Genomic DNA, 72,089 nt, shown 5'->3' with positions numbered 1-72,089 from the left:
CCTACTTAACCCTTCAGGATACATCTATATTCATGAGACCGTATAGTTGATCATACAGCATCATTTGTTCGTCCTTAACCCTTTGTATACTTGGATGTGGAACACATGCAGTTGCACACAGGCCGCAAATGGCCGGGCCACACTGCAGACAGAGACAGCAACCAAATATCATAAGTAGGATCATTCCTAGAAAGGACAACACTTTCCATCCCCAAGCAGATATCACACCCCAGAGCCAACTGGACCAAGTCCATGTGCCTGGGTCTTGATGTATGACATGAGCAATCTTGTGGAGCCTTCTTATCGCTGCATACACAGATGGCGCGTTATTTGGGATGAAAACGCACCAACTAGATCGGATCACGCTACAAGCTCCGCCCCTATCCGCCAAGATGACATCTAGAACGAGGCGATTTTGAAGAACAACAAGTCTCATAGCAGACTGTTCCTGGGTCAAGTTCGCCAGGGCAGATGCAGTCACATTCACTACTGCCTCAAGAGTCCTTGTTAACTTGCGTATCAGTTTACTGTTTTGGACGGGACCTATGAAGAAGAAGAATCCTTTGTTGAAATCTGTATATTGCTCCCAAGCTGTTTCAGTCTGATCAATCCCTGAGGCATCTGTCTCTCTCTTTACTCTAACATGTTCTAGTCGTGAATCTCTATGATAATGGGATGGGGCCAAGAATACAGGTGGCAATAAGAATGCTATATAACAAGTCCCACCCCAGTCTAAGGGCAGATGTACATAGGCTGTCTGACCGCAAATGAAATAGGTATGGCGTGATGTTTTGAAAGAAGAAAGTCCTTTATCATTAAACTCTACTACAACTTTACACTCGCTGTGTCCCATATGTACTGAGCCTTTCTTATTAACACATAAATCACCTTTTGCTGGTAGAACTGAAATAAACGGTGGACCTGTATTTTGCTTGGGCTGAACATTTAACATTATAAAATTAACGGATGCATTTCCCTGCTTGTACTCTTCATTCTCTAGATCGGTTCCCTTCCTTTGGGGAAATCCGTCTTTGTCTGGAAAACATGCTTCATTCATTACTTTATTCAGGTTTCCATATATCCAGCCACCTGGATAAGCTATGTACTTTCTATCTATTGAGGTCATTAAGGCAAACCATGCTCCACATGAACCATTGTGTGAGAACGGTAGAGGATAGAAGGGCAGAACTCCCTTCGCCTTTTGATAAGGTGGCAGTTGGCCACATACCCAGCAATCAGTCGCATTGCTGGTCTGATGAGAATGGTGTAACATTCGAATAAAAGTATTGTTACGCAATGCAAGTCGATATGACAATTCATGAGGTGGTAGTTCACTAAATGTATGCTCTATGGTGCTGTTACTGGAAGAGTGTATATGTGAGGAAATAGGAAAGAGAACATGTAGTAATAAACTGACACAGATTATAACAATGCACAAAATAAAAAGAATGATCAAAGTAACTATACATCTACTGCGTAATAGCTTGCAGTATTTTGCTTTCATGTTTTTTTCTTACTATTCTCGTATGTGATCTTATACATGTCAGAAATCTAGTCTAACCGATTCACCACCGAGTGGACTTAGACAATTAAACTACGTCTGACTTACTAGATCTTAACTTAGATTTATACTCCTGCTGTGGAGTCTTTTCTAGTAAAGGCGGCGCAGGCGGCGCAAGCGGCGCAAAGTCTGTATTGTCTTTTGCTAAAGTACCAGATTGTCCAAAGTGTCTTTTACAGTGCTGAGTGTGGATCCATCCTTTGCGTCCCTCCACCTTCAGTGCGGTCCTTGTTGTAAGAAGCACTAATTTCGGGGTCTTCCAGCGAGGCTCGAGAGGGCTTGAACGATCAAAATTCCGGACACAAATGTAATCCCCAGGGACAATGGCGTGTTCCTTGACCTGGGTGTTGTCAGGGAAGGCGGCAGCAACCTGTGAACGACAAGAAAGTAGTGCAGACATCAAGGAAGCCAGGTAATCTGTCAGCATGTTACTGTCAACATCAGTTATTCTTTTAGGCATAGGCGTACCCCACATATTTGGCGGTCTACCGAAGACTACTTAATACGGGGATAGGCCTGTTCTGGAATGAGCTACCATACGCATGTAAAAGAGGGCAACCGGTAAAGCTACCATCCAATCCACGCCTTTTTCTGCACATATCTTAGCAAGTTTTGTTTTGCTTGTCTGATTATGTCTTTCTACAAGGCCTGCTGCTTCAGGGTGTCTTACACAATGGAATTTCCAAGTATATCCTAACAGAAGAGACACTTGTTTCATTAATTCAGAGGAGAATGGCTGACCGTTATCGGAATATACGACCCGAGGCAATCCATACCTGGGGAAGTACTCGCGCACTAATTGCCTGGCTGTTGTCACAGCAGTATAATCTGGAACTGGATATGCTTCTGTCCATCTAGATAGTGCACACACAACTACCAGGACATACTTGTAACCTCTACATCTGTTCATTTGGATATAATCCATCTGGAGGACCTCAAAAGGGTGGTCAGGAGGATGAAATCCGCCTTGTTCCACCGGAATGCCTTTACCTGGATTGAACTGGCAACAGATCATACATGTTCGTACTTTCTGTTTCGCTGCTGCACGCATGTGCTTGTTAAACCAGATATTCTGTAAGCTATCTATCATTGCCTTTTCTCCCAAGTGTGCTGGACTATGTGCTGTGTTTATGATTACTTGTACCATAGAATCTGGAAGAAACCATGTACCTTTTCCCTTAGTCATCCAACCTTGTTCAGTCTGGACCCCTCCTTGTTCAGTCCATTTCTTTATCTCATCTGCAGTGGCATGTGTCTGTATGTCGAGTACATCTTGAGTGGGATCCCTGACTGTCATACATGTTGTCAGTAATGGTACCTCTGTCCTTGTCGTGTCTGTTGGTGTCTGGGCTGTCTGGGCTGTAAGTTTAGCTGTTCGGTCTGCCAGGTCATTACCCTGGGAAATGGTGTCTGTAACTTTGGTGTGAGCTTTGCACTTCAGGATAGAAATGGCTGTAGGTAAATGTATTGCTTCCAACAGGGCTTGAATGAGCTGGCCATGCTGGATCTTGGTCCCATGGGAGGTCAAGAAACCTCTCTCCCTCCAAAGTACCCCGAAATCATGAACAACGCCAAAAGCATATTGTGAGTCAGTATAAATGTTTACTTTCAAGTGCTTAGCTCTTATGCAGGCTTGTGTCAGGGCGATGAGCTCTGCTGCTTGTGCTGATAGTGTGTCTATTTTCTGTGTCTCTATGACTTTAGGAGCAGTGGTCACAGCATATGCTGCTACTAATTCTCCTGCACTCGTTCTCATGCATGATCCATCTACATAGAGCGTTAAGTCTGGGTCTGGAAGTGCAATATCTGTCAGGTCTTGTCTTGGTTTCGTCACTATATTCATTACTTCCACACAGTCATGTGGCGGTGCATTTACTGTACTTGAGGGCAAAAGTGTTGCAGGATTCAGAATATTACAACGTCTGATCTCTATGTGTGGTTGAAATAATGTCAGTTCATATCCTGTCAGTCTTGCTACAGTCAAATGTTGTGTCTGTGTCCTGTTTAAGAGAACCTCCACTGCATGTGGAACCTGTACTGTCAGAGGGTGACCCAACACTATCGAGTCACTTTGTCTTATGGCTAGGGCTGTTGCTGCAACTGATTTCAGGCACGCAGGCAGAGCCTGGGCCACTGGATCTAGTGTACTAGAAAAATAAGCGCAAGGCTTGTGTTTTCCTGCTTGATCTTGTGTGAGGACAGATAACGCTGTTCCATCTCGTTCAGTTACGAAAAGCATAAAATGTTTACTGTAACATGGAGTCGCTAAAACTGGCGCTTGACATAATGCTCTTTTTAATTCCTCAAATGCCAAGGTATGTTCTTGTGTCCAAGGGAGGACAGTCGGAGTGGCTGCCTCCTGTGTAGTTAACTGTATGAGTGGTTTGGCTAGATAGGCATACTGGGGAATCCATTGTCTACAGTATGAATTGAGGCCAATAAATGCACGTACTTCTTTCTGTGTCTTGGGCTGTGAAAGGTTAGAAATGAGCTGTATGCGTTCTCGTGTTAGTTGTCTACCCTCCTTGGAAAGTAAGTGTCCAAGGTACACCACTTGCTTTTCACAGAATTGCAACTTGGAAGGGGACACCTTGTGCCCCTTGTCAGCCAGAAAATGTAAAACTGTCAGTGATGCATTTTCGCATTCTTTTTCTGATCGTGCTGTAATCAGGATGTCGTCTACGTACCGTAGTAGAGCAGTATTGGGAGGCATGCTAATACTGTCCAGCTGTCTTTTTAATGCCTGACTGTAAATGCTAGGACTCATTGCAAGAGCGAAACTCCTGCCAATTATTCTGTTTACACTACGAGGGAAAAAACTATTCTATTGCAAGCATGCCTTATCTGAAGTCAATGAAGCTTTCTGTGCTGACTGTAAGGAAGAGCAACTTGACCCCCTCCTTTTATAAACATTTCTCCCCGGCTCATCAAGTTTTTTTTTCTACACTGCCTTCCCCTTCATCGTGATGTCACCCACAGGGCTGTTCCTCCACCCTTTCAAAACTCTGAGAGCTAAGAACAGCTGCCAAGTTACTGGAGAGAGAACTTGGTCAAATTGCAAGCATTCTTTATCTGCATGCGAAGGAAGCTTGGTGGCTCAGTTTATATCAACAAATGTCCACGGAAAAGAATTGGCGTATGGCCAATAATAACAAGACAGGCACTGCTCGGCGCTCCAAGAGGGAAAAACCCTCCCTTTACAAAATATCATTCCCCGGGAGCCAGGCCACCTCAAGGTCGAAAAACACATTCTCTGTAATTCAAAACATATCTGTACCCAGGCCAGAGAGCTAACCAACATTCTCTAACTTAACTGAAGCAAATTTAAAACGTGATAAAAAGCATCCTAAAATCGGTAATTAATAAGGACATTTTTTATTTCGTAACCTAGACACATGCTAGCATTTTAAAATAATTATATCATAAAATATTGTTACTAGCTGAAAAGTAAAAAAAGAAAATGAACAACATGACATGGAAACACATCACGTTTTACTTTTTGAAAATAACATGTGAAACACCATAATTTTGCATTGCAGAACCAAGATTTTCATAATTAAGTGTGCAAGCTCTTCTATTCTACCTATTAAAAAGGGCCAGATTCATCATTTTTCAAAAAACCATGTTTTCTAATTGAGTGGATTAACTGTCACACGCTATTCTAAAGGGCAGCTTGCATTGGAAAAAAATAATGAATATTTTGTAGAACAAATCTTAATTTAAAAAAAACACACGGTTGCATTACACTAATTAAAAGCACATTCTATGATGGGTCTGTTTTATAATTTCTTCTCAACCGTGAAAACATTAAAGCACCCTCCGTGCAAACCCTTATCTCAATCCGACTGGTTTATTTACAGCTTACCGACCTCTGAGTCAAACACATTAAATCAAGTGTTCCAAGGCAAACCCACACAAATACACGGACGCATTTGAAATAGAATGTTAAATGAACACTTCTTTACTCTCCATGCAAGACGTTACCATTCAGTCAGCAAACTGACAAAGCACATAGGCAGACCCAGTAACCAATGAAAAAGTTAAATCAAACCATCATTCGTCTGAACACTCACTGACTTTTAGTGTCAGCTCACATAACCATGCATGTTAAACAGCATGTTAAAACAAATACTGCCTTCTCAATACAAGATATTAACTCTTTGGCAGCTGAAGCACCATCTTTCCCCAATGACTGCAGTACATGGGAAAGTCATGAACTCATCTCTCCACGTTATCACATAACACGTACGCACATCTTCAAAACGTTTTCTCCAAGCACTTGAAAGAGATCCAGCTCTCTCCTGCCTAACGTAATGATAACATGCTCTGCACAAACCATAACCACATGGCGCTATTCACAAGCCATATTCACAAGAAACTCAACAAGTTATAATAATGACATGCTCTTCATAAACCATATTTACAAGGAGCTATTTACAAGGAACTACACAGTAAACTTATATGGCCGATGGGGGTGGAAGGAAATCTGCGTTTACGTAGTCCGGTGCGGGCTCTTCTAGATAGGAGGAAATAAAAGCCTCTGATGCTGTCGGCTTCTTTCAACATACTCTAAAGGGTACAGGTGGTGGCGTTCGCGACCTACTGGGTGTTTCTGAGGTGGTCACTCTAGCTAGTTCTTCAGCCAGGACGGGATAAATACCAGTAACGACGGCGTTTCTTTCTCTATCAGTCTGTTCTGTTTTGACCCGTTCCCCCTCCTCCCGTAGTTCTTTTTCTTTCGCTTTTTCCTCTGCTTGTTAAGTTCTCTCTGCTTTATTGAATTCTTTCTCTGTTCTCCTATGTGACTCTTTGCGCTACAACTCGATGGCATCTTTCTGAGAGGGTCTTGACTTCCTTTTCCATAGCGCTTCCTCTACTCTCATGACGCATTCTGAATCCCATGTTCCTGAGATAGGCCATCTATACTTTTCCTCCAGGTCCTTTGTATAGTCTACCCATAAATCTAAAAACAAGATGGCGTCTAATCCATGCTTATTATACATATAATGACCAGGTGTGTCTCTAGGCGGGATGTTAACTGACTCTTCTAGTATACCTTTTCTGGTCCCTATCTGACGCAATTTTGAAAACAGTGGCATGTTGAAACTAACACAATGGAAACACAATACACAAAAATAGACTGAAACAATCAACAATCATTCACACTAAAACATCATAACATTAAAACAAACATGATCTAAACCAATACAGAGAACTAAACATGTACTTGAAAAACTATATGCACTGGAATACAGTACAACCATACCGGTCTCAAAAATGAGACACGTCTTTACCGTGCCCACGTTTACCATGGACCCGTCTTGACCGTGCTCGTGTGAACGAACCCGTCTTTACCGTTTTCACGAATAACGTGAACCAGTCTTTACCGTGCCCACGTTTACCATGGACCCGTCTTGACCGTGTTCATATAAAATGAACCCGTCTTGAAACTTTATGCATTCCCCACAGTGGTACTCACCGGGAAGCAAAACTTGAAACTTGAAGGCCTCGGACTTCTACGCATCTACGTCTACGTCTACGCATGCGCCTCGGAACGGGTGGACCTCTGGAAACCTCGGACCTTGCTCTCTCACAAGTCGGGCTCTGGTTGAGACGATCCGCAATCCTCACCGCCTCGTATGGATGCCTGGTCACAGTCCGTCCTCCTCCTGGGCCTGAGGGAGTAGCGGGAAATCCCGATGGCGTGTACACTTTAAAGTCCGTCACGGCTGTAGAAGGGGGCAAAGCTGGATCTACAACTCCGGCGCGTGGGGAAAGGGATATGTCCCTGTAAGGGCGCCAAATTAATGTGGTAAATAAAATATTACCCTGGCATAATTTCTAGGCATTAACAATTAGCATGTATCAAATGAGAGGCAGAGAGTCCGTGGTGTTCAAGTTAAAAGGGCTTTATTCCAATAACTCGAGTTAAGGGAGAATCTGTTCCATCACCTCTAAGGTTCAGGAAGGGTCTTCTAACATTATTTACAGAGAACAACACATATATACATTTTTCCTTGTACATAGGGAGGAGCGCCCCAGGCAGAGAATGAAAGAAAGAGATAAGAGCATGTGGGCGTGCATGAGGGTGTACACTTGATGAGTCACAGGTGGGTGATAGGTGGGTGGCTACATAGAGGAGGGGTTACATGGCAGGCTGGAACTTTGCCCTCCTTGTGCACGCAATTTGAGCATGACGTGCAATTGACGTGTAACTGGGAGGAGAGCTGACTTTCAGTCTAGTAGAGAGATCTTTAGTGTCAAGGCGACCAGCACGTCTGGTACTAACTGATATCTTAAGTCAGGGGATGTATTATCTGAAGCAAAGGTTGCTCATCGCTAAGAATCAGAAAAAGCATATATTTCTTTGTTCATTGCATGGGGGGGCTGTGAGCTTTCTATGGATGCAAGCACTGTGATTTACTTCAATGGAGACAGAGAGGCTAGGCCCTATCTTCCGCGGACGGGTTCTGTTTACCTTCCTCACAGGGCAGGAATGTGACTCTGTACAGCAGGCAGATAACTGTTATTCAAAACACTGTCTTGGCACCCTTTGCTGGGCTTCTTTCAGCTGAGCTAGAAGTATGCGAGGTCAGAAATACGTAACTGCAGCTGTCAGTGTGTCAGGAGTCATGAAAACCCTAATTCAGAAAGTGGCTCAGACTGAACCACAAAATGGGTTTGTCGTGATTTATTTAAAAGTGCACAATGCAAATACATGGGCCTTAAATGCTAACTTAACATTTCTTACATGGGAGACTTGATGACTGGCATCCTTAATGCAGGACGTGATTGCAGAGGCCTTGTGATTCAGGCCACTGAGAGAAATATGCATGGGTGACATGCACATACATGTAACATAGGGTACACGTAGGGGGCATCTTGGTCAGGCAAAATTTCATTTTCCAAAGATTCGCTGGGTGCAGTGAGGAGGCTCTCAACCAAAATTCATGCTTGAGCCATCAGTTCTGCCTTACTTCTGATGGTTCTGATGTATTCTTCCTCGAAGTGACTGGAAAGTAGAGGATCAGATTTCAAATTAAGGGGATTGGAATTAGGAATTAGAGAACTGTACACTGCTGAACCATTAGGCAGTCAAAAATGTTGATTGCATGAGGGGATTGGGTCTGAAAAAGAACATGGTTGTATGACAATTCAGAGGAGTAAATTATGCCACCAGAAGAGGTGGTATAAAAAGATAACAGTAACTAGTTCAGGACAAATCCCCAAGAACACAGACAGACAATGGAGAGGACTGTGAGAGAAAAGGGCACAGTGTGATTCGATAAGAATGGTTGATGAGATGAGGACCGAACCTGTCAAGGTTTTATTCCATCATACCATCTGGATCAAGGAAAGTCATGGTGAGAGGAGGTGAGAAAGTGAAAACATACAGAAAGGCTGCTTCAGTTAATGAATCCGATGAAAACCAGAGCATATAGGGTGCAGTTTAGTTGCTTATGAGAAGTATTTAGTGACTCAGTTGAACAAAAGCCTTTCAAGGTTTTTGTAAAGAAAGAACGTTGTGTGATAGATTGGGAGTTGAACTTGGAGGGTTCGCTAGTTGGCTTCTTCAGCAATGTTACTACCATGGCATATATCTAAATAATCAGGAGAAGAACTAGAAAAAATGAATTTTTCTAAACAAAGCAGGATACATTTGGAATCTAAAAGCACAGTGTAAGAGTTTTGATAAATTGTGGACTAAAAGTGTCAGGCAGGAAATAGGATAGATTTGTTGATTGGAATATTGGGATGAGTACTGTAGATGAGGTTGGAGTGAAGGAGCTGGGCAGGTGTAGACAAGAAAGGAGTGTGCAAAGAAAGTGAAGGTGGCTAATGTCCTATGGACCAAAATTAGTAAGGGTTTGTGTGGGTTTTTAAGTGCTGAAAAGCAGTGCAACAATCTACTAAACATTATAAAAGCCTGCAGTCACAGCTGTAAATGTGTGCTGAATCATGGAAACACCCACACATATTTTTGTAAATTTAGCCTAATTGTGTTACAGATGGTGAAGCTTTTATTAGACAAAAATCCTTAGCTTTCGTGTATGATACGATGAGAAAGATATATGGAGATCTGAGAAGAAAGTTTTTTTTTATTTCAACATCTTTTTATTAAGTCTCAGTTTGAGACACACATAAGAAAAGGGTCACATTGACACAGCGATAAGCCTACAACCCTCATGGGGCCGGCCGCGTGAAGGAACTCATGGTGCGAACTCTGTGTGGGTCGACATCTCCAATCACCCATGCCGATCTGCACGGCAAGATCATCAAGATCCCCTCCAGTCGCTCAGGAAGGGAGCTAAAAAAACCGCTGTCCAGCACCCTCCAGTGATACCCCGCCTTATATATCTTCCCGCGAGGCGGGCAAGTACAAACATACCAAACAGAAACAAATAACCGGCCCAAGGGGCCCAACATTCAACCAGAGGCCTAATAGAAGGCAGTCAAAAGAGGAAAGCAGAGGTTAGAGGGAGCAGAGAGGAAGAGCAGAGGAAGAGCAGAGGGAGTTAGGGGGGATAGTCACAGCAGCGAGGGCGTTACAGGTTGCGAGGGGTAAGGGGGAGCACCGCATCTTCTACCAATTGCAATGCTCGCAGCGCTGGGGGCAAATTCCTAGCAAATTCGCTCTTGCAGAGATAGGCCACTAGTGGCCGCCAAACCTTTTCAAAGCGGGTCGTGCGAGACTGCAGCCTAGCCGAGAGCAACTCCATAGTGATGACTTGCCACAGCCTGCCGAACCACACAGCTAGAGGGGGGGCCTCCACCTTCTTCCAATACAGAGCAACAAGTTGTCTGGCGGCACCCAACATTTGCATCGCTAAGGTCCAGTCACTGCGGGTCAGGGCCAGCAAGTCAACAGGTTTGAGTCCCAGCAGTATTGTGCTAGCAGCATCAGGCAGAGGAAATCCCAGCACCCCCCGAATGTGGCTCAACACCTCCTTCCAAAAGATAGCGATCACAGGGCAGGTCCACCAAATGTGCATGAAGTCGCCCGGCACATGATGACATCTCCAACAACCGGGCGGTACAGAGGGAAACATCCTGTGTAGGCGTTGGGGCGTATAGTACCACTGCGTCATTACTTTGTACGCGTTTTCTTGTTGCGGCACACTGCGATACACCTTAGGAACATCCCTCCAGAGGCGGGTCCACCGCGTATGATCAATATCAGCACCTAGAGTCTCCTGCCAGTGTCGCTGATACGGGTGAGCAGGGGGAGTAAGAGGATGCTGCAGAATCTGATAAATTTTTGAAATAAGGCCCTTCGTGCCCGCACCAGAGCGGGCCAGCCTCTCGAACGGGGTGAAGGCCCGAGTGGCCCCAGGGTATATCGCATCCGATAGGGCCCAGTGACGCAACTGCAGAAACTGCAGTTCAGCCTCCGGGGGAAGATGGAACTCCTCTCGACAGTGGGCAAAGGACTTAATGGAGCCTCCGTCAAAGAGATCCGTAAGGACTTTGCAGTCGTCTCGTGTCCACCTGCGAAAGGCGGGAGTGTGGTTAGCCGGTGGGAACCATGGATTATCCTCTATGGGGGTGTGCGGTGAGGGGAAAGTCGTCAGGCCCTTCCGCACCGCCACCTTGTCCCACACGTCCAGGACCGTTCTTGTGGGGACTGCCAAATAAGCACTAGGGGACCGTCCCGCCCTATGGATCCAAGCGAGGTTCCAGATCGTGCGACCCGTGACCGCTCGGTCTAGATGCAGCCACCCCTTCTCACTCCGTCTAATACCCCACTCGATTACAAACCGCAAGTGAGCGGCCCAATAATAGTCCACCAAATTCGGACATCCCAGCCCTCCACGATCCCGCGGGGCCATAAGGAGTGACTGAGAGAAGCGAGGTCTCTTGCCCCCCCAGATGAATTTAGTACAGTCCCTTTGCAAGGCTCTAATCTTCGGCAGAGGGATGGGTGTAGGAAGGCATTGGAACAGATAGAGTATTTTAGGCAAGATAGACATTTTGATCGCGTTCAATCTACCCAGCCAAGAGGGGATAAGAGGTTTCCACCGTTGTAAATCAGTGAGAACGGATTTGCGACATTCCGCCCAATTGAGCGCCGACCAGCCCTCCAAAGAGGGAGTCAGGGAGAGGCCGAGGTACCGGATATGTTGGTCCGTCCACCGGTAGGGGCACAGCACTTCCAGGGGAGGAACATCGGCCTGGGGGATTGTGAGATTAAGCACCCACGACTTATCGTGATTAATTTTCAAGCCAGAGGCGCTTTCAAAGGAGCAGAGCACCTCATGAAGCGCCGGCAAGGACTGTCGCGGTTCCGTCAGAGTGAGGATGAGGTCGTCTGCGTATAACGCCACTTTATGAGTTTGCCCCCCCCATCTGAACACCGTAGATGTCCGGGTTTCGCCTGATCAGGTCCGCCAGTGGTTCAATCGCCAGGGCGAACAGCAATGGCGATAGAGGGCAGCCTTGCCTCGTCCCTCTGCCAATGGCAAACGGTCCCGTCAACCTCCCGTTCACCCTGACCCTCGCCCTCAGCTCTGCATAAGGTGCCATGATCCTGGCAACCATCCTTGGGCCGAGTCCCACCCTACAGAGGACCGCTCGGAGGAACCCCCAATCCACGCGGTCAAACGCTTTCTCAGCATCTAACGACAGGAGGCACGCCGGGATGTGCCAGTGATGCACCTTCCCTACCAAATGTGCCAGTCTCCGCACATTGTCTGCCCCTTGACGGCCCCGGATGAAGCCCACCTGGTCAGGGTCAACGAGGTCCGGCATGTGGGGATCAAGTCTCTTAGCCAGCACCTTCGTGTAAATTTTAAAATCAGTATTAAGCAGCGCAATCGGGCGGTAAGACGAGCAAAGCGCCGGATCTTTCCCGGGCTTAGGGACTAGAGCAATTTCCGCCATTCCCATGTCCGGAGAGGGGCCCTGGCCACCATCGAAGGAAGCAAAGAGTCTGAGGAGATAAGGACCTAGCTGTTCCTGGAATAGGCGGTAAAAGGAGAGCGGTAAGCCGTCAGGGCCCGTCGTCTTCCCCAAGTGCAAATCTTTGATGGCCCCAGTCACCTCGGCAAGCGAAAGTGGCTCCTCTAACCTTTCCGCCGCTTCGGAATGCAAGCGCGTCCCGCCATAGTGCTCCAGAACCTCCTCTGGCGGGGTAGCGCCAGTCGGTGCCGCCGTGTACAAGGAGGCGTAATAGTCTCGGAACGCCTTCATTTTAGCCTCCATCGCCGTTGCTCGAGACCCGTCTGGGAGCACCACGTTTGCTATGTGGGATCTGGCCGCCTTGACCCTCAGTTGCCTCGCCATAAGCTTCCCCACCTTGTCCCCCCCGTCGAAATGCATGCGCTTCAGTGCCAAGAGGGATTTCTCCGCCCGGTTCGCACGTAGCATGCGCAATTGCCCCCGCAGGTTCGCTAATCGTCTCCGCGTCTTCAGAGTGGATTCCTCCTGATTCTGCGCCTCTGCCCCCCGCAAGTCCGCTACCAGGCCCTCCTCCACTGCCCTCCGTTCACGCGCTCTCGCAATCTCGAGGGAGGTGATGTGACCCCGAATTGTAGCCTTGAAGGCGTCCCACACCACCGGTAACGGCGTTTCCGGCAGATCGCTGAACTCAAAGTAGGAGGTGATGGCCGCGCGGATGTCTTCAACCGACGCTGTATCTCTGAGGAGGTATGGGGGCAGATGCCACTTACTTTCCCAAGGGGGTCCACTCCGCAGATCTCTGAGGCTCAACTCCACATGCGCATGGTCCGAGATGGATATGTCCGACATTTCCACATCCAACACATCACAAATCAGGTCATGCGAGACGAACAAATGATCGATGCGGGAATAAGAGCAATGAGCACTAGAATAAAAAGAGTAGTCCCTTTTGTCGGGGTAGAAGTAGCGCCATGCGTCAAAGAGACCTAAATCGCCTATCTGTTTGCGCAGCGCCGAGGACATCGCCCCCGCCCCATGAAAGGATCCCGCACTCCGGTCCATCGTAGGGCACCATACCTGGTTAAGGTCGCCCCCCAAAATAATCGAGGGTCCACCCCGAAGGATATGAGCACTCAAAAGATCCCGAAGGAAGCGATCCTGTGCCAGGTTGGGTGCATACACATTGCATAACGTAAGACGGCGGGAGCCCACCTCGACCGAAACCTTGAGGAAGCGACCGTCACCACCCCGGAAGAGCTTGTCAGAACCCCGCCTGATGCCAGCTTTGCACAGAACCGCCACCCCAGCCGTTTTCGTATCCGGGATTTAGATAACCTTCTTAGATAACCTTCTTAGATAACCTTCTTAGATAACCTTCTAAGATATATGCACATCTGTGTTCGTAGGTTATAGATTGTGGGTGATATTCATGGCTGCAATGTGGCAGGAGTAAATATATTTTGGGCTAGTGAATGTTGAATGTTGAATACATATGTAGTTTGATACTGTGTTTATAAAATCAAATCATTATAGATATCATTAGGAGAGACTGGGATGTGTACAAGATATTCTTCTTATGCACAATGAGTATTGTTATGGGTCTATCAAAAGGCATCGTTTAAATCCCTTCGAATGATAATTGATAAGGAAGGAAGATTTGTGAATATATCTTCTTTATGACCCACATACGGAGCAGGTAGCCTTTTGGAATACTCTATCCGAGATCCTTGTCCAATGGGTGGGCATTCCATGGTTACTAGGAGTGGACTATAATAGCTTTCTAGATCTTTCTCTCGATTGATCCCACCCACCGCTTTCCAGTGCCCTGGCTTGTCAGCATTCACTGCAATTTAGTCAGTGCACTCAGCAATCCTCCTTCCTTGATGCTTGGAGAACTCATAATCCACATCTGCGTCTATACTCTCACTTCTCTACCCCCTGTGCATGTGCATTCTTTCTTTTCATTAAGTAATCCATGGTCAATCTGTTGTATCACTTGCTGATATATTTCTTTCTGTTCAACATTCAGTTGTTCTTCCAAGTTTGCTAAATCCATAATATCCTCTTGAGCTTGATGCATTGCTGTTTCCACCTCACGCATGGCGATTGCTGCTTCATTTTAAACAATGGTTGTCCTAGTGGATCTTGACTCAGTGACGCAGACGTTTGACTGTCTTGAAAACTGTCTCTTGAAATCTCAGCTGCAATAGTAGCTTCTTGATCAATTTCATTGTTCAACATTTTCACATAATTTGCAAAAACAGTAAATTCCATGGTATCTTTACAAGCATTGAAGGAATCTTCATAGCTCTGAAAATCTCCAAGTAATTCCAATTCTGAATGCCATGGTTTGAACATTTGCAAAAGTGATAAATAGTAAAATTCTCTTTTATTAGCAGTGTCGCAACTCAGTTTCCTGTGATTAATTACCTTTATTTTCCTTTCTTTCATCAAACATCTTTTGGAACCAATCACTGCATATTTTCTATTATTGATATTTTCTGTAGTATTCCATTTGAAAGTGTAGTTTTGCAGCACTTCATAGAGATATATGCTCTCAAGAAGATGACTTCGATTTGGAATATATGTGTCCAACATATTTGTTTTCACAATATCTGTACTTTCTTGATCTTTTTCTGCTAAGTATTCGATTTCTTGTTCAGATTGTAGTACTCGATTTCGCGTTGCAGCAAGACCTTGACTCACCCAAATGATTCTTCTAGATTCAGAGTATAGACTTGCAGATGATAACTGATCTGAGCATTCATACGCTCCGATTTCTTGATGGGATAACATCTTCAAACTGAAACTGTATAATTTCTTACTTAGACTCTTCTCGTGAGAAATCTCTTCCCACATTTCTTTCAATTCTGTCTTTTCAGATTTTGTAATGTAGAACGTTACATATCGAGCAACAGCAATGGAATTGTCCCCAGCGTACTGAATATCCATGTTAGCATTACACATGGAAAGAATAACCGGATTGTAATCATTTATGTATTTAGACTCTTCGTTTCTTCTCAAAAAGTAGGTATTTTTTGGAGATTTTCTTGTGATGCTATGTCGCATAGTTGAAATAAAACTGTTTACTCTTCCTTTGGATATTACAGGACGTGGAAATCCAAAACGTCATTTGGTATAAAACTTTTCCTTAGACTTGTAGTTTCTTTGACAGAATTTTCCACATCGATGGCTTTGGAATCGTAAGATTTGTTGTCTTTGTGAGAAGTTGGCCTGATATATAGTGCTCCCCATTCTAGTGATCACTTTGTACAGGAATTTATATATAGCGCAAATCACCAAGCGGTTTCTAAGCGCTTGCTTAGGGAACCCGTCCTGGTATTCCCCTGTGAGATAACCCTGACAGGGTATCCGCAAGGTGAAAGCCAGGCATCCTGCCACGAGGGGCCGTTGTGGAGATTAAGCAAGCTATTGCCCAGAGTTGCAGAGTGTGAACCCGTGAATCGAGTAGGCACCGGAGCGAGAATTGTCGAGTCCATGGACATTTTAGGACTCAAGACCCCGCCGAGCCGGGTATTGAACCCTGGTCCCGGGCTGACCTCTGCTTCCAGGTCTGCCTTCTCTAACCAGTGAGCCACACGTCTCCACGTCTTGTATCATACCAAACAACCCTTATTGATGATTGGTTGTAAGTCAACCGTTTAGACCAGCTATCCTAGTAGCATGGACACGAGCAGTCTTGAGGCTAAACTCTAGAGGGCGTGTTAAGCCAGCTGTTTTACCGTCACATATACCCCTTGAACACCAAGTGAAAGGACACCACACAAGTTGTTATGAAAATAAAGTATATTTATTTATAACAAGTCTACCCTGAACTCTTTATGAGTCAGGGAGCTAAGCACAATACAAAACTCTTACGAAAATTCTATAAGTTACACAATTTACACAAATGCCCGAGGGGCACGAAAAACCATATACTACAAAAGTGGAATGCGAAATACTAGCAGGTAAGTAACAAGATCCAGAGGCTTCAGGATCGCTAGGGGTACACTACTGAACCTTTAGATTACGAGCAGGAGACCTAGGGAGATCGGGTGCAGAGTGTGCACTCTCACACGGGATGCGGGAAGAAGTCTATGGATGCTAGCTTTCGTAAAGTTACTGTTATCGGACGAATCCGACTAGTTAGACTGAAAACGACAAAGGATCTGGACACTTAGATAGTGAACCTGTGCTGGAGTACCGAGATACTCAAGTTACCTAGCCCAGGGGCCGCGGCTGCATAGGGTTCAAGTGACGTCGGGAATCCTCGTTGAAGTCTATGGAGCCTGAAAGAAGAAGTTGCTGGCAGGCGACCAGTGAAGAAGTTCGAAGTAATCCAAGCCTGGATCGGAGTTGAAGATGACCTGAAAGCAGAGGGGACTCAGTTCTTAATCACTAGCCAGTGATCAGATGGGCACCAGGATGGCACCGGATGAGGGCACCTCGACCAGGTGAGTGGGTGACGCTGGGCTCTGCAGTCTCTGGGACCAGGAGGCGTTGTCGGCGACCAGGATGGAGGGGCGAGCTGTCCCACGAAGGTGTCTGCTGTCGGCGCTGCTGAAACCAGGATTGGAGCAACAAGCCTTGGCAAATTCAAGCCCACGCGGTGGACTCAAAATGGCGTCTGGAGTGGACCAGGGGGGTCCGGGGTGCTCCTCTGTTGGAGGGGATCAGGGGTCAGTCTGGAGCAACCAGACCAGCGGTGAAAGTGTCTTGGATCATCGCCAGGAGGGCCACAAGCCAGCAGGCAAGTAGCCGGACAACGTGGTGAGCAGCAAAGAGCAGAAGGGCCCCACGCAGATCTTGTGGATGCTGGGTGTAAAAAAACAACAGCCCAGTTTACAACCGATGCCCAGGCTGCCGGCATGCGACGCCTCTTAGTTCCCATTTTGATCAGTTACCAAATAAAGAGACGGGCGCTGGAAACGGGAATGCAAGAACAGAGTTAATTTATTTCTCATGAGGAGAGCCTGTCATTTCGGACATACGCACAATGTCTTCAAGAGGTGCTCTAACAAGTTTTCTGAGGCTCCGTCTTTTATACACAGGTTTATGATGCACAAACATTCCTTATTGCAATAAAGAGACTTTGAAGTACGGAAAGGCATGTTTGGAATCCCAACTTCAGGCCTATTCCCACACCAGTCGTTCGGATGTCGTTTCCCCTCCCAAATGTAACATGTGATTGTAATCTTGCAGCCGGACATTCCGACAGGACACGTGGGCAGGAGGGGGTGGTCGGATCTAAGGTTGGGCAGGTGATAAGATCGGACACTTCGGTTGGTGTATCATGCTTTGCTATGCGGGGCCAGGGGGGGGTACATCCATGAGGCTTGGTTTTATGACTTGGGACCGGGTCGGGAAGCCAGGTGTAGCCGGGGGGTCATCAGAGAAAGGGAAGGGTGTTCCTGGGAGGAATGCAGGGGGTGTCGGTCGGACAGGGGTGTCACTTTTAGAGCAGGGTCGCGCAGTGGGAGAGGGTTTTATGGCCTATGCATGAGAGACCGGGGCTGTCGGGGATGCTTGCGAGGCCGGGGAGTGAGGGGGGAGAGAGAGAGACGCTGGTTATCGGAAGTGGGCAGAGAGGCCTTGGTGCCTAAAAATGGCTGTCGTGTACGTGCGTGCATGGGCCTATGCTGGCGGGATGATGCAGTCAATGCTTCGCGGTATTCGTTCTGTTTACAGCGAGGGGTATGGTGAACACAAATGAACGCCACTTATGTACATCTACATTGTCATTTTCCACACTGGGGAGCTGGACTTCGGTGCTGGAGCTGCTCAGGGTTAGGGCTTCTCAAACCCCAGTGCACTTACTCGAGGGTCACTCGGGAGTCGTGCTGGTGAAGCGTCGTGCAGGTCTTGAAGATGGCCGGTCCCACGGGTCTCGTCACACCCACGAATCTCAGCTGGGCTGGATGATGTAGGTAGAGGTCAGAGATGGCGGGAAGACCGGTTCTCGTCGAGCTGGGCAGTCTTGATCCGGAGGATGGACTACAGCAAACCGCAAAGTGCTTCGATGGTGCCTGCTGGTGCAGGGTGGCTACTCCTTAGCCACAAGGGAGAGTCTTCAGAAGAAGTCAAGAGTTCTTTCGTGGAAAGTATTCAAGATTCAAGATTATCTAATTTGGGAAGGGGACCTGCTCCTACCTTTATTCTAAGAAAAGGGGCTGGCCCTTGACTAGGTCCTGCCCTATGGGTGGGACCAGGAGGGGGGTGGTTACACCCCTCTCCTTTGTCCGGTCTCTCCCCAGCTCAGGGGCTGGGGTGCCCCTGGAACTGGTTTGAGCCGGCCTATGCACAGTGAGCACCGGGGTGCCACTCTGCAGTCACCTTCCTTTCAGCCCTGCCTACCTGGGATACACAAAATCCTGTCTGGGATGGTGCTAGCACCGCCCCTGACAGGAAACCCTTTGTCCAGGCCTCCGTTGCTGGAAGGACTCCCAGCAGCAGGAGGGCAGACTTGTGTCTCGGTGGCAGCATCCATTTTGTGGAGCTGAGGCTATGTCTGACTTTAACCGGGGTTCACAGTTACATACATGTTGTGTCCCTCTAGAAGGGTGGAATGCTAATCCCGTCGCCAGAATTGGCGAGGGGTTAGTATTCCAATTCGTATGACACCTTACTCGACATGTTTTGATAAAGCTATACCCAAGTTGGCATTTAACCGCGAGGATTATAATGCACTTAAGAGTATATGGTATAGCGTTATCATGGAACAGCTATTTGGACTTGGTTCCGCAAGCTGCAAACGGGCTCAGCTCATGCCAGAGCACCATTTCACATAATTCCAAGCACTCTGCCTTCAGGATCGATAAGGCCAGCCATAGGAGTGACTAATAGGAATATATGTGTCCATTTTAGGGTTAGATATAGGTATACTATATCTAAAGCAAAGGGTGATTACACCACCTTGCCCCAGCTGTCGTGCAGCCAGTTGTGTCTGTTTGGATGGCCAGCCAGGGGTGGCATAATACATGCTTCAGCCCCTGGTAGGCCCTGGGTACACCTATGCCCTGGATACCTATGGTATGCTGTACAGGGACTGATAAGGTGGCCCAGTACCAATTGGTAAAATGCACCTAAGGTACATGGTTGTAATTTAGAGAGAGAACAGCTAGGCTGGGGGTCTGATTAGCAGGCCCACAGCCAGGGAAAGTCGTAAATCAGTGAAGCAAAAAGCAAAAATCTGGGGTGGCCATGGGATTGCAGACCCCACTCTCCAACAGTCTTAAGTTGTTTTTTTCTGTTCTTTTGGGTTTAGCACATGTGGTATATTGTTCAATAAAAGACAAAATAGTATCATCCAAATCTGTTCCAAATTTGGGGGCATCCTTGATCCATATTAGCACATGTATATGAGGAGCACCTCTTGCTTGATGCTCCTTTCTCCAAAAGAAATCCACAACTTCTTCAAGAGGGGGATTTTTTTTATTGCAGATAAAATCTGTAAATCATCCCAAGTGTATTCAGCACAGCTTAGGGTAAGCTTAGGGTAAGAAACGATGTAGGAGTACCTAGGTTCCTTAGCATACATTTAAGTTCTCCATGACGATACCAATACTCATTAGTGCAACGCCGACATGCCATCAGATTAATCAGCTGAGATTCTAAATGATCATCTCTCTGGTACCCTTTATCCATAAATTCCTTTGCAGAAACATTTTGGAGATGAACTCCTGTTTTCATTTCATTTATGTGATTTACTGCATATGAAAGTCCAGACAAGTCAGTCTCAAATAAAAGATGAAATATATATGGAAAACATTGTCGAAATCTTGGATCTTCTGCATGCAATCTTGTTGTCCGATATTCAGATGCAGGAATCTGCACAGGTCGTTCATCATAGCGTCCTCCGTTTCCTGTTGGAAAATACTGCAGAAAACAACAAGCTTCCAAGCTTTCTTCCCATACACTCATGGGACTTCCCTCTGCTTTTTTCATTTGGAATACCTCAATAGTATTCCTCCTCACTTCTTTTGAATTAAGTGGATTTACACTGTTATGTTCATAGATTTCTTCACTTCTGGACATGACCACTTTTTCAATTTGTCCACGTGATGTTTCAGTATATTCTGCTAAAAGTGTTTCATCTTCTCCCCCATACACATTTCTAAGGTACTCATTGTTTTTTCTCAGAAACAATGTTGCCTTTTGTACTTTCCTAACATCCACTAATTCTTAGTAGGAACACCATTAACTAGAATAACTAGTGGTTTATTTTCTCACTCTCTACACCAATAGTTTCAATATTTTTCTTTACATCTAGAGGTAAATATACAACTCTTCCTTTTAATTATCTCTGTAAATCTGAAGGAGGCAATTTACCTGTTTTAGTCTGCATATAAACAATAGCCTGAAACAGGTGCACTATTGAATGAGAATAGACTCATTGGTATTTAAATCTATCAGTTATGGAGGAATAGTTACCAACTCTAGATTATTGTGGACAGCTCTAGCGGGCTTTTTATTCGCATCTAGTTTTTTTATAACAATATTTGCAAATACGTTGGTCAGAACCCAAATCAAAACAATTCTCTACCAACAAATACGTTGTAAATTCCTTCCACTTATCATTATTTTCCCATTCAATCTTTAAATACAGATGAACAGTCCTTGTCTGATTTTTATAGTGAGTTCGCCGGCAACAAATACAAACATAATTTGGCCTTTCACCTGAAACCACCTTAACCTATGTAAGTTGATCTTCAATTTTTTTTGTACTACTATGTTAAACATTCTCTTCAACATTTTCTTCTATTAATGTATCAGTTTCTGCGCTCTCTTGTTCAGGACCAAAGTAACAAAACTCAATTTCATCACCAACCTTTTCACATCTGATACTGATCTACGCAAAAGAGCACTGTTCAACTCATTTAACGTTAGTGCTGGACTTTTTGCATAATACAATCTTCTGACTAATTTCCGCATTTGAGTATGATGTACTGTTAACATCCTGAAATGGTGAAAAACACTTTGACATACTTTCCCAGAAAGACAAGCCAGAGAATGACCTTGCAAACCAGTATTCATTAGCACTCTGCAAGGTTCTAGTCCGTTCAATATCTTAATTTTTTAATATATGCTCATAAGAAATTGCGTAGTATATCAATAGATTCTTGTCGTATACTACAAATACTGCTGCAATCCCAACTGTACACTGGAGTTGTAGGACGTCTGCCTAGAACTTCATCAGCTATCATTTCTTCTGCATTTCTGGGAACCATTTTCGCTTTCTCAATTGGACAACCATTTCTGACCTTATAAGCTCGTCCACTGGTATCACCTGCATGCAACAAATCATTGGTCTCAAAATAACGCTCTTCATTAAAGAAAGGCTCAGAACTTGAACTGTGTTTCCATTCACCCAAATAAAATCCCAAAAATTAGTTCTGTTAATTACTCTTTTACTCTTACATTTGACCTTCATTAAATGGATTGGTTTATCTAGTGATCGAATTCTGTTTAAAACTAAAATAAATAGTTTTCTTTTTACTTCGAAAGCCTTTTCAACAATGGATTCAATATGCTTCTTCTTTTTATAAAATAGTGTTCTTTTTCTATATCTTTTCATATTTTTCAGGAAATTAAGAACAACTATATTGTAAAAAATGTATTTATGTTTGTCTTTGTACTGATTTTGGCTTCTTTTATTATATCTTTTGCATGTACATTTTCTTCTTTTCCTATTGTTGATTTTCTTTTGTCTTGTCGAATCATTGTCATTAGTTTGCACATTTTGCACACTTTTTGTAGGCTTTGAACGTTTTTTTGATGAATTCAATGGTTGTCTTACAGGATAATTGTCCTTTTTCTGTCCTTTTCTCTTTCTTGATTTTTCAGGCATGATAACTTTATGTTAATGAGGATAAACAATATCTGTAAAAAATAAACATAAATAAATGTATTTTAATAAACTTATAAATTATACTTTTCTATTACTATACAAATGCATTCTATATAAAAAACATTTAACCACTTTCTTTTGTAATCACTAATTGTAATTCAAAGTGTAAAGATAACTGTATAGGTGATTACACGTCTGCATATGTAATGGACAAGGGTTTGTACCAGTGTGAATGATTAGTACATGGTGCTGAAAGGGTCACTATGGGATTGCAAGAATAGTGACAGGGTGTTTTCTGGAGTGTATGGATACTGACTGGGGAACTGTATGCCTAAAACTCAAGTGTAAATGTGGTTAGAGCACCACATGCTTAGTGCATAGGACTTTAAAGAAATCCATGTCCTAAGGCCTGGCTTCCTGCATGAGTAGATGGATAGTGACTACATGATTAGAGTAGTAGAAGGAGAGACCCTGGTTTAATTTATAATTGGTTGAGTTTTGCTTTAGTGAATTGATAAGTACATGGTGCTGAACGGGTTACTACAGGAGCGCAAGGGCAGTAACAGGGTGTTTGAAGCAGTGTATGTAAACTGACTGGGGAATTGTAGGCATGAAACACAAGTGTGTAGGTGGTTAGAGGGGTACAAGCATTGTGCATAGGAATTTTTACCAGTCCAAGTGCTAAGATCCTGCATCACTGCATGAGTACTTATGTACTGATTCAAACATTACAGTACTACAAGGAGAGACACTGGGTGAATTTATAATTGGTTGAGTTTTACTTTAGTGAATAGATTAGTACATGGTGCTGAAAAGGTCACTACAGGAGTACAAGGGCAGTAACAGGGTGTTTGCAGCAGTGTATGGCTACTGACTTGGGGATTGAAGGCCTGAAACAGAAGCGTAAAGGTGGTTATAGCACTACATGCTTAGTGCATAGTACTTTAAAGCAGTCCATGTCCTAATGTGGTATTGGGTTTCAACAGACCTACATACTCTGCAAAAACTCTCAATACCTTAGAATAGAAGTTGGCACGGAAACTGGAAATGCAAAAGGCAAGTTTATTAAGACCCCATGGGGTGGTGGTACAATCCTACAGCACCCTTCGGCAATGCAAGGAGTATCACCCCGAACATTGAATACGTGGCTTCTTTTATACAGTTTACAGGAATTTGAAAAATAGGCGGTACACACTTTACACAATTTTAGGTACATATAAGGGCATTTTTGGAACACAGCCAACTAGTGGGAGGAGTTTAGTACCACTGGTCAGTTTGGAGAACATTCCTAAGCAGTGACCGATCATTAACCTTGAAAGCCTGAATACGCATGTACAGGTTTGACCATTACTAAAAATAGCCGGTTGCTGGGCAGACCAAATGGTCAGCGGGAGAGAGAAAGGACAAAATGGCATGCTGACCACGAGGCAGCGCATTCACTCAAAATGGAAGCCAGGAATACAAAATGGCCTCCGGAATATAGTCAAGCTAACAGTGAAAAGTTTGTGTAGCTGAAGCAAATGCTAACCCAATCGCTGTCAAACTACGACAGATGGCCCTTTTAGCATTTGGCTGAAGCTACCTCATATCTGAAGTAATCAGGGTGCTCATCATCAATATTAATTAGCATTATGTTAGTTATTTCGTTGCTGATCATTTGTTCATTTTTGGCAATAGCTCATTTGGACGGAATCCAAGCAGTGATACATATGGAGCATAGTGTAGGGCCACATTGGAGACATAGGCAAAGGAAGAAGAGTATTCCAATAAAAATACAAAGAATATTCAATAGTTTCCAACCCCAGGTACTAAGCAAAGTCCAGAACCAATTGGAAAATGTCCATGTACCATTTTTGGGGTGGATTTCAGCAGCGATCTTGCGTAACTCTGAGATAGCATCATATACAGAAGGCGAATTATCAGGAACATATACACAACAACTACTACCGATGATGCGACATGCACCCCCAAGATCAGCCAATACTATATCTAGAACCATTCGGTTCTGAAGCGTCACAATTCTGGTAATTTGAAGCTCCTCAGTTAAGTTCCCTAAAGCGGAGGCAGTTTGATTAGCAACAGCCTCCACAACACGTGTTAGCCGTCTTATTTTTCTTCTGTTTAGGGCTGCACCTACAAATGAAAACAGGCCTAAATTGAAGTCAACATATTGCTGCAGAGCAGTATCTGTTTGGTCGACATCATAAATACCTAATGTCCTTAAAACTCTATTCAATATAAAGTCGTGGTATAGCACAAAATCATTATGGTACATTGGCGGGGCGATAAACACAGGGGGTAATACAAAAGATATGTAGCAGGTTCCTAACCACCCAGTCGGTAGGCGGTGGTAGCCCTTATTTCCACAAATAAAATAAGTGTTATGTGATGCTACAAAAACAATATTATTTGATGTGTCAAACGCTAGATTAGAAGTACATTCACTTTTCCCTACCGGAATAGTACCTTTATTTCTTACACAAAGATCAGCTTTTGCTTCAATAACTGTAATCACAAATAAATTGGACATGTTCACAGTTCTTTGATTAGTAAAAATACAGGGTGAAGATACATTGTCCGGTCGATTTTCTTCCCACTCAAGTTTAGTTCCTCCTGCTTGTGGGTAACCATCTTTATCATTATGACATACTTTATTAAGTCGGAAAAGAAGTCCACCTTTTGTTGGCCATCTCAAGGTGAAGAGGAGAGTGTACCAGGCATTGCAGGGACCATTATGAGAGAATGGAAGAGGAATAAGTGGAGTTCCTCCTTTCTTTTGATGTCCAGGCAACATTCCACATACCCAACAGTTTGTAGTATTTGTCATATTGTGAGTGTGGTATAGAATTTGGATGAAACTGTTATTCAAATAAGTTTGCCTATGTCTTTCTTCATGATAAGGCAAGGTAAAATGAAAATGCTCAGATGGAACTGGAGTGGTAGGCAGCAAATATTTTCTCGCCGGGGCCATTCGTTCTACGATCCAAGCTATTATTGCTATTGCCACTGTTATGGAAACAAAAATCACAGCACCAAGAAGTTTCTTATTTCTCATCGTATTAGGCGCCATAGTCTCAAAAAAGAATAATCAAAATAAAGCTAAAAATAAAAATGAGTGCTGAGCCCCGAGGTAGCCGCTGGTTTCTTCTCAGAGATTCAAGACGGGTGTCTCTACACTGGGCAGAACTGATCCCCCCCCTTGATATTCTCAGCTTCCATTTTTACAAAACAACTGCCTTTCTCAATCGCAGATTGTACTTCGCTGCACCAGAAACAGTGTGGTCCGGGAAGGCTTCCTCAGATTCACTGGGGGTAGTGGCTGGGCTCTTCTCTGCATCCAAAATATCCCGATAATCAGACAGCACAGCACAGCAGGGTTCACCAGATCCGGAGAGACACGGCGACAATGAGTAGAATGCACCCACCTGTTGGACAGGCCACCTGAAGGGCAGCTCTCCCCCGGCCCAACCAGGCCCGAACCAGCCACGCAAGTACCACACACCACCATTGCACGTCCACCGTCCCCGCAGGGACCCCTACACTCGAACCTGTTGACCGCGTAGGCCGACCCACTACCGGCCTGCGCGCCCATCCTGGGCGCCATCTTGGACACTCCACCACGAGGCCGCCTGGCCCCCGATCGACCTCAACCCTGGGCCTGGCCAGGCCTCAGACATTCCGGCACCAACATCCACCCAGGAGGTGAGCGGGCTACTTGGTCAGTCAATGGGAGCAAGAGGTGTCGATGGCTCTCCCCCGCCAAGTACCGCTCGCCCATCCCCTCCCCGGGCGCTGGCTCCACCCCCCTGCTGGGTGTCTGAACCCCCTCATCCCGGACCTCCCGACCTCCAAGTGCGAGGGTCCGGACATCAAAGCACACCAGCCCTATAACTGGGGCAGCTCCAGAGCAGGACGGGAGTTGTATCTTGGAGTCGAGAGACGCAAAGAAGAACTCATCCTTGACGGACTACTGGCGCTGCCGTAGCTCTGTCTTGTGCACCCTCGTCTTGCCTGCTGGCGCTGCCGCGGCTTTGGGAACCACCCTATCCTTCATCGTCGTCGGGACCTGCTGCCGTGGCCGCGGACCGTTTGTAACCACCACCTTCATCGGGACCTGCTGGCTCTGCCGCGGACCGTCGTCTTCCTTCATCCATCTCGGGACCTGCTGGCTCCGCCGCGGCCCGTTCATCTACACCACCGAGCTCGAGGATTGAGAGCTATTTCCATCTCATTGGTAACAAGACTGTCCCGCTACCCTTTTCCCAAACAGAGACCAGAATAGAGGGGACCCCTGAGTCCAGACCTCCTTGTACCATTCTACCGTACTTGAAGAATTCCCTATAAAGTATCGTTGAACTTTATCCTTGTGTGGTGTCCGTCTGTGGGGGGGAAGTTACTTGTCTGTACGATTCGCTGGAGACGGCTCTCCCCGGAGACCTCTCCCCTTTTCCTCGGCCGACCCTCCCGGTCCGTCTAACATTGGTGGCCAGCGACGGGATCCGAATCACCGCATAAACCGTACAGAGAGTAGCTCACCCCACGGCGAATCACGATGTCAACTAAAGACAGCGGATCAACGGAGAAATTCCAGATGGAGAAATTGGACGAGTACAGCCATCGTGAACTTAAACAGTTCTGTATCGAATTAGGTATCGCTACCACCGGACTAAATACCAAAGATGACTTTAAGCAGGCCCTGGAATCTTGGGCAGAAACCGGGGCTGCCGGAACCCCCGATCAAGACATCGCAGCACAAACCCCCATGGCCCCTGAAGAACGAAGAACGGGTCTCTCGCCAGACGAGATCCAGGAACGAGAAAGAACCCGACTACACGAGCTGGAAATGGCCCGGCTCAAAATGGACGTTGAACTAAAGTTGGCCGAACAGAAAATCAACTTAGAGCACCTGCGTCTCCGAGAAGAAAGAGAGGAGAAACAGAGACAAAGGGAGCTCGAGGAAAAGAAACTGGCATATGAACATGAGCGGAAATTAGCTGAAATCGACCTACGCAAACAGAGTAAAGAAGCAGGGGTGCCCGAGCAACCCCACACTCCAGGGGCAACAGAGAAGAAGGTACACATCCCCAAGGATGTCGTTCGAGAATACTTCCGAGAGGACGACATCCAGCAATGGTTTAAGGCCTATGAAATCGCTATGACTGCACACCGGATCGATAGAAGCGATTGGGGGGCCGGTCTGTGGGGGAGATTCCTCAATGAGGGCCGCGACGCCCTGCTGCAACTCCCGGACCACCAGATGACCTCCTATGACCATATGAAAGCTGCACTCCTCACCCGCTATGGCCTCACACCCGAGATGTACCGTCAGAGGTTCCGAGACTGCACCCGCATCCCAGGTACAACTTGGGTGGACTATGTCAATTACTTTAGCCGAGCCTTCGAGGGCTGGATCAAAGGAAGCAAGGTCACAACCTACGAACAACTGTTCAATCTTATGGTATGGGAGCATCTGTCGAACAATTGCTTCATTGAACTTCGCCAGCACCTCCTCGACAGCAAGTTAACGGATCCCCGGCAGCTCGCAGCCGAAGCAGACCGGTGGGAGATCACCAGAGTGAGTCGAAATGGGTCCTCCGAACAGAACCGGAACAACAATGGTCAGCACCGTCCCCGAGGAGGTGGAGGCCAAGGACGCGGAAGAAGCAACGCTCCGGTCACCCCCACTACCAGCCCCACACCCCCGGCCAACCGGGGCAGCACCCCAGCGCGACCGGGACATCGAGCCAATGTTACCTGCCATCGATGCCAACGAGTCGGACACTATGCAAACGACCCAAACTGCCCCCAGTACCAGAGCCCAAGACCCCGCCAAGTAGCCGCTGCTGCTCTGGGGGAGGAACAGATCTCAGAGGAACAAGAAGAATATGAACAGGAACACCAAGAATGGGAGCCAGCCGCCATGGCTCTCGCCTGCCTAGGGGGGAGAGACATGGTCCCGCGGGTCCCCCTACCCGCTAATACCCAGAAGTACAGCCAATGGGTGGGCATCAATGGACGCCGGGCTGAAGCCCTTCGTGACACTGGGGCCAGTGTAACAGCCGTCCGCTGTCACCTGGTGACCCCCGAACAATACTTACCAAACATTCTCTGCCCTGTACGTTCAGCCGATAACTCAGAAAGTCTGTGTCGGATGGCCTGCGTCCCCTTCGAATGGGGAGGGGTCTCCGGCATGTTGAAGGTGACGGTCCGAGATGATGCCCCCGTAGACTGCCTCCTGGGTAATGACCTGGAAAGCTCTCCATGGGCAGCAGTCGAACGAAAAGAGCACCTGGGGATGCTGGGCGTCCCGGACTGGGCGTGCGTCACCACCCGGTCCATGACCGCCCGTGCCAACACCCGCCCAGAGGAACTCGAATGGCCGGCGCCACCGCCTCCGGTCGCCCCCGCCGAAACCACCGACCGTGACGTCCCCCCCGAACCAGCTCAACCTCCAGACCTCGCTAACCTCGACCAGTGGCCTCAAGAGGGGGGGCCCACGCAAGAACAATTTCGCCAAGAACAAAAGACCTGTCCCTCCCTCGAGGGACTCCGCCAGCAAGCGCTAGCCCAAAGCGCAGGAGATACCTCCGGAACTCACTGGGTCTACTGGGACAATGATCTGCTGTACAGTGAGCAAAGAATCGCGGAGCTGGGGGCCAGCCGAGTCCTAGTGGTACCCCTCCGTTTTAGAGACTTTCTGCTAAACCTGGCCCACGATGTCCCCCTGGCAGGACACTTGGGTCAAGACAAAACCTATAGCCGCCTGGTGACCCACTTCTTCTGGCCCAAAATGAGGGACAATGTACACCAGCATTGCCGATCTTGCCCCACGTGCCAAGCCAGTGGGAAGAGCGGCCGCAAACTGAAAGCCCCCCTGCAACCTTTTCCCGTGGTCACCACCCCGTTCGAGAGGGTCGGAATCGATATCGTAGGGCCCCTGGACCCGCGCACAAAACAAGGCCATCGATTCATCCTGGTGCTAGTGGACCACGCCACCCGCTACCCGGAGGCTGTTCCCCTGCGGACTGTGACAGCCCCGGTAGTCGGCCGGGCTCTGATGGGGATCTTCTCCCGGGTGGGCTTCCCCCGGGAGGTCGTCAGTGACAGAGGCACGAACTTTATTTCGAAATATATGAAATCTCTCTGGCAACAGTGCGGGGTTACCTACCGGTTCACGACCCCCTATCACCCTCAAGGAAACGGCCTCGTTGAGCGGTTCAACCGCACGCTCAAAGGGATGATCGGGGGGTTGGAAGAGCCCCTCCGTCGCCAGTGGGATGTGCTGCTGCCGTGCCTCCTCTTCGCATATCGAGAGGTTCCCCAGAAGTCCCTGGGCTTCAGCCCATTTGAACTGCTATATGGACACCCCGTGCGCGGGCCGCTCAGCCTAGTTAAGGAAGGCTGGGAGATGCCCCCTCTAAAGAACCCACCAGATGTTTTCCGCTACCTCCTAACACTCCGCAACCAGACCCGGCGATTCCGAGAACTAGCAAAAGCCAACCTAGAGGCCAGTCAAGAGGACATGAAAAGGTGGTATGACCGGAATGCCTCCTCCATCGAATTTGAACCTGGGCAACAGGTATGGGTGATGTCCCCCACCGAACCCTGCGCCCTACAAGACAAGTGGACAGGGCCCTTCAAAGTGGTCGAGCGCAAGGGTCCGGCTACCTATCTCATCGACTTGGAATCTTCCCGGAACCCCCTCCGGGTCCTCCACGCTAACAGACTGAAACCGCACTTTGTACGGACAGAACTCAGCCTCCTGATGGCCACAGACAATGGGGCTGAAGAGGACTCCGAGCCCCTCCCGGACCTCCTACGAACGCGGGAGAAAGACGGTTCCGTAGATGGGGTCCGACTCTCAGAGGCCCTCACCCGAGAGCAACACCAGGAGTGCCAAGTTCTCCTGTCACAATTCGCCAGCCTGTTCTCCCTCACCCCAGGTGTCACTTCCTGGTGTACGCACGATGTGGACACGGGGGACAGCCCCCCTATCCGCCACCGGGCCTACCGCGTGCCAGATCGGGTACGGGCCTGCATCCAGGAGGAAGTAGCCAAAATGCTCACGCTCGGGGTCATCGAGCCCTCAGACAGCCCCTGGGCCAGCCCTGTAGTACTGGTCCCCAAAGCAGCTGCCCCCGGCACCACACCAGAACTCCGGTTCTGCGTCGACTACCGGGGCTTGAATGCGGTCACCAGGACAGACGCACATCCCATCCCCCGGGCAGATGAACTAATCGACCGCATGGGAGCTGCCCGCTACCTCAGTATCTTCGACCTGACGGCGGGCTACTGGCAAATCGGCCTCACACCCCGGGCACAAGAACGTTCTGCCTTTTCCACTCCCGATGGCCATTACCATTTCACAGTCATGCCCTTCGGCATGAAGAATGCCCCAGCAACATTCCAACGGCTCGTCAATCAGGTCCTGGCGGGGCTCGAAGGATTCAGCGCCGCCTACCTAGACGACATCGCTGTATACAGCAACCAGTGGTCCGAGCACCTCCACCACCTCCGAGCAGTGCTGCACGCCCTTCAGCAAGCTGGCCTCACGATCAAGGCCAGCAAATGTCAAATTGGGCAAGGGTCTGTAACCTAACTCGGGCACCAGGTGGGAAGCGGCCTGGTGGCCCCTCTGCAGCTAAAAATTGCCGCCATCCAGTCCTGGCAGCCCCCCATTACCCAGACCGAGGTACGAGCCTTCCTGGGCCTCACGGGCTATTACCGAAGGTTCGTGAAAGACTATGGTACTATCGTGAGGCCCCTCACAGAGCTCACGTCAAAAAACCAGCCCCAGAAAGTCAACTGGACCCCAGAGTGTCAAGCTGCATTTGAACAATTGAAAGCCGCCATGTGCTCCGCCCCTGTGCTCCAGGCCCCCGACTACAGCCGGGAGTTCATCGTCCAGACGGATGCCTCCGACCATGGCATTGGGGCAGTCCTGTCTCAAGTGAACACCGAAGGCCGTGATCAGCCGGTGGCCTTCATCAGCCGGCGACTCCTACCACGGGAACAACGCTGGAGCACCATAGAGAGGGAGGCCTTCGCGGTGGTATGGGCCCTCAAGAAGCTCCGGCCCTACCTTTTTGGCACACCCTTTCGGGTACAGACCGACCACCGACCCCTGCAGTGGCTGATGCAGATGCGGGGGGAAAACCCGAAGTTACTACGCTGGTCCATCTCCCTACAAGGGATGGACTTCACAGTTGAACATCGGCCTGGGCCAGATCACGCCAACGCAGATGGCCTGTCCCGGTTCTTCCGCCTCGACGAGAAGAGTCCCCAAGAGAATGGGTAACTCTCCCCGCCTTCAGCTGGGGGGGACGCATGTTGGACAGGCCACCTGAAGGGCCGCTCTCCCCCGGCCCAACCAGGCCCGAACCAGCCACGCAAGTACCACACACCACCATTGCACGTCCACCGTCCCCGCAGGGACCCCTACACTCGAACCTGTTGACCGCGTAGGCCGACCCACTACCGGCCTGCGCGCCCATCCTGGGCGCCATCTTGGACACTCCACCACGAGGCCGCCTGGCCCCCGATCGACCTCAACCCTGGGCCTGGCCAGGCCTCAGACATTCCGGCACCAACATCCACCCAGGAGGTGAGCGGGCTACTTGGTCAGTCAATGGGAGCAAGAGGTGTCGATGGCTCTCCCCCGCCAAGTACCGCTCGCCCATCGCCTCCCCGGGCGCTGGCTCCACCCCCCTGCTGGGTGTCTGAACCCCCTCATCCCGGACCTCCCGACCTCCAAGTGCGAGGGTCCGGACATCAAAGCACACCAGCCCTATAACTGGGGCAGCTCCAGAGCAGGACGGGAGTTGTATCTTGGAGTCGAGAGACGCAAAGAAGAACTCATCCTTGACGGACTACTGGCGCTGCCGTAGCTCTGTCTTGTGCACCCTCGTCTTGCCTGCTGGCGCTGCCGCGGCTTTGGGAACCACCCTATCCTTCATCGTCGTCGGGACCTGCTGGCGTGGCCGCGGACCGTTTGTAACCACCACCTTCATCGGGACCTGCTGGCTCTGCCGCGGACCGTCGTCTTCCTTCATCCATCTCGGGACCTGCTGGCTCCGCCGCGGCCCGTTCATCTACACCACCGAGCTCGAGGATTGAGAGCTATTTCCATCTCATTGGTAACAAGACTGTCCCGCTACCCTTTTCCCAAACAGAGACCAGAATAGAGGGGACCCCTGAGTCCAGACCTCCTTGTACCATTCTACCGTACTTGAAGAATTCCCTATAAAGTATCGTTGAACTTTATCCTTGTGTGGTGTCCGTCTGTGGGGGGGAAGTTACTTGTCTGTACGATTCGCTGGAGACGGCTCTCCCCGGAGACCTCTCCCCTTTTCCTCGGCCGACCCTCCCGGTCCGTCTAACACCACCGCTTCCTGTTCGTAACTCGCACTGCTGTTCGGGTTTGCGAGTAACACTTGCTCAGGACCACGCCATCTTGGCTCTAGGCTGCTGGACCTCTCAAATGCTCGGACCATCACGTGGTCCCCAGGTCGGAGATCATGAGCCTCTCCGATAGAGTTATCTGGGAGCGCTTCTCGAACCTGTTGATGAATAGAAAGTAAATCATTTGTTAATCATGCCAAATAACCATTCATCATTATACAAGGCACATCATGTACTAAGCGAGGCTTAGGAACTCCCCAAATATTCATAGGCCTTCCAAACACCACTTCATAGGGTGTGAGGCCAGATCGGGAGTGTGGTACTGATCTAATAGATAGTAATGCTAAGGGCAAGGCATCCGGCCATTTCAAAGACGTGGATGCCACGATCTTTACTAGCTTCAACTTCAAAATAGCATTATATCTCTCCACCAAACCTGCTGACTGCGGATGAAACACAGCATGGAATTTTTGTTTTATCCCCAATCCTTTCAGGACATACTCCACGATCTTCCCGACAAAATGGGGACCGTTGTTATTCCACAAAAATTTACAACCACCAAATCTCGGGAAGTACTCCTTGAGTAACACCTTAGCTGTTGTCAACACTGTATTGTCCTTTGTGGGGTAGGCCTCAATCCATTTACTGAAGGCACACACCACCACTAAGACATACCTGAGATTATTACAGCGTTCAAGCTGGATGTAATCCATCTGTAGTACTTCAAATGGTGCAGTCGGTGGAGCGAACCCTCCTTTAGGAGTATAAGTCCCTTTGGCAGGATTGTACTATAAGCATATCAAGCAGGTCTGCACTACTCTCTTAGCCGTGCTGGCAATCTCAGGATGCTCCCAAACTCGTGTAAGCAATTTGGTAATTGCAAGAGCTCCAAAATGTGCCAGCCCATGTGTCATTTGAACCATTGCTTGCAAATAGGCGGCAGGCAATTTCCATCTCTCCATATCTTTGCTACGCCAACAGCCCTCATCATCCAAAACTCCCTCTGTTGCCCAACTTGCAAGTACTGCTTTAGAAGCTGATTTCTGTATATCTAATATTTCCTCTCTGGCGTCATGCCATCGCTCAACCTGTGATTTCACCACATACATGGGAGAGACATTCTTTAACATTGCAGTCTCTCGCGCTGTATGGTCTGCAAAGGCATTTCCTTGTCCTATTTTATCTGTCACCTTTTTATGTGCACTGCATTTGACTATCGCTACTTTCTTTGGACATAATAGTGCATTCAGGAAATCGTGTACTAACTCTCCATGCATATTTTGCACCCCATGCGAAGTCAGAAACCCTCGTTCCTTCCAGAGTAGGCCAAAATCATGCACTACTCCAAAAGCATAACGACTATCAGTGTAAATATTCACACATAATCCACCACTTAGCTCACATGCTTTCATTAGAGATATCAGTTCAGCTGCTTGGGCTGATTTTTGTGGTATGCGAGCTGTCTCTACCACTGTCTTAAGTGTCGTAATTGCATAGGCTGTGGAAGACGACCATCTGGCAGCTTTAAACATGATCCATCAACCCACAGTTCCCCATCTACATCTGGAAGTCCACCATAAGCGTGGAAGGGTATACTCAGACATGAGTCCCTTGCTCACTGCTCCATCAGGATTCAAGCAAGCTGGGCCGACGACGCCTGGAATGGCAGAAACCGGTCCCCGGAAGCTTGTCTCCTTTCTGGTAAAGAATTGGCTTGGTAGTTTGGTCTGCCCTGTTCCCATGATGCACTGGGCCAGGGACAGACTAATTTGCATATAGCCAGGTTCTGAGCTGGGATGGGGCAGTGAGCTAAATAACGGTGATGGATCAAGCCCTGATCTTTGGACTGGGTAAGAGTGGTCTGCTTAATTCAGACACTCTGTTCATCACCACCCCCTTTTTTGAATCATTTTGTCCACCATAAGCGTGGAAGGGAATACTCAGACATGAGTCCCTTGCTCACTGCTCCATCAGGATTCAAGCAAGCCGGGCCGACGACGCCTGGAATGGCAGAAACCGGTCCCCGGAAGCTTGTCTCCTTTCTGGTGAAGAATTGGCTTGGTAGTTTGGTCTGCCCTGTTCCCATGATGCACTGGGCCAGGGACAGACTAATTTGCATATAGCCAGGTTCTGAGCTGGGATGGGGCAGTGAGCTAAATAACGGTGATGGATCAAGCCCTGATCTTTGGACTGGGTAAGAGTGGTCTGCTTAATTCAGACACTCTGTTCATCACCACCCCCTTTTTTGAATCATTTTGTCCACCATAAGCGTGGAAGGGTATACTCAGACATGAGTCCCTTGCTCACTGCTCCATCAGGATTCAAGCAAGCCGGGCCGACGACGCCTGGAATGGCAGAAACCGGTCCCCGGAAGCTTGTCTCCTTTCTGGTGAAGAATTGGCTTGGTAGTTTGGTCTGCCCTGTTCCCATGATGCACTGGGCCAGGGACAGACTAATTTGCATATAGCCAGGTTCTGAGCTGGGATGGGGCAGTGAGCTAAATAACGGTGATGGATCAAGCCCTGATCTTTGGCTGGGTAAGAGTGGTCTGCTTAATTCAGACACTCTGTTCATCACCACCCCCTTTTTTGAATCATTTTGTCCACCATAAGCGTGGAAGGGTATACTCAGACATGAGTCCCTTGCTCACTGCTCCATCAGGATTCAAGCAAGCCGGGCCGACGACGCCTGGAATGGCAGAAACCGGTCCCCGGAAGCTTGTCTCCTTTCTGGTGAAGAATTGGCTTGGTAGTTTGGTCTGCCCTGTTCCCATGATGCACTGGGCCAGGGACAGACTAATTTGCATATAGCCAGGTTCTGAGCTGGGATGGGGCAGTGAGCTAAATAACGGTGATGGATCAAGCCCTGATCTTTGGACTGGGTAAGAGTGGTCTGCTTAATTCAGACACTCTGTTCATCACCACCCCCTTTTTTGAATCATTTTGTCCACCATAAGCGTGGAAGGGTATACTCAGACATGAGTCCCTTGCTCACTGCTCCATCAGGATTCAAGCAAGCCGGGCCGACGACGCCTGGAATGGCAGAAACCGGTCCCCGGAAGCTTGTCTCCTTTCTGGTGAAGAATTGGCTTGGTAGTTTGGTCTGCCCTGTTCCCATGATGCACTTGGCCAGGGACAGACTAATTTGCATATAGCCAGGTTCTGAGCTGGGTTGGGGCAGTGAGCTAAATAACGGTGATGGATCAAGCCCTGATCTTTGGACTGGGTAAGAGTGGTCTGCTTAATTCAGACACTCTGTTCATCACCACCCCCTTTTTTGAATCATTTTGTCCACCATAAGCGTGGAAGGGTATACTCAGACATGAGTCCCTTGCTCACTGCTCCATCAGGATTCAAGCAAGCCGGGCCGACGACGCCTGGAATGGCAGAAACCGGTCCCAGGAAGCTTGTCTCCTTTCTGGTGAAGAATTGGCTTGGTAGTTTGGTCTGCCCTGTTCCCATGATGCACTGGGCCAGGGACAGACTAATTTGCATATAGCCAGGTTCTGAGCTGGGATGGGGCAGTGAGCTAAATAACGGTGATGGATCAAGCCCTGATCTTTGGACTGGGTAAGAGTGGTCTGCTTAATTCAGACACTCTGTTCATCACCACCCCCTTTTTTGAATCATTTTGTCTAAGCATGAGCGCAAAATCCGCTCCGATCGCGGATTTTGCGGATTTACCGAAAATCCGCAATCCGCGATCGGAGCGGATTTTGCGGTCAAAAGTTCAAGCCTGCATAATTTACGATGGCGCCGGCAAGCTGCCAGCGCCATCCTCAAATGGTTACTTAATTAGCTTCGACAGGAAGCTCTAATAGATAAGATACAGCAGGGGCTCGAGCGCCTGCTTTATTTTAACAGTTGGAGCTTCCTGTTGAAGCTAATTAAGTAACTATTGCAGGATGGCGCTGGCAGCTTGCCGGCGCCATCGTAAATTATTTCAACGGTGGTGTCTTCTTGAGTAAATATGAAGGGCAGGGTTCATTCGGGCACGACGGTCCTGGCACAAAAAAATAAACCTCAACAGGAAACACTTGCAGATATCAATAAAGCATGTGCCCTAGTTGAAGCTTTAATTCAGTGACTCATTGATCAGCCCAAAAATTAATCTGCTGATCGGTCTCTGCCCTTTTATACACACAAGAGGCATGCTCGCATGGACGCCCCGTCCGTTTGGCCCCGCCCACACACTCGAGGTGTGCACCGTCTTCCCGCCATTTACCCACTATGATGGACATTTCACTAAAGGGACCCCTGCGCACTTCGGCGCGATTGCATAGTAACACACACTTGGTCGCTGGAACTAGTTGAAGCGCAAATGTAGTGACTCATTCATCAGCCCAAAAAAAATCGTGAGCGTTGGGAGGCTGGGCAGATGTGCCTTCTTCCCAAATATCCCTTCGATGCTGCTCTGATCGGTCTCTGACCTTTTAGACACACAAGAGGCATGTGCGCTCGCGTGGAAGCCCCGTCCGTTTGGCCCCGCCCACACACTCGAGGAAGCCCCGCCCCCAATCCGCAAATCCGCTGAATCCGCTAAATAGGCGGATTTTGCGGATCCACGATCCGTGGATCCGCTAAATCCGCGAATCGTGGATCCGCAAAATCCGCCCATGCTTAATTTTGTCCACCATAAGCGTGGAAGGGTATACTCAGACATGAGTCCCTTGCTCACTGCTCCATCAGGATTCAAGCAAGCCGGGCCGACGACGCCTGGAATGGCAGAACCCGGTCCCCGGAAGCTTGTCTCCTTTCTGGTGAAGAATTGGCTTGGTAGTTTGGTCTGCCCTGTTCCCATGATGCACTGGGCCAGGGACAGACTAATTTGCATATAGCCAGGTTCTGAGCTGGGATGGGGCAGTGAGCTAAATAACGGTGATGGATCAAGCCCTGATCTTTGGACTGGGTAAGAGTGGTCTGCTTAATTCAGACACTCTGTTCATCACCACCCCCATTTTTGAATCTATTTTATCTGTCACCTTTTTATGTGCACTGCATTTGACTATCGCTACTTTCTTTGGACATAATAGTGCATTCAGGAAATCGTGTACTAACTCTCCATGCATATTTTGCACCCCATGCGAAGTCAGAAACCCTCGTTCCTTCCAGAGTAGGCAAAAATCATGCACTACTCCAAAAGCATAACGACTATCAGTGTAAATATTCACACATAATCCACCACTTAGCTCACATGCTTTCATTAGAGATATCAGTTCAGCTGCTTGGGCCGATTTTTGTGGTATGCGAGCTGTCTCTACCACTGTCTTAAGTGTCGTAATTGCATAGGCTGTGGAAGACGACCATCTAGCAGCTTTAAACATGATCCATCAACCCACAGTTCCCCATCTACATCTGGAAGTGGCGTATCCTGTAAGTCAATACGGCCCTTAGTTTGTTCTTCAGTCAGAAAAACACAATCATGTTGTTCTTCCTCTTGGGACTCAGAAACAGGATATGGCAGTAAAGTAGCAGGGTTCAAAGTAGCGCACCACTTCAGTGTAATATGTGGCGCCAACAGCGTTAATTCGTATCCTGTTAAACGAGCGATAGTTAGATGCTGTGTTTTCGTTTGGTTCAATAAGGCGTCTACCGCATGGGGCACTAACACCAACAATTTGTGTGACAAAACTATTCCCTCACTCTGTCGTATAGACACTGCTGTTGCTGCAACTGCTCGAAAGCAACCAGGTAATCCTCGTGCTACGGATCAAGTACTGCTGAGAAGTACGCACAAGGTCGCTGTTTATCGCCGTGTGTCTGCACTAAAACTGATAATGCGCACCCATCCTTCTCGTGTACATATAATGTAAAAATCTTTGTATAATCTGGTGTACCTAACACTGGTGCAGAGCAAAGGACCTGTCTCAATTGTTTAAAAGCATTCTGACATTCGTCTGTCCATTCAAGAGGAGTCGTGCATTTTTGGATAACAACGCTAACAAAGGTTTTATAATGTGTGAAAATCCTAATATCCACTGCCTGCAAAAGGACGTCAGACCTATGAATGCATGAACATCTTTCTGAGTACAAGGAACTGGTGTGTCTAAAATTGCTTGAATTCGATCTGATGTCAATGCACGCCCCTCCTTAGACAGAAGATGACCGAGGTAGTTCAACTTCGGTCTACAATATTGTAATTTCTTTCTTGAAACCTTGTGATTATTCTTGGCAAGGAAAGAGAGCAGGGAGAGAGTACTCTCCTCGCATTGTTCATGCGTGTCTGCTGCTAACAAAATATCAACATATTGAATAAGAGCCACTCCAGAAAGTAGCTCAAAAGAATCAAGCTGTCTTTTCAAAGCCTGACTGTAAATACTAGGACTTTCTGTATAGCCTTGAGGAACTCGACAAAATCTGTATGATCTATTATTTAAAGTGAAGCCGAAGAGATACCGGCTGTCGGGATGAATGGGGAATCGAAAAGAAAGCATTCTTTAAATCAATGACAGAGAAGGTGGTGGCTGTGGGTGGGACCAAAGTAAGTAAGGTAGTAATATCGGACACCACATGATATTTGGGCACTACTATCTTATTGACTTCCCTCAAAGCAATAATAAAACGGTAAATCCTAGTGTCTGTATATTTCTTTAGAATCGGAAGAATAGGGCTGTTGCAAACATTATAGGGAACTTCCTCCACCACTCCTACAGCAATCAAGTCATTAATGATATGGGTCAAAGCAGCTTCACCTTCTCTAGAAATTTTATACTGTGGTACACGGGGCAAAAGCACTCCCTCCTTTACAGTGATGTGTACGGGAGGGATAATCATCTGTCCTACATCAGTATCAGAAGTGGCCTATATAGTACTTGGAAGGGAGGCTAACGCATCGGCTTCCTGAAGGAGGCACGATCTCTCAATCTCTGTGTAATTCTCATTAAAAATAACCCGCACCCCTTAAGGGGCGCAGCGTATGGTTGCTCGAAAATACTTGAGCATATCAAGTCCCACAATATTATCTGGTGTATTTGGAGACAACAAAAATGGACATGGGGCAGTGAACTTATCAATGTGAAATGGAAGGGGCTGAGACAATGGGCTAAGGGAAGGTGTTCCATCGAACCCTATTGATGTAATCGTTTTGCCAGACAGGGGAGCCATTGGAACCAATTGTTTGGACAGAGCGCTACGAGTAGCTCCTGTATCGACCAGAAACTGATCAGTAGAACCCAAAACATGCGCTGAAATATATGGACCCCTTTCATCTACTGGTACTTCAACCGATTCCATACCCCATCCTACGCAATCCTATGCATACGTATTATCCTCAATCTCAGAAGACTCACCCTCAATTATCTGATACTGATTCCATCGATCAAAAGTATTATAGTCAGCCTGACCACGACCCCTAGCTTCAAACCTACCACGATCATTCACTTCACCCCTCGGACCCGAATAACTATTCCGAAACCTATTATTTCCTCGACCACGCTGAATACGCTGTTCTCGAAGCACCGGACAATCTAAAAGCCAATGTCCAAACTGTTTACAGTATGCACACTGATCTGCAGAGAGATCAGAGCAGGAAGAAGGCGGGCAAGAAGACCCACGTCTACCCGTATCATTTCCCCTCGTCTGTGTAGCATAAACCTGATCCAACATCACCTTCGTCTTCAAATCTTTCGCCTTTCCATCACTACTTTCCTTAGCCTCCAATTCCTGTCGTTCATAATACTGAGCCATAGTTAGGAGAGAAGCGGGAGTTGAGTTGCAGTGGTCCATGAACTTTCACTCGCCTTTAAACGCTTTGCAATCTCCGGTAGGAGATTAGCTACATACTTATCAACAAACAAATGCCTGCCCGTGTCCTCTGTTAATAATTGACCACTGTAATCATGAAACGCTTCCTCGAAGCGTGTAAAGCTATCAGAGACTGATTCATCTGGCTTCTGTTTACAAGAGGCCAACATCGTCCAATCAATCTTGTTAGGGGAAATGAGCATTTTTAATTTATTCAAAATAGACGCCTGGAGGTCTAAATTTAATTTGCATGGCTTACACGCGGGTTCTCTATCTGAATCGGCCAGTACTCGATCCCTCCAATCTGCACCTAAAATCTGTTGATCATCAAACTTACGAATTGCCCTCCACATATCGGGAGGCAATATTAACCCAATATCATGACACATGAAGAAATAGCTCCGTCTACTCCCTCATGGAAAGCTGCCGAATTTTTGCGCGGGTCAGGTAAACTGTTTTAAGCGCCATAACATCCGCTCTATTCCAAGGAGTATAAACCCAATTATATATGAAAAAGCCCTTCGAATCCGCAGACAACTTATTATCATCTGTACCTTGACCTTTGGGAGGGACATACAAAGGCGCAGCTTCTCGCATAGGCATAACATGAACTGTATCACTCTTATCTGCTCCAAAGATAGGGCACTCCCTGGACTCAACCAACGATCCAGACGCAGTCGAACCCGATTCCTTTTTCAACTCCCGTAGTCGTATCGTCTCGTCCCGTAGCTGAACCAGACGCCGGAAGAAACAATCTGCGTCTCCGAGAACAAAAACACCTTTACGTAAATTATCACAACCAACTGCTATATCCTTAGATTCCAACACAGATGAATACTTTCTAAACCGTTCAACAACTTCTTTCCCAAAATGTTCCAGAAAATACAATCGCTCTTTTTCAGACCACTTACGCATACAATCTTCAATCTCTGAAATAGAAATAACATCAACATTAAGTTTACGAGCCATCCCGCGTAATTCCGCAGATCGAGCAGTAGAAAGCATAGAACAGGTATCCCTCTTTTTATCCTGCTCCTCAGATGACTCAGGATCCACATCTCGGGCCGTAGGCATAATATATGGAGGCGGGCAATGATCTAACAATGAAAAATCATCAGATTCATTATTAAGGACAGGATAAAGAGGGTGTCGAATAGGAAACTGACCATCAATTTGTAAATTACGCTCTCGTATCTCCCTATCTTTCTGGTCCTGTAGTTCCTTATCCTGTAGCTGTAAAGCTTTAACATTGGCAGCCTTTCGCTGCTCCTTGTCCGCCAAGGCTTGTTCACGCTTCATTCGTTCACGCACCGCTTTCTCCCACATACGCACACACTCAAACATATCCTGTCTAGACCTGCGATGAAACAAACACTGCTCCACATACTGAACCTTTCGTAAATCAAACGACCCATGTAGTGGCCATTGCAATTCACGATCGGCCTTAGTGTACTTATTCCATAATGTACTATACATAATAGGGGGGAGGCCAAATTTTATGTACATTTCACGTTTAGGGGTTCCCTCTGGGGGAGCCGGCGTAGATTCATTTAATCAATAACTGGTACCATTTCCAAGCCAGCACATTCCTCGGAGCGTGCTAAAAACAGGCATGTCAAAAATATCATGAAAACGTGATATTACACTAAGTGGCACTTAAAATGGTTTACAGATGATGTGTCGTTCAAACAAATACAAAATCAGAGAAATATCTCCACATTACCTGCCTATGTGAGGTGCACTCCACATTATGGGGCTCATTATGATCGCGGACGGACTTGAGTCCGTCCGCGACCATAGAGGAGGAGGGAACCTCCGCATGGCCTGCGGAGTTCCCTCCTCTCCAATTAGGATGTGACCGCCACCCTGGCGGTCACATCCTCTATTTTTAACATTGCGGCGGGTGCAGCTTCAAGCTTTGAGTGTATTTTTAAGCAAAATTCATTAGTGAAGCATTAACCTATTTAATAAATCTCTAAAAAAAACTAGGCAACTTGACCTTAAGCCTGCAGTTTAAAGTGGCATGGGTTGCGCCAGCTGCAGTGGGCCAGCGAGTAATATCTTGGGCACTGGCAGTTCATTTGTTAAAATTAAGTGCTGCTTGATCCCACTCAACCCTAAACTTCTAACTACAGACAATCTGTTCCCCAGTGGTAATTGTAAGTTGCATATATGGTCATGTTGGGCCCGGTTCACAGAACTAATTTAAGACAAAATCCTAAACTTACTACTTTTGGTATTCACAGAAGTTAGGATTTTGTCTTAAAACAGACTTAAGACAGACTTAAGTTAGGATTTTGTCTTAAAACAAACTTAAGACAAAATCCTAACTTCTGTGAATACCAAAAGTAGTAAGTTTAGGATTTTGTCTTAAATTAGTTCTGTGAATCGGGCCCAAGTTTATTAAGACCCCATGGGGTGATGGTACAATCCTACAGCACCCTTCGGCAATGCAATGAGTATCACCCCGAACAGTGAATACGTGGCTTCTTTTATGCAGTGTACAGGAATTTGAAAAATAGGCGGTACACACTTTACACAATTTTAGGTACATATAAGGGCATTTTTGGAACACAGCCAACTAGTGGGAGGAGTTTAGTACCACTGGTCAGTTTGGAGAACATTCCTAAGCAGTGACCGATCATTAACCTTGAAAGCCTGAATACGCATGTGCAGGTTTGACCATTACTAAAAATAGCCGGTTGCTGGGCAGACCAAATGGTCATCGCGAGAGAGAAAGGACAAAAGGGCATGCTGACCACAAGGCAGAGCATTCAGTCAAAATGGAAGCCAGGAATACAAAATGGCCTCCGGAATATAGTCAAGCTAACAGTGAAAAGTTAGTGTAGCTGAAGCAAATGCTAACCCAATCACTGTCAACCTACGACACTAAGGCCTGGCTCATTGCATGAGTACATGGATACTGACTGAATGATTAGAGTGGCGCAAGAAGAGACACTGGGTGAATTTATAATTGGTTGAGTTTTACTTTAGTGAATAGATTAGTACATGGTGCTGAAAGGGTCATTACAGGAGTACAAGGGCAGTAACAGGGTGTTTGCAGCAGTGTATGGCTACTGACTAAGGTATTGAAGGACTGAAACAGAAGCGTAAAGGTGGTTAGAGCACTACATGATTAGTGCATAGGACTTTAAAGCAGTCCATGTCCTAATGCCTCGCTCATTGCATGATTACATGGCTACTGACTGAATGATTAGAGTAGTACAAGGAGAGACACTGGGTGAATTTATAATTGGTTGAGTTTTACTGCAGTGAACAGATTAATACATGGTGCAGAAAGGGTCACTAGAGGAATGCAAGGGCAGTAACAGGGTGTTTGAAGCAGTGTATGCAAACTGACTGGGGAGTTGTAGGCCTAAAACACAAGTATGTAAGTGGTTAGAGGAGTACATGCATTATGCATAGACGTTTGTACCAGTCCAAGTGCTAAGGCCCTGCATCACTGCATGAGAACTTATGTACTGATTCAAACATTACAGTACTACAAGGAGAGACACGGTGAATTTATAATTGGCTGAGTTTTTCTTTGGTGAATGGATTAGTACATGGTGCTGAAGGGGTCACTACATGAGCGCAAGGGCAGTGACAGGGTGTTTGCAGCAGTGCATGGATACTGACTGGGGAATTGTAGGCCTGAAACAGAAGCGTAAAGGTGGTTAGAGCACTAAGGGCCATATGTATCAAGGAACCAATTTGCGATTCTGTAATAGCGATTTTTAAGAAATCGCTATTTCAGAATCGCAAAATGGTATGTATCAAGAAAAACGCAATTTTTTTGCGATTTCTTGATATTCCTTAATTGCAAATTTGCAATTAAGGAATACTTTCCCATTCATTTCTATTGGCCAGGAGGCCCATAGGAAAGAATGGGAATTTTGTTCCCAATTTGCGATTCGCAATTTGCGAATCGCAAATTGAGAATAATTTCAAGGGTGCAGGGGTGTCCAAAGGACACCCTGTTGCACCCCTGAAATAAGCATGGGTGCACATGTGGTGCATCGCATGGCACTTTGAAAAATGCTGAAATGTGCATTTTTCAAGGAAATCGCAACTTACCATCAACTGGAAGTTGGTGGTAAGTTGCGCTTCCTTAAGGGCATTTTGGAATTTTTTTTTTGCTTAATACGTTGCATTTAAGGAATCGCAAAATTTGCGATTCCTTAAATGCAATCGCAAAATAAGGAATGGCACATTTTGCGATTCCTTATTTTGAACCCAAATTCTTTCATACATAACATTTTGAGAAAATGAGTTCGCAAACGCGAACCCATTTGGCCTTGATACGTATGGCCCTACATGCTTAGTGCATAGGACTTTAAAGCAATCCATGTCCTAAGGCCTGGCTCACTGCATGAGTACATGGATACTGACTGAATGATTAGAGTAGTACAACGAGAGACACTGGGTGAATTTATAATTGGTTGAGTTTTACTGCAGTGAACAGATTGTACCAGTACAAGTGCTAAGGCCCTGATTGTTTTTTTTGCCCACTGTTACGTGATGAGTACAATTGAAATCACTGTTTCTAGTGAAATTCAATATATTCTTAGAACAGCAAAAAAGGTAAAGAAAATAATTTATAAAATGTTAAAATAATGCTGTGTTCTAAAAAATATAATATTATATATTATAACTGTATTTTATCTTCTCTTTCACAGAACATAATTCTAAAATATGAAATTTTCAGAAACTGTAAAAAATGTGTAGCATTTTTTATTTCTATCACTGTGAAGGTACGTTTAACTAAGTATTAAAATGCACAATGGCCTGTATTTGCACACAGGTGAAGAAAGGGGGAATGGACAGAGTAGATATGTGTGGAAAGATGCTCTGTGGGCGTTTTAAGGTACAGGATAATGTTAACATGAATACTGAGTATTCCTGGGCGCCAAACTATCCCACCAGATATGTGCAGAAAGTGCCAGAGAGTTGCATTACAGAGAGTTATAAAATAGGACATGGCTTCAGAGCACGTCTCTGCAACACACCTGTATGGTATTTAATAGAGAGACATGGTGGGCAGTAGGGCCCAGGGACTTTCAGGATTAAAAGAGACAAAATTCCTTAACTTAAAACACATCACAGACTGTGTTTGCATCTGTCACATCAGGCTCCATCCCTTCCCTTCACTAATCTATAAATGTGTCCTATCAGTTTGCCAAAACGTAAGTACTTATACATTTATCTTGTTCTCTGTTTGCAGTACTGAAATTACTCTATTTGTCATATAGTTAAGGATTGGACTAGCCATTAACCCTAGTACAAGTTCATTTCTTTATATACTATGCAAGCAGATCTGCAAGATGCTATAATGTATTAATACAGTCATCATACCTATGTAGTTTTTGAATCTCCCTGTCATAGGATATCGTGTGACCTGAAAAAAAAGATTTGATTGGTTCATAATATTTCCCATTGTACCTATTGAAGGACCGCAATCATTTCAATCATTCTTCTTTGAGCACCTTTGGAGACATAACTCTGTGTTTACCTCCTATCATTCTCATGCAATTTTTCAAACAATGAACTAGCAAAATATTCCTTATTGTAACAGTGTGCCAATACCTAAGCACTTATTGGGCAAATTTAGAAGCATCCTGTGCCAACAATATTTCACTTTTTGTAACGTAGTTATAGCGCAAGACACTCTTTCATATTTACAAAGAGAGGAAAAGGCACTCTGTGTACCTTTTCTTCTCCATGTAATTATGACCTCATCATACACACCACTTTGCATTGAAATGGCGTTCTAAAGGTGTTGCTGTGCGTGTTTGCACAGAACACTCATAGAACAAGACACATCTCCAGATGTATCATAAATCTGGACATGTGTGTGAATGCTGCTCCATCGTCCAATTGGTGTAGCAAGGCACAAAAAGGAGAATTGTTTTCATTTCTCTTCATTTTTTCTCTTACAATATATGCTAAAATAAACAGCGTACATTGAATGAGAAAAATGCCTTTGCTGCAGGAAGGTGTGTCTTTTTGCACAAAAACAAGCTCCACACGACACAGATATACTTGCATCATGGTGCAAGGGTGCCTGTGTCACCACATGGCTGCAGTTTAAGTAGCAGTGCAGAGGGAAGCATAAAGCTGCAACATATTTATGTACATATGTTGCATCCCTATGCTTCGGAAGTATCATAGCACCCTGTAGCTAAAGAGCATTTGTGCTGTCATGCTGGAGCACTTCCTTATAGTTCTGCTCTTATACATTCACCATACCCCACAAATGCATTCTTGCAGTCAATTATGCACTACACATACATTCATCTAAACTTTCACACACTAGCATACAAATCTAGCACTTTCTTTAACCAGAGTAGTTAGTTCTGAAAATAAACTTTTTTTTTGTTTTTGTAGTTTTATGTTTATTTTTGATTTGTCAACGATTTTTTTTAATTTTTTTTTTAATAGGATAAAAGTCAACTGGACAAACAAAACAATGCACTTTGGGGGAAATCCCCCCCCCCCCTCTAGCATCAATGGTTATCTTGTGCCCTGAAAACTAAATTGACAGACTGCTCACCGTAGCATAGCAATCTGTTGCATTTGACGCAGTGTATTTTTGCATTTGCCAATTGGGGATGTATGTCCAATTTTGAGCTTGAAGTGGATGCCCCAGAAGTGCTCCGAACTTGCGGTGGTGGTGGTAGACTCTCCTGCAGTCTTCTGCACTCCTCTTTTGCTAGGTTCACTGGATGCAAACAATACAAGTGCTTCAGCATGTTTGCTGTGCCACAAGAATATTTTTTGTTTGTGTCTCCACGTGATAATACTGCTGTGTAAATTTTGCAAGTTACTTTGGTTGCGTTGATTTTTTTTAAGCCCTCCGGATAGGTAAAAATGTTCCAGTTGATGGAGACATACTTTTGGGGACGCGGTGGTTCTGGTACAAAACCTTCTTCGTTGGAGTGTTCTGATTCTGAAGATTCATGCTGTTGTGAAGCCATTTTTTTACGTGAAAGCAAAACCAGGTGTGCAATCCCAAAAAAATGAGGTTCTTCTTAGCACAGGTCTCCTCCCAAGGAAGGTCTAAGAAGAGTGATTGAAATGGGTGGGGTCCTTTAATAGTTAGAATAGGAAGTGTTATGAACCAATCAAATCTCTTTTTTTCTGGTCACATGGGATCCGCATAGACCTGGCTCTTCCACTGATCAAAAAGGGGATACCAAAACATGTTTTCCCCATGTTAATTTCCATAGGGTCTTTAGACATAGCTACAGCTCGAACCGCTCAACGGAATTAAACCAAATTTGGCAAAAAGGAAGCTCTTGGTTCAGAAAGCGACTTTTCTTTTAAATGGTGTAAATCTGTTCAGTAGTTCCTGAGAGATTCCAAAAATAAAAATATTGATATCTGAGGGATTTGCGAACTCTCCCGAGCACAAGCTTCATTCTGATTGGCTGCCAACACTGCAAATCAGGAATTGTTGTCAACCATCTTTTGACTTGGCAGAGTCCCCTTGAATCCTGAGGGTCCCTGGGGGCTAACTAGCCCACCAACTACCTCCAGTAAGCCTCACACAGTGGGATTGCTGAGAGGTGGCCCGAGGCCATGCCCCTTTTTATACCACTCTGCAAACGGTCCCCTTGTGTTCTCAGGACCTAACGACTAAAGTGGACTTCATGCCTCGAGCAGAACTGCGCCAGGAGGCGCGTTTGCAGAGTGGTGTAAAAAGGAGGCATGGCCTCTCTCAGCAATCCAGTTGTGTTTGTTTATTAGGTACAATCTGGTAGTGTGTACCTCAGTTGTTATACAACAAATGTTTTGTTAAGCATTTCAAAAGATGTACTCATGCTTATCCCAGAATATTACCATGGATTTGGTGCAATCTAGCAGAATGTACCTAAATACTTGTGGAAAGAATGTTTTGCTAAGCATTTCAAAAAGGTGTCCACTGGCGTGCCCCGGAATATTACCATGGATTTACTAAGTGACTTAACCTGAAACAATATTTCATGTGATTACGAGATACCCAGCACTGTCTACAAATCCCAATGAAATCCCCTATGATTTAATGTTATCCTACCAGGATTGGGATAGGCTAGGCTACAGGATGTCATTGTTGAGTCCAAGGCTGGCACTTTGGAGTCTGAATACCCAGGGTTGCTCCTTCCTGAACAGATATTGTTACATGTTTTTAACAGGTATTTAAGCCGTTGGTTTATCTTGTACAATTCATCTAAGATCATTGGCATCATGACTCTTTTCTAGAAAGTGTGTAGTCAATTTAGTTATCTGTTTCTTGCAACAGATAGTACTCTGGTGTTCCAAGGTGCAGGTTTTAACTTTCCTAGTAGTCATGCACACATAGGAAGAGGAAAAAACGAAGAGAAAGCGATATATTTCCTCTCGTTATGCCTCCCTGGGGCGGCATACGGTTTTGACTCATTCCCAGGTTTGCAAGTTCTTGTAAATTTAGAAATGCATCAAAAACCATAAGAGTTTAATGGAAGCACCCACCGCAATGCCCATGTAATGCCTCCCTTGTGCATAGTAAGGCAGCACAGCAATTTTCTTTGCATTGCATTGCTCCATATATGAAGCTATTCAAAGCCCTGCAAAGTGGCTTTGCGTCGTTTCATGAATATGACTTGGAGCTTTACGTTGTTCATGTATCATGTTGCGTGGTGCGTGCATGAATACCAGTTCTCATAAATATGGCCCTCAGTCATTTGTATCTGAACAGAACAAAATGAGTAGAAAAGTGGTAATATATCTGCAGTTCTCTTCTGTCTCAAGTTGATGGTATCCTTTATTTTGGTCAAGACGGAAAAAGACTTTAGCTCCATTCAGTTGTGTGATCATGACCGTGATATGTGGACCGGGCTGCCTCTCTCCTTCAATGGCTCTGTGTCCCTGGAGCATATCAACACAAATGTGTACTGCTCCACTACTCTCTTTCCTTGGTACAAGTACAATGGGTGAAACCCATGGCATAGAGCCTGTGGAATGTTCAATGATGTGATGGTGTAAGAGTGCTGCCAACTTTTTCTCTATGGCCTCTTGTAAGTGAAAAGCAAATCTACTGCACCTTTCTGAGAGGCGTTTGTCTATTTCTATGTGCTGTGCAGAATAGGAAAAAGTGAGGAGAAATAAAGACATTACCCCTCGTTATGTCTCCCCTGGGAGGGTTAAAATGATGACATATTCCCAGTTTTACAAGTCCTTGTAAATCTGGGAATGCACAAAAAAACATGTGAGTTGTGTAGGAGCACCCACGTAACACCACCCTTGTGCAGAGTAAGGCAACACAGCGATTTTCATTGCATTGCATTACTCCATATTTGTGAAGCCATTCAAAGCCATGTAAAGTGGCTTTGTGTGGCTTCATAAATATGACTTGGAGCTTTGCGTTGTGCATGTAGCACGTTGTGTGGTGCATGCATGACTTGAAGCTCTCATGAATATGCTTCTCAGTCTTTTGCATTTGAACATATCAAAATGAGTAGAAAAAGTGGTAATATATCTGCAGTTCTCTCCTAGCTCGAGATGATGGTATCCTTTATTTAGGTCAAGATGGGAAAACAGAGCAAACAGGCGCTGGACAAGTTTCCCTGCGTCGGCGCTGCGGCGGTGCGCGGTCTAGGGCCCGCCCCAACCAAGCAGTGGTGCTTGTGCACTCCCTTCTGGCTTACCCCATGCTGCCATGAATATGGGACCCCCTCTAAATATACTTTTAAGGTCAGGGAAAGAGAGGATTACAGTACGATACACAAGAAATGTTCCCTCTAGACCTAAATACTTTTACAAATTACAATTTTTCACTTTGAACAAGAGTCTGTAAAACAAGATGACAACAAATACTATTTCACATTTATGTTTTTTATTATTTTTTATAGAACAAAAGTTATTTCTCATTATTTTCAGTATTTCTTTAAATTCATGATCATCAATTTACAAAACAAACATGTAGTTCATCATTAACACTTTAAAATCTAAATGTCATACAGAGAAAAAAAATGAAAACAATACAATCTCACGTTTTCCTCATACATACTCTTCCACACACTCCACATTCACTCTCTATTCTGTGTCTGAGGGGTCACAAGTCGTTATGTGATCACTTTATGTTAGGTCGACGCGTTTCGGTGGGATGGGACCACCTTCCTCAGGACCTTTAGCAGAACAAAACAATCTTTCCCAAGAAAATTATAAACTCTGTATGAATATCTGTAACAAAAAAATAACAAATTATGTATCTAAGACATTATTTTGATTCAACATATTGATATTATTTCAATTCTTGTCATTTTTAGTCATCTTGTAGAGAAATCACTAAAAAACACTATATACAGACTGTGTGATTACATTGTATTATTGCTTTACATCTTTTGTCAATGATTCATCCTAAAAACAAACCAGCACTTGTGTCTATGTCCACATGCTACGTATTAGTAGAGCTTACTGAAGGATTACTAAAGAAAAAACAGAGCGATTCAAAGGCTGGGTCGCAAGAAAATAGATAATGGGGAGAAGCTTAAATATGTGATTATAGCACCTCATCGACCCTCAGTCCTTTCAAAAACCTAACAATCCATCCAAGATAACTTTATTTCGGTTTGTTAATGAACCATAAAAGTACATTACAGTTGAAAAAAGATAAAAATACATTTACGACTCATCCAATGCATTTGTTAGATCTCAAATTGCATATTTACAATAATCAGTTAACGTGCGGTTATGATGTAACAATAAAAACATGTCAATAAAATACAAAAGCTAAAAAATCCTTTTAAAACAGAATAGAAAACTAGACATTACTAAGGCAGAGCCGTTTACCCACAATAAGCGGGTTACTACAAACGGATCAGTCTTCGTCTAGTTAACCACATCGAGAACAAGAATTTAGAAATAGCAGAAACTATCAGTGCATTGGTATCAGTTTTTAAGATTCTAAAATAGTCTATGTAATTCCTCAGTCCTAAATTAAGACATAACTGTATAATCCATTTTTTCCTGCTGGCAGAATAAGCAGGACAAAACAAAGTTACATGGATTAAAGATTCGTTCGGATCATTACAACCTGGACAAGGACGAGCTAAACCCAATTTCCATTTATCAGAATAAGAAAAAAGGGGTAATGTACCATATCTGAATTGTAGAAACAATTTTTTTGCTAAGACAGGTTCTATAACATCTAATTCTTTCTCAAAACTATATACATTCTTAAAATCCAAAAAACTGTCAGTGAGACTAGAAGGCCTGGCTGTTCGAAGAACCTCTTCAAGATAGTGGTATTTTATAGTCTCAGCCAGTGTTCTCTTTGAGATAGATTTGCATGTGTCCTCCGGATTGGACCAGAGATTCTCCATGCCGATCTTAGACGCCTGCCCCCTTATAAAGGATAACCACTTTATCCTCCCTACTCCCGGGCGAGCCATAACGATTTTTAGTTCTTCTCTATAACACTCAAGCTCCGGGACACTCCACAATCTACGCCAATAAAGAAGCGGGCGTGAGGCAATTACTTCTGCAATTGGCCTCAAATTTATATCCAACCTTAGTGGGACTAGGGGGGTGTTAGTAGGTAAGGAGAGCAGCTGTCTAACAAATGTATTCTCAGTTATACTAATCTCGTTCGCTGGACAATGACCCCAGAGTTCTGCCCCATATAATGTGGAGGATCTGGTTTGTACCTTGTATATTTCCAGCGGTACACTGACTAGCTTATGGACACAGGTTTTCTGTACTTTAAGAATACCTCCCATAGACTGAGAAAGGGCCAGATTAGCCTTAGTCATTTGGGTTTCCCAACTCATTCTGTCATTTAAGGTCAGGCCTAGATAGGTAAAATTATTTACCCTTTCCAGGGCTCGTCCATCCATAGATGGACAAGAGCAATTGGTTGTAGTGCCGTTAAACACCATGTACTTAGTTTTGTCTATATTTATTACCAGATTCCTGTCCCTACAGAATCTGGTAAATTGATCTAACACCCGCTGCATCCCCATAGATGTCTTTGAGAGTAGCAGGGTGTCATCTGCAAACATAAGTGCAGGAAAATTTACCGCCGGCTAAATTAGGAGCGTCACTGTTTTGCACACTAGTCAAGTCATCAACGAGGCCGTTTAAAAAAAGAGAAAATAGCGTAGGGGCCAGTACGCATCCCTGTCTAACTCCCTTCTCAATAGGAAAATCTCTTGTTAGCTGGCCGTTTTTGCCATAGCGAACCTTTGCATAGGTACCGTCATGGAGTCTTTTAAGTTGGAGACATAGATAGGGTGGTATCCCCATTATTGTTAATATGCTCCAGAGTTGGTTTCTGTCCACCATGTCAAATGCGGATTTTAGGTCCACAAATGTCAGGTAGAGGCTCCCCCCTTCCATCACCACGTGCTTCCAGTAAAGGACCTGGAGCCGTAGTAGTTGGTCAATGGTCGAGGTTTTGGCTCGGAACCCTGCTTGCAAGTGGGAGAGGATGTTATTCTCACTAATCCAGTCTTGCAAGCGTTGCAAAAGCAGTTTGGCATAAATTTTTTGGGTAACGTCAATTAGACTAATTGGTCTATAATTTGACGGGGCCAGCGGAGAACCCTTCTTATAAATCGGAATAATTTCGGCCCCCAGCCATGTGCTTGGAAGCTTTTGGCCGTCAAGGATGGCATTAAATATGACGGTCAAATAGGGGACCCAGATCTTCGGCTCATCTCTAAAAAGGTCGCCGGGGATCTTGTCCAACCCAGGGGCCTTGTTGCTTTTTAACCCTTGAACTGCAAGGGTCACTTCCGACATAGTAAAGGGAGGAGAGGGACATTCTAGAGTTGGTCTCGAGAATGTAATAGGTAGCAGACTATGGGCGGAAACAGTGTTGGAATAGAGATCACCAAAATATGCACACCAAGCTTCCTCGGCTATATTGGGATCAATCTTTACCTTCCCTTCTGCCTTCCCAGTATGGACCAAGTTCCAAAAAGTTCGGGCGTCTTTCGCTATTAGAGCTTGTTTAATGGCCTTCCATTTCTCTGTTTCCCATTCAGATTTGGCATGAGAAAGGAGATTCTTATAGAAATTCCTTGCAGCCAAAATATTAGCCCTATGACCTGATTTGATGGCAGAAACTAGGGTGGTCTTCGCCTTCCTACAGGACTGGTTGTACCACGGATTTGTGGCACGTGCCTGTCGGTTAATACGTTTTCCAGGTTTAGTAAAACTAGCGTGTGATTTTTTTTAAGCTTTTATTGGTTAACTCACTGAACCCTCTGAAATCTAATGACTTGTTATGCCTAACTAATTAATTGAAAGAATGATATAGTGATAATAATAAAAACAGTCCACCTTACGAGGACGAAAACAACACTGAGAAATGGCGTTTGAGCAGCACGCCACAGTCCTATTGCGTAGCCAGACAACCGGCGCGAGAACTCAATATTTAAAAGAAGGACTAAACACACGTCCTCCTTTACCTACGGCAATTTGAGCCAAGTCGCGGGGATGCCCATGTTTTTCTAAACAACGAAGGTAAGCAAACTACTCGAACGGTCGGGGTCACGGGCGTGCGTGTAGGCTCTTCTGATCCCGTCACTCTACTCGTCCTCTAGAGGGATTGCATAGATAAATACTACGAAGGCTTGATTGAACCTCGGTCATTTATGCCTCCGTATGAAAGGCGGCTTGCACCCATCGAGGAATTTAAGCTCGGGTCCCGTGGGGGTCTCTTATGTCAATCGGAATGCTGAAGGAGTCCCTTATTACAAGGGGTCATGTAGAAACTACTTTATATATTTTTTGATAAAAATAGGGTACCAACGTACATATGGCTTATGATCCTTAAGAGGTTAGCCCATCCTACTCGCTTTTAACAGTAAATTCCGATTTATCAGAGTAAATGGAAACCGAAGGGCTTTAGTATTTAGAGCACGATTTGGCTGTAACACACATGAGCGGAATTTTACTGATTCTGGCCTTGGATTATTTCCTTTCAGCTGCAAGATTTAAAACGAGTGAGATGTCTTGTATTAAATGAGATAAATGAGACTTCAGTCGAGTCACATTAAAGGAGTGCTGCCATATTGTTGCCATTACTCTGAAGGTTAGTCCCAACCGTTTCACGCTATATGTTAACGATCAGGTAGCAATGTGAGTTTTTTTAAAACTAAATATTACCCATATCATTCTTCTAGAAATTAATGGACACCATCTTAAAACTGTGAAGGTATTTTCTACAACAACTCCTACAGAATTGTAATAATTGGCATCGGACAATAGCTACCTAGGTAAGCTGTAAACCACTTAATGGCAGGTACATTTAGCAATGACTCCTAGAGGTTTGGAAATAAACATCAGAGATGTATTTTGTACATATTATCGTAGGTACGCCCTGCCACACAGAAGCAGATGACAAGAAGTTACAACTGGAGCTCTTATGTGTCTTATACCTGGCATCAGGGTAAGAATACAATGTATCACTAATGAAGTTCAATCTAAAAATAGACTTCTAGGGTATATTTTAAATCATATTGTTAGGTTTTTGAAAGGACTGAGGGTCGATGAGGTGCCATAATCACATATATTAAGCTTCTCCCCATTATCTATTTTCTTGCGACCCAGCCTTTGAATCTCTCTGTTTTTTCTTTAGTAATCCTTCAGTAAGCTCTACTAATACGTAGCATGTGGACATAGACACAAGTGCTGGTTTGTTTTTAGGATGAAGCATTGACAAAAGATGTAAAGCAATAATACAATGTAATCACATAGTCTGTATATAGTGTTTTTAGTGATTTCTCTACAAGATGACTAAAAATGACAAGAATTGAAATAATATCAATATGTTGAATCAAAATAATGTCTTAGATACATGATTTGTTATTTTTTTGTTACAGATATTCATACAGAGTTTATAATTTTCTTGGGAAAGATTGTTTTGTTCTGCTAAAGGTCCTGAGGAAGGTGGTCCCATCCCACCGAAACGCGTCGACCTAACATAAAGTGATCACATAACGACTTGTGACCCCTCAGACACAGAATAGAGAGTGAATGTGGAGTGTGTGGAAGAGTATGTATGAGGAAAACGTGAGATTGTATTGTTTTCTCTTTTTTTCTCTGTATGACATTTAGATTTTAAAGTGTTAATGATGAACTACATGTTTGTTTTGTAAATTGATGATCATGAATTTAAAGAAATACTGAAAATAATGAGAAATAACTTTTTTCTATAAAAAACATAAATGTGAAATAGTATTTGTTGTCATCTTGTTTTACAGACTCTTGTTCAAAGTGAAAAATTGTAATTTGTAAAAGTATTTAGGTCTAGAGGGAACATTTCTTGTTTACCCCATGCTGCCATCATACTTGAGGTACTCCGTGGTAAACAGCATATGGTAGCCAAAGGCATTGAATGAGGCAACGTGTGTTGCCAGTATTGTGTTTATTTTGTTTAGAATGCCCTCTGTTCTTTATTTCCTGCGCAATTCGTTGAAGGTTAAAGTCCCAGCTGCCCTGGAGGCGGTGATCTTGGGCGTGGCAGCGTTCTATAAAGAGTGGCCTGACCCCATGGAAACCAATCTCTATTCAAACTCTCTTGCCGGTCTAGGAGCTCTGGTCTTTCCTGCAGCGTCATCTGGCGAAATCTTGAAACATTGTGCTAAGGCGCCTTCTCCTTCCTGACAGCTCCTGTGATCCTCGCCAGCTCCAGCTGAATTTCTCTTTCCGACAGGTGAGAATCCAAATAAGCATTGAGCGCCCATTTGAGCCGGAGGCTAGCAAATTAATGTGTTATTTATTATAGTGAAACAGTGCGCTTGACCGTTGATGTATTCGGCCATAATTACATCATGTAGGCCTCCAGAGAGAGTGTGCCAAGATACTCTTATATTTCTGGGCAACTGAGACGAGCCTAGGGCTCGAGGCTGATTTATGCTTCTCACTGGGAAATATCCGAGTGATTTATAGAGTGTATGAGCAGGACTAAGAATGGTGGCACCTTTTGTCTGGCGTGACCGGGGTGAAGGATGCTGAGTTGGCCTCCACTTCTCCGAGTGATTGTGCACGTGACATGCGCCTGACTATGAGCCGTCATCATATTCTGGCCTAACATTGTGCAACAGAAAACATACGAAAGCTATCAAGCGTCAATGTGAGCTATCAAGAACCAAAGCCCATCTTTATGTCATCTTATGTTTATTATCTCACTTTATGTTTAAATCTTTTTTATTACAAAACCACCAGATGATAACTGTACATGCGCCTCGCAGAGGCCAGATTGCCCGACCGAGCCACGCAGGGCCCGTGATGCTTATGCCTGGATTTCCAATCAAGAAAAAAGAGTCCCCCACCCAAAAAAAAAAATTCCCCACCCCTGTCCCCAAAGCACAGTCAGAACAAGAAAAGTAGGAAAGACAAAAAAAGAAAGAGGTTCCTGTCTCTAGTGCGTCAAAAAAGTTGTTACCTCGGGGTGATCAGTATAGTGATTTCAAGGGTTGTCCGTAGGTTGGCTCAAGTGGAGGAGGCGAAGAGAGCTCGGGCAGGGCAGCTCTCAGAAATCTTGGGCAAGAAGTGCCAAAAAGTGTTGCCAGATTTCCCCGTAGGATGGGCCCTTCCCTGCTAGGTTCAAGGAGATGCGTCCCATCCCAAGGATGTCCAGAGGCGTTGGGGCCATTCTGAGTGATTGGGGATGCGGGCCTTTGCGCGCTCTTCGCTATAAATTGCCAGCCAAATCTTTAATTGTGGATGAGCTACATTTAGGCATTTGTACAGTAAGAGTCAGCTAGAAAAGCAGAAAATTGTTGTGCACTGTCAAACTCTGAGATCCAATATACATCTTTTAAGTGGTTAAAAGGGTTTTGGGGAAAAAGTCACTTTCCAATGTCTTTTGGAAGAAATTGACAAAATCATTGTATTTTTTTCCCCTCAGGAATTCAGTGCTTTCCCTTGGCGGCATGGGAGTCTTTGCTACAATGTTCGTGTTGATTCTGTGCTCTGTTAATGCACACTCATCTCACAGGAAGGACGGTAGGTTATTAGCTGATCAATGGTATTGCGTGTTCCTCGTTCACCAAGGTTAGCTCTGCGAAACGTTAGCTAGAGCGTGTGTGCAGAATCTCAGGGCTTCATCAGGGCCGCACAGCTTACTTAAATAAGATGTCAACTGGATCAAACCTTGAGACGGCTGGAGCGCCATGGAACAACTGCACATCTGCAATCAGAAACCACGGAATGATTTGCTAAAATTAACCTTGAATATATAGAATTGGCTGCTCAGTGGCACTTTGGTATCTTCAGATTTCTGTAGCTACTTTTCACAAATCGCAATAGGCTCAAAAGGTTCTTGTTTATCAATCAGGTTTCTTGTAAAGCACTACTATTCACCAGTAAGGGCCTCAAGGTGCTGAGTGAGGGTGGTGTATCGGCTGTTCAGTCGAAGAGCCGGGTCTGGAGGTCCTTCCTGAATTGAGGTGCACATCTCCAAAGGCACTCTAGCAGACATCTTAGTAAACATGGCTAAATCATGAAGTAAGCAAAACAATGAGCTCAAAACATGTTACCAGTGAAATGCTTGTGGCAGAAAGAAAGAGTCTAGTTTAATCTCAAATGGGAGTGAACATCATGGAAGTACTGTCAGCAACAAGTAGGGCGAGAAGAGGCATTTGAGGAAAAGCAGAAGCCGGCCAGCAGTGGTGCAGTTCACAGATGGGCAGAGGTGCACACCATCTACTAAACGTGCATCTGCCCATACTGCACAATATTGATATGATATTCGTGTTGATTCTGTGCACGGTAAAGGCTGCACACTCATCCAGCTTTCTATGATGAAAGCTTAGCTCTCCCTGTGCTGAATTACTGATGAGCACAAGCACTTTGGATATTTCATAATCATGTTCAGCACACATCCATGCTGCTGGTTGACATGGTTGGCATGCCATCCTGTTAAAAGGGAAGCATATTGTCACTTGTGCCCTTGGGCTTATGGAACATCAGTACTGAAACAATAAAGCAAGGTTTATCTAGCCATCCATCCATCCTAAGTGGAGGCACATCTCACGTGGATGTGAATGTGCACAATTATTAAGATGTCTCAAGATATGTTTGGGTCCCTCTCCTGTCCTGAGGTATCCTCTGCATTTTGGGATGTGTGGCCCTTCCTTTATAATGAGCAGAGTAAAAGCTACTTTGCAACCAAAGTGTCAAAGCGGTACAGCACAAACAATTCTCACCGAACAGACGACAACTTTAGTTTTTACAGCATGCATCCTTGTGCTACACCACAATATAATTCTATGACAGTGTGTGTACTACAGGAAAGTTCTGCAACATCCAGAGATGTTACGCTCTTGCTGTGTGTCAGCCCATGAAACCAAATCAGTAGTCCCAGTTGGACCCGGCTGCAGCGTAACCCATGCATTTCTTCATTTCTGGACCAGCATCTCTCATCAGCTCTAACAACAGTATAGCACTGTGGCGCTTACTTAATGTGGCCATCCTTTTCATCCAGTGTTGAGATTCCATCGACTGCGCGTTGTTGTTTCATAGTATTTGGTTTGTAGGGGTAGGAGAGACTTAGAGTCAAGATACCCTTAAGGATAGTCTCAAACTGATGCCTGGAGATGGGCAGATAATAGTTATTGGGATAGTGGGCTTCCATTTCACGTGTCTCCTCTTGATGCTCTGTAAACCACTGAAGGTTGCATTGAAACCCAGGTACAAAGACCACACGAGGGAACTCTCTAGTTGGTATGAAGTCATGCATAATTGTGGACAGTAATTGCTAAACAGGAAACCTAGGTGCATATTCTCAAGGACTCATTGCTGAGTTATTAGCACTGTAGCGCGGCAAAAGTGGCGATAGACTATACGCACCTTTCCCAAGCTGGTGCAAACTGCCTATATCGCCAGTTTCTCAGCTATAGCTGCTGCATAAAACACTGCCATGGATGACAGCGGCAACTAACGCTAATGATATGCAGAGTAGGCGTTCCAGTGCAAAAACGAACTAAAACACCACTTGACGATATTCTCAACGACCAGCCAGATCGGTGATGCGAGCCAAAAACACGCAATAAGGCAATAAGGGATTCAACACCTGCCTTTGACTGGTGTTAAGCAGGACGACAACCTGCAGTATGAAAGGGAACCCTGCCCAGAGCCACATCTGAAGACCAACACATGTCATGGAGTTACTGATCATGAAGCTCAGAGACCCAAGAGGGCCACAACAGGTTGAAGGTACATAAAAGAACATAAGAGCTGTCTGAGCCCGTGGATTAGGAAGTGTGCATCTTCAAAGAAAAAAAGTTTCCATAGCCTAATTTACGTTCCACATGGCTCCAAAATGGAGTAAAGTCTCAGGCCAATTGGTGTTCTGCAGCAGCCCAGTGAGATGATTTATGAGGCTGTGGAAGAAGCAACATCTCTAGCAGAGTTGGAGCGCAGCATCCTGCACTTCCAAAGTGTAATAAATGCAACTAGTTGCGAACACAGGGGATACAACTAAACCAGCTTCATAAAGCTTTTAGTCAAACTCTGGGAAGTCGCTGTCGCTGTTGCTGTGCTTTGGGAAAAGAGAGCTGGAGTAACACAGGAGAGCATGGGTGGAAGGGATGTGTGGGATAGAGCATGAACACACAGGCACTCCCATGGGGTGCTCAGAGGAAAAAAGTAGTTCCTTGATGTCAAGCTGTGGAAGGTTACAAATATCCAAAATAAAAATGAATGTCAAAAAGAAAAGATCCACGGGAGGGAGAATAACAAGAGGAGGAAGGAAAATTGTTGCATAAGAAGCAAATATATTAGATTGACAAACAAGAAAGCTAAACAATGACCAGCAGTGGGCCTACTGTAAGTTTTGGTATTCTCTACATGTCTGTCGATGACAGTAGCCCCTGCCTAAAAGTGTGACATGACTCTTTCATGAAAGGAGATTGCCATGTTTTCCCAACTTGGCTCCCTTTCTAAAATGTCTGCCTTACTTCTCAAAGTACACCTAAACTGTTTTTAGGGCTCGCCTATTAATATCCTGCAGTGTAACCAAGAGCTCAAACCATCAGGCGGATCAGGCGAATTTCTGCGGATTTCCAACAGTTCACGATCACAAGCACGCGCATTTCCCCACCTCAATGCCATCAGCCTCCCTCCCACAGGCCTCCCTTCTCCTCCCCCTAATTGATTTTTTTTTCACGGCCGCCAGGCCGTGAGCTACTGCAAAGGGTTCAGCTGCCCCGCCCCCTGCAATGCCCAGAGCTTGTTGTTTCTGAGCTCTTGCTGTGCTCGTTTCCTTTTCTTTGCTCTCTCTGCAAGGTATACAGTACTCAATCTGTCTTTCACCTAGTTCCTCTGTTCATCCTTCTTGTGCGTGCATGTAAGTAAGGCTGTGCTAGTTTTCTCTATTTGGCCCTTCCGGTGCCCGTAGCTGCACTCATGCCCTCCTGCTCCTGTTTCCGGTCATCAGTTATTCCTGTGCTCGTTTCTTTTTCTCCTCTCTCCATTACGTTTCCAGTACCGAATGTGTGCCCATTCCCTCCGCTGAGATGTTCCTATGTGTATGTTCACTGAATCCTGCAACACACGTACTGCTCTTTCTGTGCTCTTTTTGTCCTTTCAAAAGTTTATCTCTCCAAATGTCCGATTCCTTTGCTCAGACCTTTCTGGTACAGTTTCCTATTCAACACTCTCCCTCCTCTGCTCCCAGTGCTCTGTTTTTACACATTCATTTGCTGTGCTCAACACTTCCTACTTGTTTAATTAATCCTGCCGCAACAGTTGCCTGCACTTAACTATTAAAGCATCTATTTTCTGTGCTCAATTCTTGTTTTTTATTATGCATCAAGCTCCTAAACCAAACGTGCCTTCCTGGTATTTCATGGTGCTCGAGTCGATAAAAAGGGACTGGTATTTATCAGACAGCATTAAGCCCGAAAAAGTGGCCTAGTGTTGCATGATAAATACCACGCAGGCTTCTGTGCCATCGGAGCATCACAAAAAGTGACGCTCCGGAGGCGCAAGGGGCTCATAAATAAGGCCCTATATTTTTTGTTTACCTACATCAGAAAAGTTCCTGAATACCTCTGAAATAGTATGTACTGCTGGACATCACTGTTGGCATGGTGGGCGCTTTTAGAGCTGATCCGTATGTTTTTTTTTGTTTTTTTGCCCTTCTGGAATTTATAATCGCAAGGAGACACTCTAATGTGCTCTATCATAAAGAGATGAGCCATGTTCTAGACCTATTTCAAATGGGTGCTTGTAGTGAATTGTGTATTTGTGCTCCTGGACATTGTCTCAGTATGAAGCTGCCTCCTTGTGCTCTATTGTATCCAGATGCAATACGACTTTCATTTGTATCCCACTTGTACTGTAGTGAACCCTGTATCTTTTTTATCGAACATGCACATTGCCTGTGTGTTATCAGTGATGCTTTGCTACTGTGTACTTTTATGGGTGTCTGAACCAAAATGAAGTTGTTAGATGACTGATGATGAGTTGCGTGTCTCATGTGTCTTGGTGTGACCCTTTTCTTCTATACTTTATTAAATGAAGGGAGAGGTGCTCAATCTATTCTAAAATTATCCTGCACTTGCTATTTCAAATGGGGATTTTATTCATTTTTTGTAAATCTTACCAATCCGTCTGTGCCGCTTGCGTGCTTGATGGACTGTGCATGCGACACTCAGAACATTACAACTCTGAGATACTGTAGGATGCAAAGTACATTCCTTGCTGTTCTTTAACTCAATTCTACCCGTGTCTGCTTTGTAGGTCTCCGCCGTCGTGCCGTTGATTCGTGCAACTGTGTTTATCAAAATGGAGGCTGTGTGATAGCGGCAGCGCCCCCCCCCCAACAAGGCCTGCACCTGCATACGCAGCTGGACGACCTGTGTAGGGAAAATCAGAGACTGTGTCCAGCCCGATGCGTTCTTTTGTACCTACCCAGATACATCTCTGGGCACCTGCCTCCAGGGGGCTGGTGACTGTGAAGGATATTCTGACAGATGTCAGTGCGAGCATATCTCTCTTTGGCTTGGAGGTGGCTGTAAAATCACTGTTCCCGCCATACCCCGTACTGCCTGTGCGTGTAGTTCAGGATGGTTCTCATGTAGCGCGAAGATAGTGCTGTGCACAAATCAGTATTCCATATTCTGTGATAAACCTGGAACAACTGTGGAGTCTTGTGTAATGGGGGGCTGGTACTGTCACTACTGACAAAACACAGGTGCGCAGGGACAGTGCCTCCTACATGAATCGTCCCCAACAAGCGCTGTCTTACGCTGCCCGACCAGTGATTCTGTGATCGATTCATGAACCTTCAGGAAGTGTCCTTTCCAAGGAAGTATACACCATTCTAAATAAATGCTTCACGTGCACATTAATCATATGATCTGCGAAATGCCCACCTGCAATCCAATCTAAACCTGATCTAAATCGGCCATTTCTCCGAGTCAAGTCTTCTATGTCTGAAAAGATCTCAATTTGGGAATCCCAATACCAGCAATGCGTGGAAAAGCTGTTTTTGTCTGATCTCAGTGTTTTGACCTAAAAATGCCACCACTTTCTGGGACTCATTCACAAGAAACTGCAGCCAGGCGTCACTTTACTTGTGTCTGCGGCAAAATAGCTTAGAATGCCACGGATGCGCCGTATTTATGATACGGCTCCCCATGGCGCAAGGAAGCCGATGCAACAACAGCAGTGCGTCAAATAAGTGAGGCAGCGTCACTTCAGTTTGACGCAAGTAGCCTACGCTCCGGACATCAATGTGTGGGAGCATCAAAGGGGACACATTTACCTTCCACTCTAACATATTGGTCCTGAATGTGACGCATAAAAGTGCGCATATCGGCCACTTGTATAAATTGAAAACTAATGCGGCACAGCCAATTCCGACGCAGGCAAAACAGATGTAACCCAAAAGAAAGTGACGCAATGTTGGCACAAGGGGCTAGTAATTGAGCCCCTTTGGGCCTCATTTATGAAAAGTGACACATCGCTGCGTGAAAACAGTGATACGTCACTTTTCATTCTGCCCTCCTTGCAACACCAATGACGCGTCATACTTACCATATGACGCATCATGTCGCAAAGAGTTACAGATACGTCAGTATTTCTGATGCATCTGTAGACGCAAAAATGACGCATTGCTAAAATGTGTCACAAAAGTGACGCAACTCCAGCAATAGGTCATTTCATATGGGCAAGTCCGATATGAAATGTGCCTGTGTCAGTCTTACGCCTGCCAGGAGGCAGGTGTAAGATATTGACACATTTGCGTCCTAGAAGTGGCGCAGTGAAATCTCAGACTTCACTGCGTCACTTCTGTGACCCTCTCTTGCGTCGGAACGCCCACCCTGCTTACATTGGCGCAGGTATAAAGTGGCGCTGGGGTTTACAAAGTGACGCATCTCGGTAGATGCATCACTTTGTAAATTCGGTGCAACAAGGCTAATTTCTTACGCCGCTGGCGCGTACAAAAACTGACGCACCAGCGGCGCAAGAATTGACGCAAGGGCTCATAAATAAGACCCCTTTTAGTTTAACTCTAAGAATAACTGATTTAATTGTAAAAAGACCCAGACATAACCATGTTGACTCCTTCAATTAATTGTTCTCCATTCCTGATGTCCCCACAATTGCACACATTGTCTAGGTGCGTGTGCACCCCTCTTGGTATGTCATGAGCCAGAGGCAGCACTCATGACATCAATAGTAATATACCTGGATGCACCTGCGAAGTTAGACTCAGTGTCGCGTACAGTACTTAATGAGTAATCAACAACGTATATGTCTCCTGTAATTCATTACGCGATCAGAGGATTTTTCACACAACACTTGCCATGCACAAGTACCGGGCACGATGAGTCATGCTGCTCCCGCTGCGATATTGACACCTGCCAGCAGACTGTATTTTTCCCATCAAAATATCCGGTGTGTTCCATGTTAAAATTAATGATATAGCTAGATTTGGTAGGCTTTGTATGGATAAGCGAGCCCTAATCTTATTCGTCCCACCAATGTATCTTTTATTGAATTTCATATGCTTTTCGACTGCAAAGAGATGTTTAAATAGTTATGAAATGTTAAATAAAAACAACTCGTCCACTAAATGTAATAAGCCTAGGACTTTAAGTTATTTTTACACCCACTCTTTATGCTAATGACTGTAGATCTCTGCCCATTTTCATATGGATCAAAACTCTATATAGTGCAGCCCTGGAGAGTGGAGAGAGGCCTGATATATTGGGTCCTTTAACCCAAAGATCTATTTTCTGACTCCTGTCCTAAATAGAGAGATGCCAGTCTTGTTTCTGAAGGGTCAGGTCATGAAAGAGAGGAAGGACAAGCAGATGCTGGTTGTTGAAACCGTGTTACATCAAACAAAAGATGGGCCAGATGGACGGAATGCTGACAATGCAAAGATTCTCCCCCAGTCAACATTTCTGGGATAAATGCATCGTTCTTTTGCCCGCTACGCTACCCCAGTTTGGACCCAGCCATATGCAAATCAGTCTTGACCCTGTGCCCCATGGGAACAGTCCGAAACAAACTGCCAGGCCAGGTCCTCCCTGGGCCAGAAGCAAGCATCCTGGGACTGGTTTCAGGGTATTTCACCCTTCTTCAGCCAGGCTAGCTTGAATCCAGTGGCACAGTGAGCAAGGGACCCACGTCTGGGCATTCCCATCCCACTTAGGGCAAAAAGCGTTACAACAAACAAAAGATGGACGGAATGCTGACAATGCAAACATTCTCCCCCAGTCAAAAGATTCGGGATAAATGCATCGTTCTTTTGCCCGCTACGCCACCCCAGTTTGTTGTCGAAACAGGGCAGTGAGAGCTTTGGTTCTGACTCATTGAATGGGTTTAAATCCCCTTTGGCTCGGGGAGGCCTTTGTTCACAGAAACAGGTGGGAAATGAAAAAAAACATTGGAATGTTTATCTCCGGGAATCCACCAGCCAGTAGAAGTCCAAGGCACTCCATTGTCTTTCATGGATCACTCCACATTCTAATCTTCTAATCCATGTTCATGGCTTGACTCATAAAACGTTTTGCGGTCACAAAACGTTGAATCTATGTCCATAAATAATGATTTACAGAATTGAATTCTGCGGGGTTTTTTACTGGAAGTTCTGCTCTTCTGGTGAAAACCACCTTCGAAGCTGAACTTTCTGCATGCAACAGTCTGTGTTAGGGATACCAAAGGAAAGGCAAGGGTGTTTTACACACAATGTGAAAACTTGCAAACAAAAGTACTTCTCTGGGTAGTCTGAAAACGTTTTACCCCAACTGGCAAGCATTCTGAAAGCAGGACTGTGTCTAAGATGAGTCTAAGATGAGAAAGAGATGAAAACACCCCCATGTTTTATGGGGCTGCTAGAGAAGGGGGTCCCCAGTAGGGAAAGTACTTCCCCATATAATTAATTTCAGGAAAACGTCAGTTTTTACTGTTTATACAAATTTGCCGAGGCTTGTTTTTGTTCCTTTTACCAAAAACATTCACATTTGAATTGCACTGGGACTTGAACATGACCAAAGAAAATGGACAGAGAAATATTTTGAAAACAATGATGGACGCTCTTCCATTTTCCAGGTGTTTTGCTAACTGTTCTCTTGATGATACTGAAAACAATTCTCCAGTATGTTTCGTTGGCAGCAAAATGTGTAGAACAACTGTGAGCCACTGCACCTACAGAAGCAAAGGTGAAAAGCAACGATAGGACGATTTGTATTTGTATCCCAAGGCCTCTGATAGACACTGTCAAATACAGGCGATGAAGAAATGTAGGGGGCGTCAGTGGAAATCAGGCAGATGCAGATGACGAGGAAGCTGATGGAGCCACTTGGTAAGGGTATTGCATTACCAGTACCCAACACATACAAGTTTGCATTCACTTTGACTATTAACTCCATTTGTCCAAGCTCTTAAAATCTCTGCCTGTTAATTACTAACACAAAATACCACCAGATCTTAGCACTGGGTGAGAAAGATCTAACTTTTATTCATGCATCTTTTTTAGGAATGTTTTGTTTCTTCTCCTAAGCATTTCCTTTTCCACATCGTGGTCATGTGTTCCTTTGGTTCCAAAGAAGCTAAGACCTTAAATCTCATTAAGGAGTCTATGTACATTGTGAGCTCTCAACTTTAGGCATTCCTGTAGTATTGTTACAATCCTTTCCTGCTAGAAGGCCCTCCCCCTTATGCCTAGTGTATGAAAACAGGCGTCCTTGCGGATGCCCCCTCCCCCACGTTTTGCCACCATGTGGACTATTGGATGCTGGTTTTCGTCTCTGACAATGCACTAAAGCCTGCTAACCAGGCCCCAGTGCCAGTGCTCTCTGCCTCCAACTGATAAGTGTGAATAGGTAAAGACTTTAACACCCTTATAAGTCCCTAGTATATAGTACCTGTTGTACCCAGGGCATGGGTGTTAAAGGAGTCACCAGGGCCTGAAGCACTGTTTATGCCACCCTGAGTGACACAAGTAAACTACAGACAGTAGGCCTGCCACTGCAGACTGCAGGAACAGTGTAAACTGCTCAATCTTCACTTTGTCCTCACCTTGTGTGGCAAAGTCAATGCACTCCTTTTAATATATGCCAGTCACCCTGAGGAAGGCCTCCCACACCCAGGAGGCAAAGTGCTTTATATTAAAAGGTGTGGACATGTAAATTCAAGCTGTCCTTTTAACATTAAAGGCTTTTATTAGTGATAAATGGTCCATAGGATAACATGGGCTGCCACCCGGAAAACCCAGAGGTAGGAATCTCCATTATGGCACTGTCTAAATGTTATGTTTGGTATTACAAAATGTATCTTATCACCCCTGACACGAATCTCGTGTTGAGGATAATGTGGCATGCACCTAGGTGACTACCTTACAGGTTGCCCACCTGGTTGCCCCAGCCTTTCCTGTGCTCTGGTCACAAGCCAGCAGCTGGTGTCACCAAGACAGGAATCTCCCACTCCCAGGGGCCACAAACAATGGCCTGGGCGGAAGGAGGTGGCACCTCACCTCCCTTCACAAGCCATCCTGACTAGTGAAGTAGCACGTCAAGACGGTGAGCTTCAAAGTTTTCACCGCCTCTGATATACATCCACGCTGCCTCCCAAAGTGGTAAACAGCAGTCCTTCCCTGTCCCAGGTACATTTGCACCCGGGCAGGTGGGACATTTATTTATTCAGGAGGTGTGCACCCTTAGAAGGATAGCTACACCTATAGAGTGGGCTACCTGTCTGTACAGCTGAGGAAGATTACTGCCATTTTTAAAACTGGTAGAATAGAGGACTCTGAGTAGGAAACGTGGCACCCCACCCCATATGTACTCACCTCACGGGTGGATTAGCTGCTGGGGCTAATAGCCCATTGGTCACCTGCACCCTAACTTCCCTAAATATAGGATTTATGCCACCTCTCACACCTTAACCTCAGTTCTGATCTAACTTGCAAGAAGCACAAAGAGGAGACCCCTGTTTGTGACAAGAGGATCTGCACAAACCAAAGTAACAAACTCTACACCAGTGACAACATTCCTGAAACTGAACAACTGCGACTCATCCTGGACCAAAGATTGGCTTGCCCAGACAGAGGGGGCCCTTTGAGAGCCAAAGGCAACTCAAAACTCTCCTACACTAGTGGCGCCAGTCCCTGGAAGTCCACAGGTAAAACAGCATACTAGAACCAAAGATCTGCTGGCCATCGGGCACTCCAACATATCGCACACAAGTAGATGGTCCAGTGCATTGTGGGAAATGAAGTCCTGACCGCCACGAAGTTTCAGGCAGCTACCATGATCCCCGTACCTCCGGGCATGAAAATACCTTTTAGCTGAGCTTACCGTTACTAAGGTTTGTTGTTTGCCAGTCTGACAATTTACCCTTTTACTTGACATTGCACCTTCAGGGAGCGCCACAAAACCTTCATCCGATGCCAGCAGCAGCTCCGTTGTCAAGTTTTTGCACCCAGTCCCCAACAGCACCCTCTAAGAGGAAAAAGCAGCTCTCCTGCAGCTCCCACTTCAGCACCAAGGACAGCCAAGACAATTTTGCACCCCAGATTCTCAGGTCAGGCAAAATTGAACTGACTGTTGTGGTTTGGCCCTGGGAGCTGCATCACCTTTACCCTCATGGGGTTCCAGGCAACTCGACCTACAAGCGACCGCTTGTTACTACCACTTTTTCCCATCGACTGCAGTGCTAAACATTCTGCAGTATTGAAGTGCAGTGATTTATGTTTCATTCTAAAATCTGTAGCTTTGGTTATATGTATCTGATTTTGTTCATTTTGGTGTCTAAATAATATAAAATCTGATTTATTTTTTATAAATTTTTGTCGGATTTCTATCTAGTTGTGTCAATTACATTTCGGCCATGTTTGTACTCTGAAATGCTTAGCCCATGTTTCTCTGGTAAAGCCTGCCTTGCTCTTTCCCACTCAACGAGGGATGAGCTGAGGATTTTTTATTGTGAATCCAAGGTCCCTCTTTGGGATATTATGAGAGTATTGCATGGTGAAACCAAATCAGCATCACCTCATAATGACCCACCTTCGTACAGCTGGCAACATTGCAATCACCCTAACCTTACTCTCATGGTCCTATCTTGATGGTGAAGCTCTTAACTGTGTGTTGACATGGCTGTCAGAGCCGAAACAGATCCCACATGTGGGGCAGGATAGGAGACTCCAGTGCTGGATTTCACCCACTTACATTTAAACATGTGAAGCAGACAGTGCTTGACCGCATGCAGCACATCATCAGAGCTTTGGAGGCTACACAACAGTCTTACCAGTCCACATTTAGGATGAACTCCACAGGAAGACCCTTCATCCAGAATCCTGGATGCTCTCAATGGGCACCAGCTTATGCTCTGGGCTGACAGCCACCACCCATGGACCCAGCCATATGCAAGTCAGTCTTGTCCCTGCTCCTCATGGGAGCAGTCCAGCCCGAACTGCGAAGCCAGGTCCTCTCTGGACCAGAAACAAGAATCCTGGGACCCAAACTGGGTGGGATGGTGAGCAAAAAAGTACAATGGATTAAACCCAGATCTTATGACTGGGGGTGATTGTTTGCATTGTTCAGCACTCTGTGCATCATTTCTTCTTTTTGCTTTTGTCACCCTATGTGGGAAGGGTATGCCCAGATGTGGGCCCCGTGCTCACTGCGCCACTGGAATCAGTATGAGTCGATTGGTATTTCACTTTACTGTGCATTTGATGATGCTGTGCTTACTTAATGCAGATAGGGACATAGCTACCAGTAATGCAGCTGGTGCAATGCACCGGGCCCCAGAGGTCGGAGGGGGCCCAACTACAGCAGCCCCATGAGTCCTGAGAGGGCATATAAACACCATACTGGAGTTCTGAAAGTGAACGAGCAATAAGTATGATGTTAATTTTTGTTTTTATGTTGTCACATTTGTTCGAAGGTAGAGGTCAAATATCAATCTTGTCTTCTGACAAACTGCTGCTTATTTTCTAAGGTGGAGACTGATCAGGAGGGGGCACTTTCCTGCACAAAAACAACCCTCTGATGCATTTTCCTCTTTATATGTGTGCTGCATAATATAGCACATGTAGAAAGAGGAAATAATGAAGAGAAATAAGGATATTTTTCCTCATTATGCCTCACCTGAGAAGGCATAGAAACAACAAGAGAATTGCACTCCGCTAAGTACCATTAGCACCCTAATAACCATAGTCAGAGGAGAATTCATGCGGTATCTCCATACATGACCCCTTATCAGTGTTAATCCCTGGATGCACCGACATCTGGCGCCCACGAATGACATGGTAGACACTGGGGGTTCCAGCTATGTCCCATTACAGAATATGCCGCGATAAACATAGGACACCTTCCACTATGAGCGATTCTTGAAGCCTTTTACCTATGCAGAATGTCTACAGTGTCTGCACAGGGTTCGGCTTTTCGATGATTGTTTCCACTCTAAACATCGATCCGGTCACTTTGTACAGATGTAGCGGGTATCGATAAAGTGTTCACAATGAATTGAGCAGATCGCGCTAGGCTACAGGGCTCCTAGCAACATGATGACAACAGCATACGTCACAGGCACATGACACGGTCACAGGTAACGGATTCTATCATGTCACTGGAAATCCTCCCGCTGTGAGAGGAGCAACGAAGATGAACCTCGCCGCCTTCACGGCGAGAGCTGGACATTTCCAGGGTAGAGCACCTACCTTGACGAAGTAAGGAGTTGTAGGGTGGAGTTCCGCGGGATGGAACTACGACTAGAAGCCATGCCCCCCAGTAGCGGGCTTTCCCCTAGTACAGGAGAAAGCTCTGTCATACGGTGGCACTGTATCACCAGTCATGGTTAGCAGGCATCTCACTGTGCATTTCACATCGGAGGTCGGGTTGTTAAAAGACAGCCTTAATTAATATACCGCGGTCACAGCAGTATTGAGGAATTACCTAGAGGCGGTTTTATTACACAGAGAGCCCCTCCAATTCACTTCATTTGATTTGATTATTCTATTTGACTCATTACTTTGTCAATACTCACTACCTAGTCCTGCATGTAAAATCGACAATACATGCTATTGATTAATCTCATTAGTCTATGTCTCTTATTTTCCCCTAGAGTTTGACTACAGGGGGTCTCTCCCACATACTCGCCAGTTTTAGCATAGTAGGTGATGGCACTCGGGGATTTTGTTTTTATCTACGCAGTATGTGTGTGCTCAACGGCTGTGCAATGGACTTCGGTCTTGCAAAGTACGATTTCCTGCATTTTATTAGGTGAATCTTCCCTTTATTGAATGGTGAGTTCTGGTATGAACGTTAAGATAATATTTGATACTGATTGGGTCAACATATAGTAGGTGGCACATTTGTGCATTGTGGAATGAGTGTAATGAGAGGAACCTTGAGTGTCAAAGCAGGAACACCCATAAGGTAACCCTGCACGAGTAATTTTATCCCATTCTCTTTGTGCTTTCGCCTACAGATAATAAAGAGTGAGTTATTTAGGGGCACCCTCCTCTTGGAAGCAACCGAGGGTAGCACGTTTTGGGATCCGAAGGTTCCTGAGGAATGCTGATGTGATCCAACACTGTGGGCACTTAAAATACGGAAGAACCATGTTGACACTTTGGCAGTAAGGAAGGGTGAAGGAACTCTTTAACTTCTCCTATCACCATCATCCTTCACGTTTTTAGACCTAGCCTGTAGGTCCAGGAATAAATTGTCGAGAAGAGACACCACCGAGCTAGTTTTAACCTTCACTGCCCTCTTCTTTTGGTGATCCCATTGTATGTATATTTTGTTTATGCCTGTATGTTCTTCTCCTCCCTTTGCTCCTCCCCAGGCGTTGTTCTGCACAGGGGTGTATTGAAGCAAGCCCGATGATGAAGCATGTCACAATTTTGTGAGTGAGGACAGTATTTGTTCACAAAGCACGCGCCACCTTTGGTTTACTATTCCCTACTCCTCCGTGTGTGTTATAAGGCGTAGCCTTCCCCTTCCCATTTCTACTGATCCACACCTCACAAATGGAATGTCTCTCCAGCGCAGTTTAACACACGGCAGTGACTTGTGCTGCCTTGCGGTTTTTTCCACAGACTGTATAGGTTTTTTAATACATATATGATATATACCTTCAGATTTCCTGCATAACATTTCCAATCGTATATTTCGTTGTTTTCATATTTTCAGTATCTCAA

The 72,089-nt window shown here is 45.6% G+C and overlaps 1 long non-coding RNA gene and 1 pseudogene across 2 annotated transcripts; one reads left to right on the top strand and one right to left on the bottom strand.

The window, feature by feature from the left end:
• Positions 1-23,355: 23,355 nt before the first annotated feature.
• LOC144761195 (uncharacterized) lies at positions 23,356-32,866 on the bottom strand. The gene is made up of 2 exons (XR_013595621.1): positions 32,693-32,866; positions 23,356-25,732 (listed from the first exon to the last, which is right to left on the bottom strand). It is a non-coding gene; the product is annotated as an uncharacterized LOC144761195 (long non-coding RNA).
• Positions 32,867-55,959: 23,093 nt separating this feature from the next.
• On the top strand, positions 55,960-64,509 carry LOC144762146 (uncharacterized; annotated as a pseudogene). The gene is made up of 3 exons (XR_013596057.1): positions 55,960-56,132; positions 57,330-57,427; positions 62,168-64,509. The product of XR_013596057.1 is annotated as an uncharacterized LOC144762146 (transcript).
• The last annotated feature ends 7,580 nt before the right edge of the window (positions 64,510-72,089 follow it).

This window comes from Lissotriton helveticus, chromosome 6 (assembly GCF_964261635.1).
Source record: "Lissotriton helveticus chromosome 6, aLisHel1.1, whole genome shotgun sequence".
Classification (NCBI taxonomy): Eukaryota; Metazoa; Chordata; class Amphibia; order Caudata; family Salamandridae; genus Lissotriton; species Lissotriton helveticus.
The sequence above is the reverse complement of the archived record's forward strand: the minus strand, read 5'-3'. Positions and strand labels throughout refer to the sequence as shown.